Here is a 68267-nt window from a genome sequence, read left to right as displayed (position 1 = left end):
CTTCACCTGCCGGAAGGGAGAAAGAGCTCACACCTGGGAACCAGCACTCAGGGGCGACCAGGGGTGACCCAGTGACCGGGAGGGCGGTGTGGCCAGACCTCAAAGTTGTTGTCCAGTTGCAGCGTCTTGAAGTTCTTCAGCTTGCGCAGATCCCAGAGCTTGACGGATGAATCATCAGCTGCCGTGGCCAGGTAGTAGCCGTTCTCCGAGAAGGCAATGCTGGTGATGGGGCCTGAGTGGCCTGGGAAGTTGGCCACGTTGGTGCGCTCCTGCAGGCCAGGGAGAGGAGGTCCAGAAAGACAACACCAGCAGGAGAGGAGCGGGCTTGGCACACTGGACCTCCAAGACGGCCCAGCCCACCTTACCCTGAGAGCCCAGCCCCACCCAGTCAGCACTCCTTTTCCTGGGGAGCTCAGCTGTGACCTACCTTCAAGTCCCAGATCTTGATCTGAGAATCCATAGTTCCTGTTCCAAAAATGAGTCCGTCCGGGTGGAACTGCGCACAGGTGAGAGCTGTGAAGGGGCATGGGCAGGTGGTCAGGGCCCTGGACGTGCCTGCTCCTCATGGGCCATGGATGAGCCAGGGTGCAAGAATGGGCCGGCTAGCGAGGACCAGGAAGCGCCAGGAGCTGGCGGGCACTTACAGCAGCCAGAGGTCTCATCTGTCACCTTGGTGAGCACACGGCCAGTCTGGATGTCCGAGAAGGCCCAATACTGGAAGAGCAGGGATAATGACACCAATGAGAAGGGGGGGGGGGGGGGGCACAAGCCAAATTGGCTCCTCGCCCCCTCCCCAGCCTCCCCCAGGTCATGCTCTGGGACAACAGGTCCCCTGGAAACAACCCTACTGGCCCACACCTGGTCATCAGAGGAGCTCAGGAGATAGTCGCCAGTGGCATGGAGGCTGAGGCCAGTCACCGCGCTCTCATGGGCCCGAACCACCTGGACACAAGAGGCGTTGGGGACGGACCAAATCCTGATAGTGGCATCCGGGGAGGCAGAGAACACCAGCTCCTGGAAGGGAGGGAGCGTAGAAGCAGATTAGGGCTTAGAAAGTTCCATCCACTGCCAGCAAGCGGGCAAAGGCAAATGCCAAGCAGTTGAGACCCACGCCCCCTAGTGACAAAAGACAGCCGCAGCGGTTTCCAAGAGCCATGGAGGGTCTGTGGCTGGAGCCGGTGGTTCCAATCTCCCTTCAACTCATCTGTTCTCAGCCTGCCCCAGCTCCCGCCCCAGCATGGAGGACCCACCCAGTCATCAGGCTTATCCCGGGTCTGTAACTATCTGCCAGGCAGGTGTCCTCTGCAGCTGGTATGATGGATCTCACTGCACAGGTTTGTCACTCCTCCACCCCACCCGTTAGAAGACCACTGCTTGGTAGGCCTACAGAAGAGCAATAGCCTCCAGGCCTCCCTGAGCCATCGAGGGGCCCGCGGGGAGTTACCTGGGAAGGGTGAAACACCACGCTGGTGACTTTCTTCGTATGGCCTTTGAGGGTGGCCAGGATCTGCTCGGAACTCTTGTCGAAGACGACAACGTTTTTGTCTGCCCCACCTGGAGAAGGACCCCAGTGAGACTCCAGCTGGGCAGCCCCGCGATGTCAGAGCTGCTGTGCGCCTCCCACCCTCACCCCGGTCCACAGGGTCAGGCCCCAGCTCTTACCAGTGAGGATCTTGTTGGTGTCCGAGGGGCAGAGGTCCAGGGCCAGGATCCCTGGAATGCTGGCACTGTGCAAGCCCTTCAGAGAGAGTGCCGAGCCAGCCGGTCACGGCCAGAGCCTTTCCTCCACCCCACTCGCCCCCCGTCCAGGAACGAGGGATTTCAGCACTCTGCCTGGATGCCCACCGCCTCACTGGCCCTCCGGGAGCCCAGAGCCAGCAAGAAGGGTGGCCCTGACGATGGGCTTCTCCATGCTGGCCTGCCTGCCCCAGACAGCAGGGGACCACGGGGTGGCCACTCACCACGTGAGACGCCACCTGCCGGTATTTGCTGAGTTCTTCCGGCTTCACCAGCTCCTCAGGTACAGTCTTTCCTCTCTGAGAGCATGAGCACAGCAGTCAGCCACGCCCCCAACCCCTCCAACGAGGCCAACCTCCCCCCCAAGCCCTCCCTCTGGTGCCAGGTCTCACCTTCTTACGCTCCGTGGTGAGCACAGTGGCCTTGTCTTGAAGCTGGGGGAGGGAGAGGGCACAGGCCATGTGAGAGCAGGGCTTGGCCAGGCCCAGCTGAGGGCTGGCTGACACACCACCCCCTTCACTCCACCCAACCCCACAGGGTGGGCACCCAGCCAGCTGCGGGGGATGTGAGCCAGCACGGTGGCCAGGCCTCTGCCCAGCCCCAGAGGCAAGCACCACAGTGTACAAGGTCAGCCCCTGGAAAAGGCCAGCTGGCCCTCAGATGGGGCGTGGGGTCGGGGAGCCATGGAGTCCAGTCCAAACTCTGCTGAGTGTCAGTTTGGTCATCAGTAAGCAAGAGGCGGCCACCTCGGTCTGTCTCCCTCGCAGGAAAACATGAACCCAGAAAACCGATCCAAGCCCCTGGCCCTGAGCGACGCCAAAGGACCCATCTGACGGAAGTAGGAAGACTACAAAGCTGTGGGTGGGCTCAAACCACCCACCTTCTAGTTGACAGCTGAGCACACTTGCCACTGTGCCAGCAGGCTCCTTGCCGTCTGATGGACGGCTTCGCTGACTGCACTCAGGAAGGGCAGTGGCAGCGAGAGCTCAGCGCGGCCCCAGTGGACAGTCCCACAAGGAGCCAGAGAGCCCGTCTTAAGGGGCTGTGCCATCTAAACCGCAGGCCTGGTCTCGGAAGCCAGGCTGGGCAGGCCCCACCCACACTCACCTTCTGGATAATCTCGGGGGTCATGCCCACCAGCTCACCTAGGTCCATCAGCTCGCCTGCACCCTGGGGAGAGGACGGGGGTAGGTGAGAGGCCAAGGCAGCCAGAGCCACTTGTCAAGGCGCCCAAGGGCTGGGGAAGGGGTGCCGGGTTACTCACCACGACGCTGGGCTGCGAGCTGGGCACAGCCTGGGGCACGATGAGTCCAGCCTGTGGCTTCAGGGTGGCCAGCGCTGCGGGAGCAAGCAGAGTCAGCCCCGTGGCAAGCCCAGGTAGGCCCAGCATGGGGGTGGGCACAAAGGGGTGAGGTACCTTCTCGGGCGGCAGTGACCTCCTTGGTAAGCCGAGCGATGACACGGCAGGCAGCGTCATGTTGGTACAGCGCGTGGGACAGCTCCTGGCGCGTGGTCTGCAGTTGCTGGCGCAGTGTGAAGCTATGCAGCATGACAGCGTCCTGGGGAAGGAGACACCCATGAGGGTGGGGACCTGGGCACTGCCTCCCACTGAAGTTAAGACTGGCACCACTGACCACACTGTGTCAGAGCCTGCAGATCCTGCCAGGCACCCCACCCCGGACAAACTCAGGGCACGGAGGCAGCGGGAGCCAGTGTGCACCCACCCCATCGCCTGTCACATTGCCACCTCACCTACCATTTGTTGCCCTCACTGTGCCAAGCACTATGCCCAACAGGCCCCCTGTGGCCGGGGACCCACTGACGAGTCAAACCTGAAGTTACAAAGGCTACTCTACACTTGGACCCAGACGAGAAAACCCAACCCCATTGTTACCAGTTCTAACTCACAGCAGCCCCACACAAGGGCTTCCAGGACGCAGAACCGCCAGCAGCTGGTGGGTTTGAACTGCCAGCCTTCTGGTGAGCAGCCCTGTGCCTAGCCCTGGGGCTCCTGATAACTGACCTCCAGCCCTCACAAAGCCCGAAAACAAATGAAAATCCCCACTGGTCAGGAACCCAGGACTTGGAGGCCGAGCGGCTGGCCCGAGGTCACATGACTTGTAAGCCAAGACTCAAGTCTGAAGCCCAGGTCTGAGTAATTCAACTTCCAGCCTCTTCCTCCCCGTTGCTCTGCCCTCAGAAAAACGCTGACTCTCCAGCCCCCAACCCCACCACGCCCTCCTGGTCCTGGGACCCCTCTTCACACAGGTAAGGTGCCAGCACCCTGGGACAACTTACCCATTCATCCTGCAGGGCCTTCAGAATGGCCGGGATGCTGGTAGCCGAGGGCGGCTTGGGCCGGATCGGGTGAGCAACTGGCGGCCAAGAGGAAAAGGGAGATGAAGAACCATCATGTGACCAGTGGCCTTGTCCTGTCCCTGCCCTCCCCCCTCAGCACTCCTCCCAGGTCCCCGTCTCGGGCCAGTGGGCACCTTTGATGTCAATCAGCTGCTCCTCGGACAGAGGCTGGTTGTTGATGGGGTCGGTGCCATTCTCGGCGATGTACTTCTCAATGAGCCGCCGCTCGTACACGTGGTTAGAGACGGGGGACACACACGGGTGCTCTGGCACTTCATTGGAGACTGTGGGGAGGGAGTCAGGTGAGCACGGGGCCCAAGAAAAGCCCAAGGAGACCCATGGCCCCACCGTCAACAAGCAGAAAACAAGGCCTGTGACCCTCCACGCCAGCTTTCTTCTCTCCCCAAAATGCTTTCCAGCCAACATAAATGGCTTCTCCATCACTGTGGCCCAACAGGCAGATGTTAGGAGCCATCAAGTCAGTCCTGACTCTCAGCGGCCTCGGGTACAGCAGAACAAAGGTGGTCTGCATGATCCTTCGGGACAGGCCAGGGCCGACTTGCAGAACGGACCATCAACTGCTCATAGGCACGCCGGAGGGCACGGACACGCCAACAGGTCCACGAGGGTCAAGAGACAGCCTTGAGAATGTCCCACCTGAACTGGGACACCACCTCAAGAGCAGACTGAACAGGAGGAGCACGAGTTAGTGCGCAAGAGTCACGGGGCGACACCGGGGAGAGCAGCGGGCCACTGAGGGGCAGGGCAGAAAGGAGACCACAGGGCTGTTGCAGATGCTGGAGCTCGCTCTTCCCCAGAGGAAGGAAAGAAATGAAGGAAGGAGGACGTGGAAACGCTGAGCAGGTGTCAAAGGGCAGTTTAAGAAGTCAAAGTAAAGCATTAGAGTTAGATGTGCTAAGACTCGGAGTTAAAAAACCAAAATGGAAGAACAGGGCATTTTTCAAGCTGAAAGAACTGAAGAAAACACTCAAGTCTAGAATTGCAATCCTGAAGGATTTGGGGGGGCCAGACTCCACAACCGAATGGATTCTAAGGTCCAGTTGTAGAATTAACGGGTAAATTAAAGAGCCATAGGCAATGCAAGCAGGGGTGGGGGCTCTCCTTTTCCGATGACAGGATCGAGAGGGCAAGCGTATCCTCTCACAGGCTTACATAATCTCATGCACGCAAGCCATACCATACGCTTAGGTAACAGGAAGGGGCCGTGCTAGGGACATACATACAGCAGGAAGACACATACACAGCAAGACGGGCAGGTTCTACAGTTCAGATGGCGGCTCGTCACCGGGCTGGCTTGGCCTTGGCCGTCCCTGAGCTCTTCTCCAGAAGTTAGGGTGAGACAGACAGTAGGCGCTGTTACCTCTGACGGTCTGAGGGCAGATAGCCTGCAAGTGGCTAACCTTCAGGCTACAGTAGCCACCCCGTGCTTTCAAGCAGCACCTTAAAATTGGCATTATTTCGGGGGACAGTGTGAAGGATAACTTTAGTTAGGAGATGTGACTGGGATTCATCTCCAACTCACGAACATGAAGACCTCTTTCCACCAGTCTCGGCCTCCGACTCCTGAAGTATGAGCGTAGAGCATTTGTTCAGACTCTCTCTTCCCAGTTCCCAGTCCCACAAAGGATTATACGGCCCCAAACTTGAATGGCTCAAAAGGAAATGGAGGGATGTAGTTAGTCTTGGTGGGAAGAAACCTCTCCCCGCCAAAAGACACCGCAGGATACTGCAGTTACAGCACATACCCAGGAGGCGCCATGATGACCAGAGCTCATTATGCTGCATTAAGGCTTTGTACACACCAGTCCACGAGAGAATGAGACATGCTCCAGATATCCACAGCAAATAACCATGCTGTATTCCTGAAAATACGGTTGTTTTACACTATTTTTAAAAATGAAATGGTGGGAATACAGCCACTACACCAAAAAGAACGAGTCAGCCCCCAAAAGGCAACGTTCAGCCCTTTCGAGGGGATTGGTGGAAATTAAGGATGCAGCTCCAGAAGCACTCGGGAAAAGCTGGGCTCCAGGAATCGGTGGACTAACAACTGAGAAGCCTGCCGAGGCAGGCAGTGCTGAGAGCGCTGACCTAGGAACGCAGGGAGACTGGAGCCAGAGGGCCACATACAACACCTTTCCAGAGAAGATGGAGCCAACAGATATGGGAATGATCAACCGGTGAGGTAGTTAGTTATAATTTAACTGTTCATTTCTTGCATTATCTATCTTTTTATATACATTAGCAATCTGGTTTTGTCTCTCTAGCGAACCCTGTCTGACACAACTGGCATCAGTACTATTCCCAGCAAGTAAAATTCTGCTGATTTTAATCACAAAGCAGTTGTAGGAGTACATCAACAGGATAATGCCAGATTCAAGTCCGATTCAGAAAAGGACACGGAGCCAGGGATAACACTGCGGATGTCAGCTGGAGCTTAACAAATCACAGAAAGATGTTTGTTTTACTGACTACACAAAGGCATTCAGCAGCGTGCACCACAGCAAACTAAGGATGACATTGAGAAGGAAAACTCCAGGAGACGTCATGGTGCTCAAGCAGAACCTGTGCACAGAGACCTAGCGGCAGTTGTTCAAATAGAACAAGACGACACTGCGTGGTTTGGGATCTGGAGGTTGTGTGGTAAACGATGGCCTCTCACCATACATATTCAGTGTGTATGTTGAGCAAGTTATCTATGAAGAATGTGGCATCAGGATCGGAGGAAGACTCCTTACCACTGCACGACCTGCAGCCCACACAAGTCCACTTGCTGAACGTGAAGAGGATTTGAGGGACTTGAACTTAATGCATCCATCAAAGCCTACAGCCTTCAGGATGGATTAAACCTCCACATAAAGTAAAATTTCTCACCACTGGACCAATAAAAGCCGCCATCATGATAAGTGGGAGAAGAGATTGCAGTTGTCAAGGATCCAATTTAACTTTCATCTACAATCTACCATCAACACCTGTGGAAGCGGCAGTGCGTCCATCAAACGGAGTAACGCATTGGGAGAATCGGTGAGAAAGCTCTTCTTGAGTATTCAAAAGTAAAGCTGTCACTTTGAAGACTGAGGTGTACCTGACCCAAGGCATGGTCTTTTTCAATCACCTCATCCGCAGGCAAAATGGGGCAGTGAGCACGGAAGGCCAAAGAGCAGATGCATCTGAAGTACGGTGTCAGAAGGGAGTATTAAAGCTGTCAGGAAGAATGAACAAGTCAGTGCTGGAAGGACAGTTGGCACGCTCCCCAGAGGGAGGATGATGGCGAGACTGTCTCATGCACTTAGGACAAGCTATCAGGAGGGACCAATCCCTGGAGAAGGCCATCTTGTTTGGTGGAGAGCCAGACAGAACAGTCACTGCAGAACCAGGGCCCTTCAGGCACCTAGCGAGTAGTCAGTAACCCCTACCCATATCTCAGGGGTCAAACAAAAATGCCTGTGCTGGTGGTGTGCCAAGGTGAGTCCCCCTCAAAGCAACTTTATTAGGAACGGGATAGACTGTCCTCCTTTATGGGAACAGCCGGCCTCATCTTCTCCCGGAGGGCTCAGCTGGTGGGAGGGAATCTCGACCTTGTGGCCAGCAGCCTCCAACTGACCCTCGGTACCGCCAACGTGCCACCCAGGCTCCTGGAGAGACATTCCAAGCCACTCCAATCCCGGTGGCCCTCAGTAGATGATAAGCAATGTGACAAGTGCGCTAATAAAAAAATAAACTACCACATCCGTGACGTTGCCTCGGCTAAAGGCTCTGCCTCCGTTGAGTCGCCCTCACAAGTGGCACCGGAGGCGTCATTTGCGTGCCTGCCCTTCCCAGACTGCGTGTCCTAGAGTGGAGGGATCAGGGCTGCCCAGGAGCCTCCGGGCAAACACCTGACAGATGAGTGACTTGGTGGCAGAGGGCAGGAGGGAAAGGACAGAACCGGTCTGACAGCAAGGAGCTTTCTGTGCACTTTCTTCCAGGTGTAACGGGCTTTTCTTCCCATGTCCGGGATCCCTTGTTTGGCTCTTTTCCCTTCCTTGGGTTAACAGAGAGGTTGGAGAAAAAAGGAATGGCTTAAGGGGTAGGAAGCAAATGGGAAAACAGACGTAAAGATGAGATGTGAAAGACGGTCTTACCACCCTCAAAAGGCCAGCCCCCAGCCACATCAAGTTGGTTCCGACCCATAGGCCGACCCACAACAGAATCAAACACGGTCTGCTTCTCGGCAAAAGCAGGGATGTGGAGCTGGGAACCTGACTCTGGGCCCCACACTGCCCCCAGGAACCTCGGGTAATTCTCTCCCCAGCCTCCTTTTGGCCTGTAAAACCAGAGTTTTAAGGTCGGCTTGAGAGGATAAAATGAGATCGTAAGCTTGGGAGCCCTGCTGCAAACCACATGGGGCCTTAGAAGCCCGCGCTGTTTCCGATTTTTTTTTTTGTCTCGGCCTCCAATAAGCCGCGTGACCTTCCCAAAACCTGCAAAGGCTCCGACTACCCGAGCGCGCTCGGACGGCATCCATCGCAAAACAAAACAAAACGTAACACCTTCCCGGTGAGGAAGGGGAAACTGAGGCCCGGGGAGGGGGGGGGCAAATAGAACCCCATCAGAAAGGTAACTAGAGGCGGATTCCAAAGAGGCCTTGGGCCCCCCGACTCCTACGTCAGAGGTGCTTCCCCTGCACCAGCTCCCGCGGGCCAGGCCTCGGTAAATGACGCTGGGGGGCGGGCGGGGGAGGGTGCCGCGATGCCCGCGGAGCGCTGCGCATTGGCACCCGGCGCCCCAGAGGGGGAGACCCCCGGGCTGGCCCGCCGCCGCTCCGAGCCCCGGGCGCCCGGTTCCCGCCTCCCCCAGCCCCCTGCGGGTGTCGCAGTCGCTCGTGCACGCGCTCGCGCCGCTCCCCGGCCCCCCGCAAGCCGCGAACGGCCGCAGCCGCCACTCACTGGAGCAGATGAGGGACATGGCGCCGTCGCTGCGGTCCGAGGCGCCTTAGACCGGGCTCCGGGTCTGGCTTCGCAGCCGCCGCGGGCCACTTCCGGCTCCTCGCTGTTTCCGGGTCGTCCCGCGGGGAGCGGGGAGCAGCCCCTCGAAGAGATGACCGCGCAGCGTTTCGCACCGGGGCTGAGGACGGCCTCGCGCCGCAGCCTCCTCTGCTTAACGGAAACGGCTCTCTCCCAGCATGCAACGGGGCAGGAAAGGGCCCGCCACGGAGCGCTCGGCTATTTCCGGAGGGACTCGTCTCCTTCCGAAAAGCGCTCGGTGAAAAGCCCGCCTAAAACTACATTTCCCGTGATGCAGCGGGACTACTAAAGCCCTCGTGTTCGGCTCTGGACACTTGGTGCTGGGTCGGGTTTCCCAGCTTTCTTGTGCGCCAGAATCTCCTAATGAGTTTGTTAAAATGCAGATGGCTGGGGTAGGTCTTAGAAAGGCTGCGTTGTAAGTTATGGCCCCTTGTGACTGAGAGCTGATGCGCAGAGAAACTACCACGGAAAGCAACTATTCTAGTCTTGCCTCTCTTTATTACTTTGCTCTGGGACCTTGATTTTCATAGGTTTGTTTGTCGCTTATTTTTCGAGGTTGCTTCCAGCTCAGATAAAGATTCCAGTAGATCTCTGTGAAATAAGATACACTCAGGAATCTCGTAGAGGGCAGGCATCAATTTATGTGTGGACTACAAAGGATCCAGGCAAGGACGACAGTAGGGCAACGATTAGGTATCATTTTTTCCTTCGAAAAAAATTTTCCTCACAAAAATGTCTTCCCATGCAAAGTGTTGAATGAGGCTGGGCTCTGACAGGTGGACACTATTCTAGGAAGCGAAACCGCATCAGCAAAAGACTAGAAGAACAGCCGTCGCAGGCATAGGGCATGGGGGGACAGGTCAGCTGTTTGTTTCATTGAAGGAGTCGAGGATTTCAGCTTGCGTAGATCTAAAATCAAGGCTCGTGGCAGCCGCCAACAGGAAATCAAAGGACACCTTGCATTGAGGCAATCTGCTGCACGAGACTTCTTTAAATTGTTAAAGGGCAAAGATGTCACTTTAAAGACTAAGGTGCGCCGGACCCCAAGCCATGGCATTTTCAATAGCCTCACCTGCATGGCAGAGGGCGTTGTCTGAGGAAAACCGACAAAGAATTGGTGCATTTGAGTTGTGGTGCAGGTGGAGAATATTGAAATGAGTTGGAATGGCACAGTGGCTGCCCCAATGGGCCACCTTTAGGAACGATTGTGAGGACCATATAGGACTGAGCAGGGCTTCCTTCCGCCAACACTGACTCGATGGAACCTAGCAACAACCACCACCACAACAGAGGCCGGAGGTCTTCTAAAAAGATGACATCTATATACATCAAAAGAGTACAAAGAGAACCCATAGACTGGGGGAAAATATTTGGCAATGATATGTCAGATAAAGAGTAAATATAAAAGAAATCTATAGAAACTACAACACCTTAACAAGAAAAATACAAATAACCTAATTATAAAAGGGCACAAGACATGAATAGACAATTTACTAAAGATGGCCTCCAGGCTGCCAACACACATGTGAAGAAGGATTTGCCTTTATTAGCCATACGGGAGCTACAAATTTAAAAAACAATGAGATACCACTTCACACCAACATGCTTTGCAAAATGAAATGGTAACAATCGGCCATGCTGGAGAAGATGTGGAGAGATTGGAACGCTCATACATTGGTGGTGGGATTGCAGAATTGTACAGTCACTATTGGAAAACAGTACAGCATTTCCTAAACAAATGCAAATACAAATATCTTATGATCCTGCAATCTCTCTACTTGGCATGTACCCTAAAGAAATAAAGAACAAGACAGGGACAGACATGCACACCCATGTTTATCACAGCCATTCCTAGAAGCAAAAAGATGAAAAAAAACAAAGAGTCTATAGAGGAATGGGAGAACAAACTCTGGTACCGCTACGCAATGGAACAGTGTGCACTCTTACAAAACTGACAAGCTTGTCAACGCCTCATGACACGGACAGACGTGGAGGACATTGTGTTCAGAATCATCAGTCAATCTCATGAAGACAATATTTCATGATGCCATTATTATAAGGGGAAAAAGAAAAGCCACAATGGTTTTCCCATCAAAGGACAAGACTTTACAGACTACAACAAGGCCAGGGCCAGCGGGGAGGAGAGGGGCAGGAAGGTAAGAATGGAGGAAAGGGGTGAGAGGAGCAACTCAAAAGAACTACATATATGGAGGTTTGATGGGATATGGGCACTGTTTTGAAGAGATAGGCTGTACAACTACACACAATATATACATAGATTTGTACGTTATATTCCGTAAACAAAAGGAAAAATAGAGAGCTAGACGGGGGAGGGGTGTTGGCAAGAGGGCAGGGAGGCATTGGGAAGAAAGGTCACCCTTAAAAATAAACAACAGATTCCTTACCAACTGGTCTGAGTGGTTACAAAATAAGTAAAAGTTGTGGGGGGGGTTCTTTATGAACTGGTATAAAGGAGCCCCCACAGAGTTTCCCCCTCAGAGGATCCTTTCCTGTCCAGCCAGCTGTCACTGTTTTCCCAGTCTGTAAACCCACTATTACAAATAAACAAGTCTCCTAGGTTGCTTCCAGATCAATCTTGTGGTCTCTCCCTCTGTGCGGCTTAAGCCCAAACAGGTAGTGTATAGTACACTATAGTATAGTAGCCAAATTCGTCTACACCAAAGTCAGACTGCGCATGAATCCGAATCTCTGCTTCCTCCAGCTAGTGTGCTATGTAAGTGTCCCTAAAGCATCATTTTCTTATCTATTATATCCTTCTCTGTAATATCAGGAGGGTGCCAACAGGGCTTTTTATAATCAATTCGTGCATAAGCAACACTTTGAAGTATGCCGGGAACATACTACTTACTCACTGCCCTCCAGTCAGTGCCGACTCAGAGCGTCCCCTGTGGGTGTCTGAGGCTGTCACTGTTGACGGGAGTAGAAAGCCCAGTCTTGCTCCCTCGGAGCTGCTGGTGTAGGGAAAACAGAACTGGGAAGAGAGTGTATGCAGACAAATTCTGTACACTCATATTTAAGGAGTCTGGGAGACCGAGACTGGTGGAGGGAAGCCTTCATGTTTGTGAGTGAATCCCATTACTAAAGTTATTCCCCCCACAACACCGCCACCCCCCACCTTTCCCACCCCCAGGAATAATGTCAGTCCTAGGACACTGCTTGCAACTACTGGTAAATGATTGTCAAGCTATTCTCCTGAAGGCATCAGCCATCAAGAGCCATCAGACTACTGTCTGGTCCACTGTAGGTGGAGCTCACACCCTATTGACAGGACAGTGATTGTTTCCCTGGAGAGCTTAGGTCAAACCTGTGCAGTGACATCCAAAGTTAGGCTGACATCCTGAATCTAGGATCTGCCCATCTTGTCACATGTGTACCCCCAATCCTTTCCCTTCCTATTGCATGTATACCCTTAGATTTTCCCCTCTTGTTACTGTATTACCTGTAGAACAACCCCTTCCTGGGATATATGTCTTTACCTGTAATCAGGGGGCTTACACACACCTCCAAAAGCTCTATAAGCCTTGGTTAGAAATAAATCTCTCTCCTGCCATTCTCACCTTCCATATCCCCATGTGGGCCCCCAAGCGGGAGCATGCTACCCTGAAATGTGTCTGACTCCTTCATTTAACTTCCTCTCCTATTTCTCTTATTCTCTATGACTTTTCTATAAACTTTAGATATTATCGCTCTACAATTGCGCCTGCCGGACCCATGATGCTTTGTTAGGGGCTGGCTTCCCTGAAAACTTCAGACTTGAAGGTTAACTGCTTGAAGATTACCCACCTGAAGGTTGTCTGCCATCAAGAGTGATCAGACCACCCCACTCCCTTCTGATAAGGATCATAGATTGCTCCCCTGGAGTAGAGTTTCTGGACACCGACTAAGGTCAAGTGGGCTCAGAGATCACCAAGGTTAAAGTGCCATCTTAACTCCAGAACCCACCCATCTTGGTCTGTATGTACCTTCCTGTCATGTGTATGTCCATAGCACATCCCCTTCCTGTTACATATGTGTATATGAATTGCATGCCCCGTGATTATATAAGCTTGTTAGAGGGGTACCTAAAAGAAATAAGGTATTTTTTCAAAGCTATGTATTTAAATTATTTTATGACACAACCTTATCACCTTCAAAGTACTTTCCATTATACTTAATACATTTGTCAAATCTGTGATTACATTCTTGGAAACATTTTTCAAACTCATCTGCTTGCATGGCTGCCAGCACCTCCCTCGTTTTTTTCTTCGCCTCCTCTGCACCATCAAATCCTTGTCCTTTCATGTCCCTCTTCATTCACAGAAACAAAAAGGAGTCCCCTGGAGCCAGGTCAGGTGAGCAAGGTAAGTGGGGCAAGACAGGCACGTTATTTTTCGCCCCAAACTGGCACAATGAGAGGCTATGCAGCAGCATTGTCATGATGGCAGAACCAGTCCCCCCACCCACCCATCCCCCCACTGCCACAAATCAGGCTTTTTTTGTCCCACATTATTGCACAATCTTTTCAGAACCTCCAAATTGAAACCTTGATTTACAGACTCACCTGGTAGAACGAACTCCAAATGGAGCACTAGTCGACATTTTCCTCCATTCAGGAAGTTGACGGATGTCCAGAATGAGGTTTGTCATCAATCAACATTTTACCTTTTTTGAAAGGAGAAACCGCTCCTACACTTGAGTTTTTCTCATAGCGCTGTCCTTGTAAGTAGTGTTCAACATCGTAACAGTTTCTGCACCATTTTTTTATCCCAAGCAGGAGACAAAATATCACAGCCGCAAGCTTTTCTCTTAAATCAGCCATCACAAAAATCACGGTTTGAGTGAAACTGCTTTTAAGAAAATTCACTGTTATCATTGAGAACCTTCCCAGGCAACACCACTGAGTACACAAACTCAGAGCCAGGTGCTCCATGCTCACCTAGTGTACTACAAAAGCTCTGCTCCACCCAGTGCCATAATGTTTTGAGGTTTTTTTTGGGGGGGGGGTGTTCCCCTCATACATTAAGCTCCTCCTCCAGAGTTGCTGGTTCCAGATTCGATGGAAGAGGTGAGCTCTTGCATGTCTTGTCTGACGTTTCTTTAATTTACCCTCCAATTACTCAACTGCCCCCATAGGACCCATTCGGTAGTGGAGGCTGATCACCCAAACTGGTGGCTTTTAACTGCCAACCATGCCCATCATAGTCCAACGTGTAACCAGGACAGCACCAGGGCACCTTGGAACACAGTAAGGAAGCCAGCGAAACTGCCCTAGCGACCATGATGCTCGCTCTCCTGGAACTAATAAAGATGCCTTCCTAATTGCTCTTGCTTCATGCCTGGCCTCCCACTAAATTCTCTTCCCGCTGAACAACCAGTGATCTACTTTCAGTGGAAAACCAATTTATGCTACTCCCCAGGCCTTCCACCCATTCAACAAATATTGACTGCGGGTGTGACAGGCACTGTCTGGATGACTGTGTCTGACAATTGCACACACACATGAATGCACCAGAGAACCAAGCCTCCTGCTCTCTGGAATCATTCATTTGATTGAGGGCATGACATTCAACATAGTAGAAGAAAATTCCCAAGAGTGTTTCCTATTGTTGGTTGCTATCTTCGTTATTTGTTGCTTTGGTAACAGAAGCACCACACAACCAGATGAACTTAGAGCAATACATTCATTCTCTCACAGTTTAGGAGGCTAGAAGTTTAGATTTGCACAACGGCTCCAGGGAAAGGCTTTGTGTTAGGTCAGGTTGATTAAAGCAGCAAATCTAGTGACACTCCTATACGTATAAGAAAGAGTTTTATATCAAGAAGTAGTTATACATCAAGAAAGCATCCCAGGCCTGGGCAACTCCAGTCCGTAAGTCCAACACTTGTCTGTCAGTCCGTTGTACTGTGGTTGGCTTGTGTGTTGCTGTGATGCCGGAAGCTGTGTCACTGGTATTTCAAATGCCAGCAGGGTCACCCAGAGTGAACAGATTTCAGCAGAGCTTCCAGACTATGAACAGACAATGAAGAAAGAATCGGCTCCCCACTTCAGAGGAGAAAACCTCTGAAAACCTTATGCAGAGCTTCAAAGCATTTTCAAATAAGTCAAGCCTCAATAAAGGATGCAAATATTGTTGTAGATATTGCGGGCAGTATCTACAGGTCCGAGGGCACTGGGAGTGTGATTGAAGAGGAGATGGGAGTTGGCCATGCTCACCTGAATTGGACAAAGTCTTTGAGATCTTCATTTGCTGACGGGGCATGACCCAAGGTAAAGGGAACCAACTGCAACAATCTTCTAATGGTTGGAACTTGGAAGAGGTGACATATGAACTTAGGAAAATTGGAAGAGGTCGAAAATGAAATGAAATACATGAAGAGCAATATCCTAGGGATTACAGAGCTCAAATCGGCTGGTTGACCATTTTGAATGAGACAATCGTGTGATTGACTATGCCAGGAAGAACACAGTCCAGAGGAATCTGTGTCCTTCTTTGTCAGACCGGTTCTTGCTAAATCCAGTATAAAGTACAAGGCTATGTGATTGGATGATATTGCTATTCAACTGTATGCACGAACCACAAAAGCTAGTGATAAAGAAATTGAAGAATTCTACCAATGACTTCACTTGGAAATTGATCAAACATGCAATCATGCTGCAATGATAGTGACTGGTGATTGGAATGCAAATGTTGGAAACAAGATGAAGGAACAAAAGTTGGAAAAGATGGACTTAGATGGTAAACATGGACCGGAGATCTCATGGTAGAATTTTGCTAAACCAACCCCTTGCTCATAGCAAACCTTGTGTCGACAATACCAAAGGCAACTGTACACACGGAGTTCCCTAGAAAGAGCACACAGAAATCAAACTGATGACAACTGTGAGAAGACACCATGGAGAAGCTCAGTATCCGCAGCTAAAACCAGGCCAGGGGCCGACTGTGGAACAGACCAGACCATCAATTGCTCATATGTAAATTCAGCATAAAACTGAAGAAAATTTAAACAAGTCCACAGGGGCCAAAACACAACCTTGAGTCTATCCCACCTGAGTGTCGAGAGCCTTTCAAAACGAGATTTGAGGCATTGGACACCTAATGACAGAACACCCGATGAGCTGTGGGAGGACAGCAAGACCATCATCCACGAAGAAAGCAAAAAGATAAAGAAGGAACAATCAAAGTGGATGCAAAAGAGACTCTGAAACTCGCTATTAATTGTAGAGTAGCTAAAGCCAATGGAAGAAAGGCTGAAGTCAAGAGGCTGAATAGAAAATTTCGAAGGGCAGCTCAAGAAAACAAAGCCAAATATTAAAACAAAATGTGCAAGGGCCTAGAATTAAAAAACCAAAGGGGAAGAACATGCTCAATGTGGTATTTCCATGATCTGGTGTCAATTTGAGGCTTGAAGAGTGAAGGGGTGGGGTTTAGCCAGTCAATCGGGTCACAACTTGATGACCTCATTTGGAGGCGCTGTGGAGATAACTAGCTCATTAGAGGCAGGGCACATGCTCACTCCCTGAGAGACATGACTGATGAGGAACCTGTATGCGCTATGCTGACGTAGCCAGGGCCCAGGGCTGGAGGAGACACGTGGAGAACCACGCCAGTGCTGAGATGCTTCCACTACCACTGGACCCACAAGACTTTCCACCCACTGGCCTGTGATCTTCCTGCATTCAGCATCATTGCACATGTTGCCTGAGTCTGAAGAGGAACTTATCGACTGGTACCGGACATATGGGTTAATATTGGACTTAGGGACTTGATCTGGACTAGGTTGGGATGTATTCTCAATACTCAATTGTTCTTTTATATAAAGCTCTCTCTCACACACGCATGTCTCTGGATTTGTTTCTCTAGTCAAGCCAGGCTAATACCGGTTGTGAGTAGTTTTGTTTGCTTTGCATTAAGTATCAAGCCATAATGAAGGCTGCCGTCTTTGATTGTCACCAGCAAGTACTTCAAATCCTACTTGCTCTCTGTAAGCAACAGTCTGTCATCTTCGGATCACCGGTTATTAATAAGCTTTCCTCCAATCCCGATACTTTGTTTTGGTTGTTAATACGCTTTCCTCCAATCCCGATACTTTGTTTTAGTTGTTAATAAACCTTCCTCCAATCGCGATACTTTGTTTTGGTTGTTAATACGCTTTCCTCCAATCCCGATACTTTGTTTTGGTTGTCAATAAGCTTTCATCCAATCCCGATACTTTGTTTTGGTTGTTAATTAGCCTTCCTCCAATCCCGATACTTTGTTTTGGTTGTTAATTAGCCTTCCTCCAATCCCGATACTTTGTTTTGGTTGTTAATAAGCCTTCCTCCAATCCTGATACTTTGTTCTTCTTCATGGAGCCCAGCTGCTTGGATGATTTGCTCAGCATACAACTTGTGTGGAGGAAGGACAGAACCCTGATACACATCTCTCCTGATTCTGAACCGTGCAGGGCCCTTTGTCCTGCTTGAATGACTTCCCTCCAGAATGCTTCATTGTGCTCATGCACAATCTGTACATGGACCAAGAAGTCAAGGTTTCGCCACCCGTTCCCGGCAAGCTGAATCGGACTCAAGGTGACCACCCACGAAGCAGAGAAACGCTGTGTTCCGTGATGTTTCCAACGGTTGTGATCTTTGAAGTACACACCAACAGGTCTTTCCTCAGAGGTGCATGTGGGTGAATTTGAAACACCTTCCTTTCTGTCAGTAGCTGAGTCCAAATTGTTCAAACCCCCAAGGGCTCTTTTAGTCCCTGTCCCACATCCATCAAATCGATTATGATTCCTAGGAACTCTAGATAAATCTCCATGGGAGCAGGTAGCCTCATCTTTCTCCCAAGGAGCCGCTGGTAGATGTGAACTGTCAACCTTGCGGTGCACCACTTAACGGGCAGTAAACCGGAGCTCCTTGAGCAGCCTGTCATTCTCTTCCTCTGGGAACTGCTCTGCCAAAAACTATAATCATTTCATTCTTTCTAATTAGATTCGATGTCTGGATTCCCAGCAAACTGTGATGACAGTGATGGGTCTGTCCTGGTCTCTATTGTTCTCATCCTCTTTTAAATCCTCATAGGAGGAACTTCCTAAGTTTGGTTGGTTGAATGACAAGTAGCCTAATGAGGCAGGTATGGACAGTACTGAGATGTGGTAAGAGATTAAGTGGGTTAGCTTAGGTGGGGCCCTGAACCCAGAGGTGGTTAGACTTGTTTGGCTGGCAGCAGAACAGGATCCGATTACATTTGAGCTAGCAAGTATAACCTAAAAACCAACACAATTCCAGAAGCTTCCTCTAAAAAGCTGGATGGCTTGGAAGGGGACACACTGGAGAGAGGAAAGCCGAGTTCTTCATCTAGCAGCTCATTTTGTTGCATTGGGCTGCTAACTCCAAAGTTAGTGGTTCGAAACCATCTACTGCCATGGGGAAAAGACAAAGCGTTCTACTCCCATAAAGTTATTAGAAAACTCACTACCATCCATTTGTTGCCGACTCCTACGAACTCTATAAGACAGGCAATGGCCCCTGTGAGATTCTGAGACTGTACCTCTTCACTGGAGTAGAAAGCCCTGTCTTTCTTGCTCAGAATGCTGGTAGTTTCAAACTGCTGACCTCACAGTTAGGAGCCCAACACATAACCACTGTGCCACCAGGGCTGCTGTAAGCAGTTACAGTCTTAGAAATCCATGGGGGGGGGGGCAGTTCTGCCCTGCCCTATATGAATTGGCTGCGAAGAGAGATTTAGAGGGAAAGAGAGATTCATAGCTCCTGGTGGAAGCTATGAACTCCTTCCTTGAGGAAGGAATCCTGTGCCCTGTTCCTTCCCAGTAAAGCAGGGGCTGCTCTTTGGGCAACACCGGGAACATTGGCCAATTACCCAGAGCAGCTGGGCTCCACTTCCAGGCAGATCTGTGCAGAGAAACAAGAGCACTGGAAGCCTCAGGAGCTAGCCAGATCAGACAACTGATACCCAGAGGTCAGCTGAGTTTCTCCCTGCCTCTCTGGCCCTAGGTTCACCTCTTAAGAGATGTGTACCATCCCAAAATCAGGGATGGAAAGAACCCTGAACTCTCTGAGATGGTTTCTCCTCCTCTCCAAATGGAAAAGAAGTGGATTTGTCCTGGAAAGGAGGAAGTTACATTTCATACATGGGGGTGGGGAAGAAATCTGGTGAGTGCTACAAATCAGCAACAATCTCACAAACAAATGTACACTTGCTGAGGTGACAAAGGTTGGGAGGTGAGGTCCCGGGCCCAGGGGCTCCTTGAGTCTATTGTAGAAGAATGAGGCACCTGGCTGTGGCAGGAAGGGAATGGAGCGCTGGCAGAGATGGGTATGAGAAACACCGGGGGGGGGGGGGGGGGGACACCATGAAGCTTGGTGATGCTTGGGAAACCTCTTGGTGGTAGGCAAGAAAGAACTACTACCTAGGAGAAGTGCAGCCTTCACCCGTTTCACAGCAATGAGGATCCCGGTCCCCAGTGTGTTTACCCAGTGGGGGGGGGGGGGAAGAGTTCCTGTTTTAGAACCTCAAGTTTGAGGAACTGATTTAAACCACAGGGAGAAGCTGTCCACTGGCTGACAGTCTTGGAGATAAAAAATTATGTGGGTGTCAGTCTCCTGACTTCATTGAATCCTCACACCTACCATGAAGTAGGATTGTTACTACCTTCCCGGTTCTACCGTTGAAGAAACCGTGGCGCCCCCAAATCAAGCGACTTGGTCAGGATGACAGGCAAAAGATCACTCCCTTCACCACGATCCCTGATCCCTTTGTTCCAGAAAAGGGGTGGGGCTGGGTCCCTTTTTGGAGGTTTCAGGACGGGAAGCTTAGGACACAAGCCGATTTAAAGAAGGCGGCATTGGGGTGCCTTTCATTTCAGCTCCCACGTCTTTTCCCTTTGTGTCTTTTTAGCGCCAAAACTTTGCTGCAAAAGACTAAGTGTTCTAGGGAGGAGCCACCTTAGAACTACATTTCCCACAAAGCCGCAGGCAGCCCGCTGCCGACAAGAACTACATTTCCCCAATTGCCGAGGGGCTGGGGAGAAGCCAGTTGGCTTCCATCCCTAGCTCAAAGATACCGTTTTCGCACCCTGCAGCCCACTTCTTTCCCCTTTCCAGACAGAGCCTTCCGTTCCCAGCTTGTAACTTCCGATTCCATTCTTTCCTCGGAGGGAATGTTTAGAGGAGAAAAAAAAAATCAACAACCCCAAATCAACACAACGTCATCCGAAGGGCAGAGCGCATGCGCTCAGGGTACCTCGTTTAACCTGAGAGCACGACCGCCTGGCTCCGGCCGCCTCCCGCCTTGCGCAAGCGCAGACGATAAACCAACGCCCCGGAATCGAGGCGCGGGTTTGGTGGCGCGTTTTAGCGAAGTCGCACGTGAAGGATAGCAGTGACCAGAGTCCGGTGAGTGCATGTCGAGGCCGGGGCTTGCGGGGCGGCGCGTGGGACCCGGAGGTGGCAGTCGCCGCGGGCAGGGCCAGGGTGGAGCCGCGAAGCCTGGAGAGCCCGAATGGGGAGGGGTCCGAGGGGCTCCGGGGCCGCGCGGGGGGACGCACTGGGGACCCGGATGATCCTCGTTGCTATGCAACGGGGGGCGCTGCTCCTAGGTAACGCGGGAGGCACGCGTTTCCGGGAAGAAGCGGGTTCCGAGCGCCGCTCCGAGGTCCGCGGAGGCGCGGCGGCTGCCTGACCCGGGCACGAGGCCAGCTCCAGCCCCTCTGCGCCCAACTCTGCGGCCCGAACCCCTCGGGGCCCTGCACCCCGGCCGCGCCGCCGCGCCCCTTGCCCGCGCCGCCACCCAGCAGGGCTTGGCAGGCAGGGGACGTACGGTTGGAAATAGCACATGCCACTGACACCCTCTCTGGAGGAGGATGGGCCCTGGGCGGGCGCCGCGCGGCCCCAAGGCTGCCCCTCCGCCGTCGCCCTGCCCCCAAACAGTTGTTGGGCCGCAGCTGTCAGGGTCTTAGCGGGACAACCCCTGACTTGCCGGCCCGCTGACTCCTTCCTGAATGCCGGCTTCGGCCCAGCTGGCAGCGCCTTTCCAATGCGGCCGCTGCTGCTGATTGAGATCAGCGATGAAAACATCCCTCCCTCGGCTTCTAGGCACTTCTACACTCAGGGGTTCGTGGCGTGCTGCTGAGCACTGGAACGCTAAGATACATTTATGTGGCAAGTGTAGCGCGAGGTGCCTAAGATCTCCTGGGGGGCGGACGGGCCGCAGGTGTGCTAACTGCTACCTGATGCTACAATGTAATTACTTTGACTTTGGCAGAGGGGTGGGGGAACGGGTGCTGCACCATTGTTGCAGGGGATGACCTGGTACACAGAGCGTGCGAACGTGTAAACACCTCTCTTTATACAAGTGACAAGACAGGGAAGCCCAGACGGGTTAAGTAGCCCATGTGAGGGGCGGCTTTTCTAGGCCCTTGGCACAGAGCCCCGCGCTTGGGGCTTTGCCTGCTGTTAGGTGGCATCAGGTCGCTTGCGACTCATAGCCACTGGGTGTGCAGCAGTAGGAAGCGCCGCCCAGCCCTGGGCTGCCCTCACTGTAGAGGTTATGTTTCAGCCAATTGTTGCAGCCGCTGTGTCAATCAGAGGGGCTTTGCCTGGAGTTGAAGGTTTTCCCGCCGCCGGCTGCATTTGTCAGAGCTGCCTGGCTGTGCCTGAGAAAGGCCTGTGGAGCTTGAAAAAGCAAAAGCCCTGCCAGTCCCCCACCCCACCCCTTCTCCCCAGAAAGGTGGGGCAGACATCCTGGCTTGAACAGGCTCCACGGGCTGTGCTGATGGGCATCTCCATTGAGAACCGTTGCTCCAGAGAGGCACTTGTGAGCACTGGATGGGGAAATCAGGGCCAGCAGAGGGCACCCAGTTAGCTGCCCCTCCTGCCACAGGTGGATTCATAGAGAGGAGACCAACCACCTACTCGGCCAGGAGAGGAGGAAGGGCCAGCCCAGGCGGGTATGGGTTGTCCCACCCTGTCAGCAATCACAGCTAAGCTACAGTCTCCCTCCACCGTTCCCCAGCCCTGCCAGGTTTGGCTGGCCCAGCCAGTCAGCACCTCCAAACTGCTAGCACAAAAGTGGCAGGTCTTGTCCCTGTCTCTGCCTTCTCATGCTTCTACCTGTAAACCCCGCTCCGCAGACTCATCTCCAGGTGTGCGGTCCCCTCTGGGCACCGGGATATCCCTGCACTTTGAGCTTATTACCATCTGGCAGACCTATAAGCTCCTTGAGGGCAGGAATCAGCTCTTCTTGTGCCAGGACCATCCGTGCAGTGCGCTCAAGGGCAAGATTTGGAGCCTGGGTTCTGGGGTCAAGCCCCAGCTCCGCTGTGTGATCTTGGGCAGGCCACTGACATCCTCACGTCAGTTTCCTGAATAACCTGTGGGGAGAGGAGCACTACTTTACAAAACTGGTCGCAAGCTCAGAGCCTGAGCCTATGACAACCACTCCCGCAGCCCCACACAGCACCTACTTGGTGTGTGTTTGTTGCTGAGGGCTTCCTATGGGCCCGAAGCCTGGCAGCACAGGAGAGGAAGCTAGTGGGACCCTCAGAAGGGGCCCAGGTGGTGCTGTGGGCTCGGTGAGGAGCTGCAAGGGCAGCAGGGCAACCCCATCAGCCACTCCACGGGAGAAAGACAAGGCTGCCCGCTCCCATGGGATTTACACGGTCCTGGAAACCCTGTGTCGAGTCAGAGCGCACTCCCTGGCAGTGGGTTTCATTCCCCTTGGGGTTCTGGCAGAGCCAGGAATTGTTTCGGCTCCTGGCAACTGTGGCCAAAGAGCAGATGTGTCATGGCGATGGGACAGACCCTGGGTGGCTGGAAGGAAACCCTAAACCAGGGGTCCTCAAACTACAGTCCTCGGGCCACATGCAGCCCACCAAGGACATTTATCCGGCCCGCCGGGTGTTTTTGCCCCATTTGTTTGTTTACTTCAAAATAAGATATGTGCAGTGTGCATAGGAATTTGTTCATAGTTTTTTTTTTTTTTACACTATCGTTCAGTCCTCCAACGGGTCTGAGGGACAGTGAACTGGCCCCTGTTTAAAAAGTTTGAGGACCCCTGCTCTAAACCAAACTCTCAGCCGGGTTGATGCCGACTCATAGGGACCCTTCAGGGCAGGGCAGAACTGCCCTTGTGGGTTTCTGAGGCTGTAGTTTTTAAAGGGAGTAGAAACCTTCAGATCAGTTTGAGGCTTCCAGCTGCTGACCTTGTGGTTAGCAGCTCAGTGCATACCCATTACACCACCAGGGCTCCTGCGCTGCTTGGGCTTAGTCTAGAACTAAGACAGGCTAACTAGTCAGCCATGCTTGTTATCTCCGAAGGGGACATTCTAGGAGATTTGGGATCTGCTGTCCTTAGGTGCTGGTCTCACTGAGTAGGCGTTTTTCCAGGTCCCTCCCCCCCCCCCCCAATGGAGCCAGGGGCCACTGGAGCATCATTCTGGCTGCAGGGGGGAAGCCTCACATGTCACCCTGACCTTCTGCAGTGGCAGAGACGACATCCGATCCCTCCTGGTGGAAGTCCTGGGATATAGGATCCAACCCAAGATAGCAACCTGCTCTTTAGGTCCCCGACGTGGATCTGACCCAGATCACTCAGGACCTTACCCAGGCTTCCTCCGCTCCGCCAGTGGGCAGGCAGGAGCCATCTGGGTCCTGGTTTGTGCCAAAGAGAGTAGAAGGATTTCGCAGCCCAAGGACCTGCCGCCTGGATTGTATGCTGTGCAGCGCGCGCCAACGTGGGGACCCTCCGGAGGGGTTTAGAACAGCTGGGGTGGCCCGGATTCTCCCTGAATGTGTAGTTTTAGAGCCCATTCTCGGACTTCCCCCTCCTCCTCCCGCTGCAAGAGTAGGGAGGGACTTCCCTCCCTGGCTTCTCTGTCCTGAAGGCCCTGGATTTCTGGCCAACACCCACCCCACCCCCTAGTGTCAGGGTAATGACAAAAACCTCAGAAGTCTGCCTGTTCCTCCCCCCCACCGCCCACCTCCCCCCCTCCCCAAGAGAACAGGAACTTGCCAGGGCTGTTGGCCACGTCTCAAGCAGGGTGGCAAGTCAAAGGTGGATTTGCAAACATTTTTATTGGCTGCCCCTCACCTGGTTGGATGACTAGATAGTTGTTGGGTCATAGCTTGCCCGCAGCATCATGTTGCACACACACCATGCAGTTTACTGGCTCAGGTGACTGTTCCCCCAGAAAGCCCCTGAACCGAGTGCTGGGCGCCAGATTTGTTTTCCTGCAGGAATAATCCGCTTTCTGGCCATCCAAGTCCGGAGGAGGCTTCAGTCGGAGGGCGACAGCGAAGGGGTTGTAGGCCAGGGGTCTGCAAGAAGATGCGCCTGGACTCAAATTCCATTTCCCTACTTCCTCAGCTCCCTGATCAGTCAGCACTTGGTACTCACAATGCCCACCTGGTAGGTTCTTGTGAAGTAGGTGTTGTGTGGCCGCGTGGGGTTGATCCCAGCTTGGTGACTGGGACACAGTGGAATAGCCCCTATGGGTGCCCAAGGCTGTGATCTTTAGGGACAAGCAGACTGCCATGTCTTTTCTCCCTTGGAGAGACTGGTCCCTTTGAACCACCCACCTGTTGGTCAACAGCCAGACACTTAAACCTCTGTGCCATCTGGGTACCATGCTGCCTAACACAGACCTAGTGAAATGGTCTCTCTTTATTCAAAATAACATCTTTCTTTAACCCTTTACGTATCCTGGCAGGGAGCAGTGAGGTCACCCTGTATCAGTGATCCGCGGCTTGGACCCTCAGACCAATCCCACACCCCCACCCCCAGAAGCTCACAGCCCCGTGCCTGATCCACCTCTGGACAAGGGCATCAGGACCCCTGGGAGTGGGAAAGGGTGGCCACACTTGGCACAGTGCCCAGGTGGTGCCGATGAACAGCCACATGGAGAGTCACAGGGAACAGGAAATCTGGGTTCAAGGCTTGGCCTCACCACTTCTTAACCTCCTTTCCTTCCCATCCGTTTGAGGGGGGACACGGTGCAACCTGCACAGCACCTTGGCTCATGTGCATCTGGGATTCCTGTTGGAGGGCAGGATTGTGCCCTTCTGTTTGCATCATCAGACCATGGCGGTTTTAACTGTGTGTGTGTGTGTGTTGGTAACAGCTTTATCTTAAGTAGATTAGAAGCTCCAGAGGGACAAAACCGACAGCATCTAAGACATAGGCCTTTATCTTTATCTTTTGCTCACTGCCATTAAGTCAATTCCCATTCACTCAACCCTATAGGGTAGGGTAGAAAGCCCCCCCCCCCCCCATGACTTTTCTTTCCGGAAGCAGAAAGCCCAGTCTTGCTCCTGCTGATCAGCTGGTAGTTTTGAACTGCTGACCTTGCAATTAGCAGTCCACTGTGTAACCTCCTATGCCACCAAGGCTCCAGATCCGGAATCAGCCAGCTTTTCTTAAACTATAAGAAACCGAGGGAAGGTCTCTCCATTCACCCCGAGGCATTACAGGCAGCTTGGGGGCTAATTAATATGCAAGCGGTGTGCAAAGCGAAAGAGGAGCTTGGGAATCAGGTGGTTGTGCCAGTTCTCTCAGCAGACTGCTCTCTCTGGCTTCAGCGTGGCTGCCTGCAGGGCAACTCCTAGCTGGGATAGTGGATTTCTTCCCGTCGGAACTCCTGGTTTTACTCTGTGCCTCTCTCCGGGCAGACCAGCCATGGCAGACTCAGGCAGCCTCTCGTCCTGGGGAAAGCAGCTGCTCAACACCAGCCTGAGGGTCCTAGTGGTCCTCACCCTCCTCCACTTGGCAGTGTCCCAGTCCCCCCGAGACTTCGCACCACCAGGCCAGCAGAAGAGGGAGGTCCCGGTGGGTCTTCTGACTCAGATCGGCCTCTCTCTGCGGGAGACCCTGGACGCCTGGGTCGGGCCTGAGAACATGCACCTGGTGTCAGAGGTAAGGAGCTGAGAGGCCCCTGGGCCCACCCTTGGGACTGGTCAGGGGAGAATAGGGCTGTGCCTGGCCAGCCCTCATGGCTCCAAACCTCCTCTCTTCCCTGGTCCCTAGTGCAGAGAGGCCCTGATGCTACCAAAAGGAGACAACCTACACTTTCCCTCTCATCATTTGATGCCTGTCCTGGGGCCTGGTTGCTCCACCCTCATCTTTCCCTGGCCCCAGGCCTTCCCAGCCACATGTATAAGCCATGGCACTGGGTGACCAGGGTCGAGATGGGCCCTGAAGTCTTTAGTTGTCAGACATGGAGAATGAGCCCATCTCTTCCCCCTTGAAAGACGTTTGTGACCCGGAGGGGTTGCTTCAGAAGGGCAGTCTCTCCTGCCTGCTGGCGGCCCAGCAGCATCCCCCAAACGCCTGGTATAGGGCAGCTGCTTGACCCCTTCTCCCTCCACAGGCCGAGACATGATAGATCCCTTTTGCCTATTGTCACCACCTTCTAGAGGCCAGGCACACACCGTTCCACAGGGTGATGACTAAAGGGGTCAGCTGATACCCGCTCCCCCACAGACATTGGCCCACCACCACGGGCTCTTAGCACCTCAGGGACTTTGGCTTCCTCACCGGACACTTGTGTGCCAGGGGCCCCAGGCAGACCCAAGGCCACAAACAAACCTCCTCCCCGGCCAACCCCTCCGTCGAATCGAGCAGCCGGCAGGAGCCCTTGCTGCTGGCCTGCATGGCGGTGCTTCGGTGACATGCAGCCTGGACACTCTCTCTCCCCGCAGGCCTCCTCGCAGGTGCTCTGGGTCATCTCCTCGGCCATCTCTGTGGCCTTCTTTGCTCTGTCTGGGATCGTTGCACAACTTCTGAATGCCTTGGGAACAGATGGTGAGTGGCAAAGGGGATGGCCTGGGAGAACTGGTCCCTGGCAGGATTAGGGCTGTCCCCAGCTGCTGGGCTGTACAGGTGTCCCGGGAGGCAGCCAGCGTGCTGACCCTGACCCCTTAGCCCCAGTGTTTAGATCCCTGGGGTAAGGAGTTTGCCCTAATCTAAAGATTTGGCAATTCAAACCTCCCCCACAGTGCTGCGGAATAAAGGGTGGGTGATCTGCTTCCAGGAAAGCCACTGCCGGCAGGTCAGTTCCTGTAGAGCAGAATAGAACTATTCCTTTGGATTCTGGAGGCTTGTCTTTCTCCCAAGGACCAACTGGCAGCTTCCAACTGAGGACTAAAGCGTATTCCCCTGCTCGCCACCAGGGCCCATAGAACCCCTGTGTGGAGTTCTGTATTGGAGCAGGCATCACCCACAATGGAAGGATGTATGGATTGTGATAAGAGTTGAACAAGCTCCCAATAAAATGATTAAAAAGCAAACAGGCATCACTATGAGTCCGAGATGACGTGGCTGAAGTCAATGGTGGTAGATTTTTAAAATAAAAAGCAGGAATTTCCTTGGCAGCACGCTAAGCTGTGGACTCGCTTTTGACTGTGAACTATGGCCTGGTGAGGCAGCTAGAATTGTCCCGTTGAGGGGCTGAGGCAGCTGTAGCCTGCCTGCACTTGGTTGTGCCAGGGCTGTGCTGCCTAGCCATGAGCTGATGCCTGCCTCTGCTTCCTTCCTTCCAGGGGACCACCTCACACAGGGCCTGAAGCTGAGCCCCAGCCAGGTGCAGACCTTCCTGTTGTGGGGCGCCTCGGCCCTGGTCACCTACTGGTTGCTGTCGCTGCTCCTTGGTCTGGTCCTGGCCCTGCTGGGCCGAATCCTGTGGGGCCTGAAGCTTGGCCTCTTCCTGGCAGGCTTTGTGGCCTTGGTGAAGTCGGTGCCCGACCCCTCCACCCGGGCTCTGCTGCTCTTGGCTCTGCTGACTCTCTACGCCCTGCTGAGCCGGCTCACTGGCACCCAGAGCACCGGGCCCTCCGCAGCCCAGCTGGAGGTCAAGGTGCGGGGGCTGGAGCGCCAGGTGGAGGAGCTGCGCTGGCGACAGAGGCGCGCAGCCAAGGTGCCCCGAAGCGCGGAGGAGGAGTGAGGAGGGCCAACCAGTGCCGCCTGCATCCCACCAAAGAGCTGCGCAGCTTCCAGCTGCACAGCTGCCCCCCCCCCCCCCCCGGCCCCCAGCCTGCTCTTGCCCTGTCTCTGAACCTCCAGAGCCTACTGCCCTAGCCAAGCAAGAGGAAGCCTGGTCCCCTGCTGGTGCTTAGGGCCCTGGGCCCCAGCTGACTGTCTGGCTTGTTTACACCCCCAGGCAGGTAGGAGGGACTTGCTCTGCCTCATCACAACCCCCCTCTCTTCCCTGCTGCTTTTGATCGCTTGGCCTTTTGGATGGATTGTCCCTTCCAAGCACCTGCCCCCTTCCATGTGTCCTCTGTCTTCTAGCCCTGCCCTCCAACCCGACCATGGCCCCTCAAGGAAGGTCCCTGTCCTCTTCACTGCCCAGTGGTGGGCCAGGGGCAAGGACATACACGGAGTCAGTTACAAGTGCCTTAATCCGAGCCCTGTACGGCAGCAAGCGAACTGTGGCTGCTTTGTGTCCAGGAGAGCAGTCCCCTCAGAATCCCAGTTCCCCTTCAGCCAAAGCAGAGGGCTGCAGCCTCCAAGGGCTCCGAAGTCCCTGTCCTGTTAGGTCCCTGTGGGGGTGCAGAGCCCTGAAACCTGAAGGAGATGCCTCTTGCCTGTTCTTAGTCCTTCCCTGCACTCACTGCCATGGAGAAGTTGGGGCTCGACCTGCCCAGCACTGACCCAGGAGGCGTGTAGACCAGAGGCCATGCCCCTCCCCAGGAACACAGGGAGTCTACTGGCTGAGCCTCTACCTACCAGGCTCTCCCTGTTGATGGCCCTGGGGCTATGCAGAAGTGGATGGGTGGGCCCTCTGCCAAGCCCGGCATGCATGGGATGTGAAGTGCCCAGTTCTTCCTGAGACGGGTTGGACTCCCAGCTGCAGAGATAGATATTTTTACCAGCGCTTGGTTGGTTTTCAATAAAGTGCACGCTATTTTATTATCTGGTTCCCTATAAAAATCTTTGTACTTAATTACATCTGGGTTCCTTGATTCACCCTCTCTCGCTGAACCCACCTCAGCAGGCCCCCCTTCTTTCTGGACTGTCCCCAACAGAGGCTTGTGTGATTCTGGGGGAGGGGAGGAGCCCCAAAGGCCTGCTGGGGCTAGTTTTTCCACCCCACCCCAGTTCCCCCTGATGGACTGTAGGATGGGAGAAGTTCAGCACCCATCAGGGCGTTCTCAGAACCAGTGTGCTCTAGGAACAGTGGGAAGAGGATGGTAGCTCGACCTCATGGCCCAACTTCTGTCCCCTCCCCTCCAGTCTTGCTGCCTCTGCCCCATGGTCCTCACCATGCCTGGTTAAGTCCCTTCTGTTAAAGAGGCATGTTTTTCTCTGTTTAATTGCCCAGGGATGAATGTGCAGCTAGCCCCTGCCCTGACCTCTCTCAATGCCACCGTCTGCCAGGCAGTGTTGGGCCTGGACCCTGCATCACCCTTCCCAGATCCACAGGCCTCTCCCCAGGGTGGGACTGGGCATGAAACTGCCTGCACCTGGTTCTGTCAGGGCAGGCCCAGGTGGTTGTCAACGGGCCCCATTTGGCCCTCCCTGCCCCTGCGGGCCAGGTTCCTAAAATTCTGGTCTGATTCTTTTCCAGGTGGGCCGCTTTGGGGTGTGGAGCGGGGCGGGATATGTGGGAGAGGAAGTGGTTTTTCCCTCCCTGACAAGGAGTTTCCTGAAGGGAGCCGAATGCCCCGGGCCCCTCCTAGCACACCAGGCCCGGGTGAGGTCAGGCGGGAGAAGCGGCCTTCTAGCTGACCTCGGGCACGCGGCCACGGAGGGGTAGGATCCGCGGGGCACTAGGACCCGGCAGACGGGCGGAGGGGCAGCCCATGTGCTGCTTGCCTCCCTCCCACCCTTGCGCCCGCTCCATTGTCTGCGAACCGCGGCCGCGGGGCGGCGGGCGGTGGCGGGAGCAGCCGACCGGGCCGGGTGGCGGGCGCGGGCGATGCGGGGCCGGACAGCGGCCACCTGAGCCACCCGCCGAATACGCCGCCTTCCGCCGGAGGATGTGCGCCCAGGTGGCGGGGCGCGCGGAGGCGGCCCCCGGGGGGGCCCGCGGCCCCGGACTCTGGCTCTGGCTCCTGGTGGTCCTCGCCCTGGACGTCGAGAGAGGTCAGTGGGGGCGGGGCGGGAGGGATGCCTAGGAGCCGCGACCCTCCGGGTGCTCGGACGTAACCCCGAGGAGGGGCGCCCCAGCGTGTCCTGAGGGTTGGAGAGAGCTGCCCGCTGGGATCCCGTTCCCAGGCGCGCGCCCCTATAGCTTCCCTCACCTTGGACCAAAAAGAAAGCCAACTCCGTAGCCATGCAGGCACTTCTGATCCGTAATGACCCTCCAGGACCCAAGAGCACTGCCCCTTAAGGTTTCCAGGGCTGTAATCGTACCGAAGCTGACCACCACATCTTTCCCCTGCGGGGCTGCTGCTGGTGGCTTGGAACTGCCAACCTGCCCGTCAGCAGCCCCGCGCTGAATCATTGTACCACCAGGACCCTTCCCTCACTTTCTGCCACTCGCCAACTCCTGCCGGACCGGAGCCGCCCGGAAGAGGCCCTGCCGGGTGACCCCTTTACTTATTCCAGTCCGGCTTCTAGTCCCGCAGCCAGGCAGCCTGACCTGCCCCCATGCTGGACGGACCCTCCTCACCCTCACCCCCAATCCACAGATCAGCATTTGCTTCCCTCCCCCATGGGGTCTCCCACCACCAGGGAAGGGGAGTATCCCCCAGTCCCACTCCCTGCCCCAAGGAGCCCCTCTGACCTTGGAGTCTGCAGGGATTGCCCCCTTGGTGCCTAGAGCCTTTGGAAGGGGCAGTGCCAGCATGGTGCCAGGGGCGGGGGTCAGGTTCCCTTGACGTGGGCTGTGACTACGGAGTGCATGGTGTCACTGGAGAGGAGTGGGGAGGTGGTAAGGCACACACACACACCCCTCCAGCCCCAGTGCTGAGTCTTGGGGGATGGGAGCCCATGATAGTCAGCCACCCAGCACCTTGTAATTATCAGGGAATGTAGTAGGAGGAGGGCCCCCAGCTAGAGGCCAGCCCTAGGGAAAAGGAGTCACCTGTTACACTTGGGACAGGGGTGGTGGTGGTGGCATCTCAGACACATGTTCCCTGGTGTGAGGGGCTGTGCAGGAGGGCCAAGCCCACCAGTCCGCCTGGCAACCCTGGAGTAAGGGGGGGTGGTTGGGGGGCTGAGATGAAGTGGATGTCAGGGCTGCTTTCAGCCACCTGCTCCCCTCCTCAGGGACCAGTGGGCGGGGGAGCCATAATAGCCAGTAGAGCCTGGTCACATCCATTAGGCAGCCTGCTCCCCGGACAGCTGCCGGCCTCACTAAGTGCCTCTATAGGTGACGGAGCAGGGCAGCTTGCTCCACTGAGGCAGGGCACCCACTGGCCTTCGAGAGTTCTTCCTCCCAGGATTTCCTCCCACGGGGTTCTGTTCTCCAGGGGCGTTCCGGTCTGAGTAAGACAAGGTCTGGCTGGGAGACTCACAAGAAGTGACCCCTGGCGGGGGGGTCGGGGGGAGGAGGGCCACAAGCAGGGACTAGCAGTCCAGGAGTGCTTCCTGGAGAATGACCCTGAAGGAGGGAGGATGACTGCCACTGGACAGCAAAGCCCACAGCCTCACTGTTCTAGCAATACCCGGGAGAAGAGAGGCAGGGTGTACCAGTGGTTAGTGCTTCCCGATGTAGTGTCTCAGGCAAGTGCCTTAAGCGTTCAGCCTCAGACAGTCAAACCTGGTCCTGAGCGTCCCTTTTGCCTGGACTCCTCTCCATTAAAGAGCACGCTTCTGACCCCAGTCTGGCCTTATTTTTCTCTCATCTTTCGCTTCCTTCATGGGTGCTGTCCGCACTCTCAGCTCACAGTTCATCCAGTCATTCGTGTTCCATGTGCCAGATCCATTCTTGAGATGGTCTCTCAGTGCAGGTGGAATGTCATCAAGGTCCTACTTATTGCCTCTCACACACTTGCTTTAATTGGCCCTCAGCTTCATCTTGACCTTGCACTTGACCAGTAGGTGGTCTCCTTGCCATTGAACCTTGGCCTTGTTCTGTTACCAAGCGCCTCTCCATGGTGTCTTCCCACAGATGGTCTCAGTTAGATTCTGTGTATGCCGCCTGGTGAGGGCCAGGTGTAGAACTACCAGGTGTGTTGTTGGGGAAGGAAAACCCCAGAAGAAGAAAATGTGTTTCCAGTGAATAGCTTGTTGGTCTCACTAAGTCTATCACATGAGCTCCAGCATCGTTTCTGTCACCAGGGCCATCCTGGTGATGGATGGCCTTTCTCCTTTGCTTACAATGCTCTCATTCCAACCGCCAGTAATTACCAGCGTAGGATCACTTTCCGACTGCAGAAGTTGGTAAACATCCACAGTTCATCGTCGGCCTTTGTGGCCGGCTGGTTTGCACATATGAGTAATGGTTATATTATCTGGTCTTCTCTGAGCACTGGAAGTCTTGGACTTAAGGGTAGCACTTGAATGTTAGACACGGGAAAAATTTTGCTGAAGAGAATTCAAATGTGGTTGCGGCAGCATATGGACAGGAAGCTGCCAGAACCCAAAACTCCAAGCCGGATTCTGAAGAGGTCTTGGAACAAGGAATATTGTGACTGATATCAGGCCGAGCTTGCTGAAAGTAGAGTACCAGGAAAGCAATTCTGTTTTATTGATGGTTGAAAGGCATTTGACTACGGATCCTAGAAAGCTCTGATTCATATTTTGGAGACCGGGAATGCCAGAACACTTCCTTGTGTTCACATGGAACTTGCATCCCGACCAAGAGGCGGTGGAATGAACAGATCAAGGGATACTGCACGTTCCGGATGGGGGTGTGTCCAAGGGCTGCCCTGTCACCATGCTCATTCAGTCTGCATGCAGGGCAGATAATCGGGGAAGCCGGAGTCCATGAAGAAGGACGCGACATCAGGATTGGAAGCCGGCTTACCAAACAGCCTGCAGGCTGCAGGTGACACGACCTTTCTTGCTGGATGTGAAGAGGACTTGAAGTACTTACTGCTGAAGACCAAAGGCTGCAGCCTTCACCATGAATTCTTACAGCTCCACATACAGAGAAAGACAAAACACCCCTCACCACGGGGGGCCACAAGCAACATCCTGACAAAAGGAGGAGAGGTTGAAGTCATTTCACTTGGATCCGCAGTCAATGTCCAAGGAAGCAGCCATCAAGACATGCAATGGTGCACAGCCTTGGGAGGGTCTGCCGCCAAAAACCTCTTGGAAATGTTAAAGAGCAAAGAGAATGCCAGCTGTGATTGATCAGATGCCCCATGGGCACTCGGATGCTGGACAGCGGACAAGGAAGACTGAAGGAGAATTGATGCTCTGGCATGATGGTGTTGGCGAAGCCCAGTGAACATGCTGAGCACTGTTGGAAGCCCCAACAACTAACTCTGTCTTGGAAGTACGGCAGATGGGTGGGTCCTTAGAAGGGAGAATGGTGAGGTTTGGTATCAGGTACTTTGGACATGTTATCAGGAGAGACCAGTCTCTGGAAAAGGACAGCATGCGTGGTAAAGAGGAAGACCCTCAGGGGTTGTCAAGAGGGGGCTCAACGCCGCAACGCCTGTGAGGATGGGCCGCTGAGTCAGACCCAACAGCAGCAGTCCAGAGTGATTATAAAATGAAAGGAGTTGGTGCGTGTAAAATCACGCCCACATGAGAGTTCGGAACTGTGGCTGAGGACTGTGAGCCCGGGTACAACGGTGAAGCGCATGCTGCGAATGAAAAGTGAGCTGCTCAGACTCACCTGGCCACTCCGCGGGAGCCAGGGCTGGCGGGCTGCTTCCGTAAAGATGCCAGCCAAGAAACGCCCCCTGGGCAGTTCTGCTCCATGGCATAGGGTCACTGTGAGTCAGAATCCACTTGACAGTCCCCAACAGCAACAAGTCACCTAGCACAAATGAAAGGTGGCCCTAGTGGCCCTTGGAGCTACAGGTTCATAATCCTCTCCCTACTGCCTGCCTGAGTACTCCCTCACTGTTCTCCGCTCCATTCCCATCCACAGTGACTCTACAGGACAGGGTAGAACTGCCCTATGGGTTTCCGAGACCTTAACTCTTTTTGTTTTAATCATTTTAGTGTGGGCTCGTACAATGCTTATCACAATCCATACATCCACCCATAGTGTCAAGCACATTTGCACATTTGTTGCCATCATCATTTTCAAAACATTTTCTTTCTACTTGAACCCCTGGCATCAGCTGCTCATTTTTCCCCTCCCTTCCCATTCCCCCCTCCCTCATGAACCCTTGATAATTTACAAGTCATTATTTTGTCATATCTTACCCTGCCCGACATCTGCCTTCACCCACTTTTCTGTTGTCCGACCTCCAGAGAGGAGATTATATGTAGGTCCTTGTAATCGGTTCCCCCTTTCTACTCTACCCTCCCAGGATCGCCACTCTCAGCACTGGTCCTGAAGGGATTATCTGTTCTGGATTCCCTGTGTTTCCAGTTCTCATCTGTACCAATGCACATCCTCCGGTCCAGCCGGATTTGTAAGGTAGAATTGGGATCATGATATTTGGGAGAAGTAAGCATTTAAGAATTAGAGGAAAGTTGTATGTTTCATCGTTGCCACACTGACTGGCTCATCTCTGTGGTCCTTCTGTAAGGGGATGTCCAGTTGTCCACAGATGGCCTTTTGGTCCCCACTCTGCAGTCCCCCTCATTCACTATGATGTGATTTTTGTTCCTTGATGCTTGATACCTGATCCCTTCAACACCTCGCGATCACACAGGCTGGTGTATTTCTTCCATGTGGTTTCTGATGCTTTTGTGCTAGATGGTGAGACTGTAACTCTTAACTGGAATATAAAGCTTCATCTTTCTCCAGCGTAACATCCGGTAGTTTTGAACTGCTGACCTTGGGTGTTAGTTGTTGAATGCATAATCACCAGGCCACCAGGGCTCCTACTGGGCAACGCCCCCCACACAAGCCTTCACAAATCATCTCAGCATTTCGCTCCCCCACACCCCCGGAAAGTGGTCCAGGGAGACTCTGGCAATGCCTGGGATGCCCAGTCAAGACTGGCCAAGAACTCTGGGCTGGAGGGAGGGCCCCACCTTCTCCAAATGATTCTCTTCCCGGTTGTTTACCTCTCAGGTTCCGTTTGGTGAGACTCCTGTCCCACAAATGCCAAAGGGGTGTCTGAGGCGAGTAGGCAGGGGACAGGGATGGGAGGACATGGGTCAATGGGAAAATTCTGCTGGAGCGAGGGAGGGAGTCCAGGTTTACGGAAGGCTGGATGGATTGGAAGCTGGCATCCAGGGACCGTGGCATTCAGGGAGTCCTCGGCCCAGATGCAAATCTTGTTTCTGTCCCACGCGACTTATGTGGGGCTCCTGCGTCCATCTCACCACCTGTGGAATGGGTGGAGCAGGTACCTTTCTCGCTCCACTGCCCACCAGCACTGTGCCTCAGGATGGAGCTTGGGAGCTGTCACCATCCCCGCCCCTTCTCCCTCTGCAGTGGGCTGTGACCAGGACCCCCTAGAGCCCATCTACCTGCCAGCTACCTTGGAGCTGCTGGATGCCCCGGAGCACTTCCGAGCACAGCAGGTGGGCCGCTACCCACCTGCCAACTCTTCCCTAAGCTCGAGGTCAGAGACCTTCCTGTTCCTGCAGCCCTGGCCCAGGGCCCAGCCCCTGCTCCGGGCCTCCTACCCGCCCTTTGCCACTCAACAGGTAAGCACAGGAGCACAGAGGCCCCCCGACTCAGAGCCTCAGGTCTGGTGTGTGGCTCAGCTCCCTCCCCGGCACCCGTGGGGCAGCCCACAAAGGCCTGTCCTCTCCGGAACCTGGATATCAGCTCCCACTTCCTCATCCCCCTCCAGGTGGTCCCTCCTCGCATCACTGAGCCCCACCAGCGGCCAGTCCCATGGGACGTGCGAGCTGTGTCTGTGGAAGCTGCGGTGACTCCGGCGGAGCCCCATGCCCGAGTCCTCTTCCATCTCAGGGGGCAGGACTGGCCCCCCGGGCCTGGCAGCCTGCCATGTGCCCGGCTCCATGCCACCCACCCTGCGGGTACTGCTCACCGGGCCTGCCGTTTCCAGGTGAGTGGTGGTCCCCTGTGGGCTCAGAGAGGGGTCCTGAGTTGGAAGAATGGGGCTCCGCCCTTCTGGGAGCTTTCACTGGGGCCCAGGAAAGGGCTCAGAGCTTGATGGCTAGCCAAGAGGTCAGCAGTTCGAACCCACCAGCCTCTCCGAGGGAGAGTGATGCGGCAGTGTGCTACCAGGAAGATGGACAGCTTTGGATACCCGGGGGTGGGGGGGGGGCGCAGTTTGGCTCTGTCTTTTAGGGTCGTTCTGAGCCAGAAATCCCCTGGAAGGCAGTGGGTTTAATTTCCGCCTTAGGGAGTTCAGTTCCTCATGTCTGACTTTGGGCGAAGAGCTCCCTCACTCTGAGCCTCCGTTTCCTCTCTGTAAAATGGAGCCGTGATAGTGCCTGCCTCATCTGGGGCTGGTATGAAGAGTAAGTGAGACAGTGCAAGTGGGGCTCTTGTCCCCAAGCCGTCCCCTCCCTCAGCCAGGGGACGTGTTCAGCCTGGGGCTGCTCCTGTGACGGCGAGGGCTGTTGCTGGAGCCAAGCCCAGGGGGCCACTGGAGAGAGAGAGAGGTCTTTGGTGAGGATCTGGAGTGAGAATCTCGCCCAGAGGTTGGCAGTTCAAACCCACCCAGAGGTGCTTCAAAGATGTGGCTGGTGATCATGCCTTTAGCAAACTCACGGCCTTGAGTACCTACGGCATCAGGGGCGTTCTGCACGCACAGAGTGGCGCAGGGTGGCAGGGGGGCGGAATGCACTCCCGGGGCTGCATTTGGGATACTGAGTGGAAGCCTGACTGTGGTCGGGGTCCTCGTGGGGCACTGTCAGGAGAGGCTTTGGGGCGGCTCGCTCCAGGGAGACCAGGCCCCAGGGTGGAAGAAGGCCCTGTCCCTGCGCTCTGTATCACCGTGAAGCACCTGGGACGCACCAGTGGCCCTGTTTCATGCATGCCCCCTCCAGCTCTGGGTCCCCGAGCCAACCGGACCCCTCGTGTCTCCACAGCCGACCCTGGGCGCCTGTGTGGTGGAGCTGGCGTTCCCCCACCACTGGTTTTCCCAGGCCGCCTCCACGCGGGCCGAGCTGACCTACACTCTGGAGCCCGAGGCCGACGGCCCTGGCGGCTGTGGCCCAGGCAGCGAGGAAGACCTGGGGAAGCAGGCCCTCCCTGTGGGCAGCGTGGAGCTGCGTTCGGCGGATCCCCCGCAGTACCAGGAGGTGCCCCTGGATGAGGCCGTGACCCTGCGGGTGCCCGACCTGCCCGTGCGGCCTGGCCGGACCTTCAGTGCTACCCTCCTTCTTCGACACAACTTCACGGCCAGCCTCCTGACCCTGCGGTGAGCCTGAGGCCTGGGGGCGGAGACCTCAAACCTGCCACCCCCGTGCAGACTAAGAACTCTCATGGCTGTGTCAGCTCGGTCCCACAGGGGTGGGCACAGCCCTGAGGCTGGAGGCCCCTCGCCTTGGTACTGCTCTGAGATCTGAGAGCATCCAGGCACTACTCCATCTCTGCACGTTCAAATCTCGCTACTCCTCCTTCCAATCTTCTACCCCCATGTCCGAGACCCACCCACCCCTACCCTCTCCGCTCGGCTTTCCCGTTGCTGTGAGCTGTGTGAGCTCAGGCAGATGCTCCTTTAAAAGAGCTGTTTGTCGCCATGTCACTAAGTGCGTGCAGAGATGGCTTCAGCGGGCATTTCTGGTTCTTGGTGTGAAGGTTTTCTCAGCGTGAAGGTCCCCCTCTGTCTCAGTAGATCCAGGACGAATTTGCTTGCATCTTTGATCAAGCCATTCCATCATGGTAGCCGGGCACCAGCCAGTTCTTCCGGTCTCTGGAGCCCTCGTGGTCGATGGAGGCAGGTCGACTGGCAGTCCGGTTGCTTCTCAGCTTCCTGGCTCTGTATTCTCCATGTCCTCTCCAGGAGAGCAGAGCCCAGGTGTCTCTTGGATGTCCGATTGCAAGCTTTTAAGGCCCCTCTTTGAGATACGTCATCCTTCTGGGCTAATGCCACCCACTTCACAGGGTGGCTGCAAGGCTCTAGGGAGGGAGAGGCAGGGGCAGGCTTGGAAACTGGGGATACCATGCCCAAGGAAGGGCAGAGCTAGGTGCATTTTCTCTGTTTACAACCTTCCGCCCAGCTCCCTAGCCCGTGCCTACAGTCACCATCTCACACGTGGGAGTGGCAAAGCCCCACTGCCCATCCTGGCTAATGGGTGGGCGGGGATCCCCATTCAACCTGTCAACCGGGATAGGCAGGGCATGGCTTGCCTCCCCAGAATGTGGAATATGAGGGTCCCATCCCAGCGTGTCTTGGGGAGATGCCTCTCCATTTCTCGCTCCCTTGGGAAGACACACATTTACCAGTACTTGTGGGACACCACCGCAGGGAGCCAGCTCAGTCCTCCTCCATCATAAGCTACTCCTGGGGTGTGGCACGAGGGGATGTGGTACGAGGGGGGTGATGGGGGTGGCAGTGTGGTGGTGGTCTTTGCTCTCTGACCAAGAGACAAAGGTCTGTGGGGGCTGAGATGGGGGAAATTGCCCTGGCACAGAAAACCAGGACAAGCTTTCTGAAGGATGTGGCACTGGAGTGGTCGGTGGGCAGGTCTGGAAGAAGGCGGGTCAAGCAAAGGCCCAGGGCCCAGGGGTCAGGGTGGACTCTCGGTACAGTTGACACCCAAGTGTGGAGATGTCATGGCTGAAGAGGAGGCTGGACTGGACACTGGCAGGCCTTGACTAGGGGGCAGTGGACTTTGAGTGGGAGAGCGTAAGGTGGCATGTGCTGAGGTGAACTCCCACCGAGAGCAGGTGAGACCAGACAGGGGCGAACAGGAGACTCACACGGGGGTCCAAAATGCCAGGCAGGAGGCTGCCATCCTGGGGGGCCCCTGTTCCTCATCTTCCCCCTCCGATCCAGTCCCCGGCTCATCTCCCACCTGACACACGCCCTTGTGTCCCGTCCCACAGGATCAAGGTGAAGAAAGGCCTGCATGTGAGTGCCGCCCGCCCGGCCCAGCCCACCCTCTGGACGGCCAAACTGGACCACTTCAAGAGTTCCAAACACCACACTGCTCTCATCACTTGTCACCGTGCCGGGGCCACAGGGCCACATGCCAGGTGGGCAGCCTGGCTCCCCTGGAATGGAGCATGGGGGATGGGCCATGAAGGGCTAATGGGGGTGGGTTTATTATGTCTGAGGGAAGGGGTCCCCGTGATGCCTCAACTTGCTCCTATGAGCAGACGGAGAACAGACTTTGAAGGCAGCGTGTGCAGGTGGCCTATCACTCATTCATTCTTTCAGTCATGAATGATGCAGCCTCAGACACGGGCCACGTCCCGATTCCAGGTGACGCCAACCTACCCCAGCCACCCAGCTGGAGCCCTCACAGCCACTGCCCTGTCCCTCCATCCATGCAGCACACCCCAGATCGCCACTCTCCCCACTCGGGTCCCCCAGGGAGCTGCTTCTCCTTGAGACCTGAAGCCTCTTAGGCCACCTCTATTGTGCCCCTCAGAGCATGGTGACCCCAGCACGTGTGTACCACTGCAACGGCGGAGTCCGTGGGTGTTACCATACCCACACGGCAGCTCCACTTCTTCTGGGCATGTATAACCCACGCCTCCCCCAAAGCCAGCCACCTACCCCACCATCCCCAGCATTCATGGAATCTTCTGATCCATGCCCAGAGTGTGGGCTGTGCAGCGGCTGTGCAGCCCCTGCGCTAAGCCGGTTCCGACCACTTGGGGATTAATTCCTGTGAGCCAGCCTGTAAACCTCCCTCCCACTCCATCCCTTTATCCCTGCCCGCCACCAAGCCGCAGACCCCTCACTTGTAAACCGGGGAGGGGTTTGTGGAGAGGAAGCTACGAGGGTTCCCATCCAGAAGGTGGCACGTCCAGTCCTGCAACCCGGAGTCCAATTGCACTCCTGGCTGGAAATGGCCATCAGGTGCTTTATGTCCTCCTGACAGCTCGGAAAGGGAGCCCTGGTGGGGTTGTGGGTTAAGTACTAGATGTTCCAGCCCACCAACCACTCTGCCAGAGAAAGACAGGCAGTCAGCTCCTGCAGAGATTGACAGCCTCTGAAGCTGTATGGGGCAGTTGTACGCTGTCCTGTAGGGTCGCCACTGTGAGTCAGTAGCAGCAGTGGGTGTTTCTCTGGTTGAATGGCTCCAGGGAGAAAGGGTGGGGATGGAGAGGGCCCAGGAAGCCAGCACGCATCTTGGGAGCCAGCTCATGGGTGCGAAAGAGCCTGGACTCTGGAACTGTGCTGCTTGGGGTAGAGCCCTGGCACTGACTGACTGTGGGCCCTTGGGTGAGTGACAGGACCCCTGAGCCTCAGTTTCCACATCTGTAAAATGGGACTGGTGAACACAGGAGGCATGGGTGCCTGACCGCCTGCAGGTACTCAACACTCCTCTCTGCTCCCCGCAGCACCCCGGAGCTGGCTGAGTTCCTATGGGTGGACTTCGCCGTGGAGAATGGTACCAGCGGGAGTGGGGCAGTCACCCGTCCGGTCACGTGGCAGCTGGAGTACCCTGGCCAGGCACCAGAGGCAGAGAAGGACAAGATGGTGTGGGAGATCCTGGTGTCAGAGCGGGACATAAGAGCCCTCGTCCCACTGGCCAAGGCAAGGAGCACCTGCCTCTGCATGACTGGACAGGGGTCCTCCTCACCCGCCCCCGCCCCACACACACACTCTGCTGAGGGGCTTGTGACTGAGTTCTTCCTTCACCCCCAGGCGGAGGAGCTGGTGAACACGGCCCCGCTGACCGGTGTGCCCCGACATGTCCCCGTGCGCCTTGTCACTGTGGACAGTGGGGGCACCCTGGTGGAGGTGACAGAGCACATCGGCTGTGAGTCTGCCAACACACAGGTCCTACAGGTGAGTGGCATCCATGGTGACATGCCCCAGATTGCCCCCTCCCCACTTAGGTCCCCAAGGGAGCTGCTGCTTTAGACCGGAAGTCTCCTCGGTCACCTCTTTTGTGCCCACCGGAATCAGGTGGCCCCAGCTCAGGCACTGTCACTGCAGTGGCGGAGACCCTGACTGCTGCAGGAGGTCGGCGGTCTAAACTCGCACGGTGGTGCCTCGGAGGACAGATCTGCCAACCTGCTTCCAAAAGGTCACAGCCTTGAGACCCAGTGTAGCGGCTCTGCCCTGCCCTGCCGTATACACAGAGGCTCACCAAGTCCCAGTCAAAGCTACCTAGCAGCAGCAGCACACTGCGGTGATGAAGGAGCACTGAGAACACAGGCTCCTGAATGCACTTGGCCTCCTGCACCCTTGTCAGGAAAGAGCTCAGCAGCCCCTCGGCGATGACAGATGATATACTGCAGTCCTTACCCTGGATGAAGTGCAGGCCCCCTCACCCCTGCACCCCCCTCAGGTCATCCCAGGTGGTCTCGCCCACTTTGGGAAACCCTGGGTCAGAGCGCGTACTGCAGGATGGCCAAGTTTCCCTTTGAACCCTGGCATTGTTCTCTAATAGCTGTGTGCTCTTTGGCAGCTCTCTGAATTTCTCCAAGCCTCAGTTTCCCCACATGATAGAATGTGTGTGTGTGTGTGTGTGTGTGTGTATTTGGCTGTAAGAATTAAAAGCACCTACAAGAGTATCTAGAAAGCCTTCGTGGCACGGTGGGATAAACAATGGAGCACTCACTGGAAGGTTGTGGTTCAAACCCACCAGCCATACCACAGGAGCAAGAGGAGGCTGTTTGCTCCCACAAAGATGGACAGTGTTGGAGACGCACAGTGGCAGCAGTTCTGCTCTGTCCTATAGTCACTAGGAGTCAGAATTGATCCGATAGCAGTGGCTTGGGTTTGGTTTACGACGGTCTCCAACGTGAACATCGAAAGCTATTGCCACGAGCATCTTACTGTTGTTGTCAGTGCTGCGCAGTTGGTTCCGATCACCCTCCAGTCCCGCGCCGCCATCCTCACAGCTGTTCCTAGGCTTGAGCCCATGGTTCCAGCCACGGCGTCAGTCCATCTCATTGAAGGCCTTCCTCTCCTTCTCTGCGAACACGCCCAAAGTACGTGAGACGAACAGTCTGGCTGTACTTCTTCCAAGCCAGATCTGTTTGTTCGCTTGTCAGCCCGTGGCCCTTCCAAGTACCTTCACCAGTGTCACCATTCAAAGGCATCCGTTTTTCTTTGGTCCTGCTTAGTCACTGTCCAACTCCCACGTGCATAGGAGGTGATTGAAGATACCCTGGCTTGGGTCAGGCCCACCTCAATTCTCCAAGTAGCATCCTTGCTTCTGAGCACTTTAAAGAGACGTAAGAACTGTCATAGTAGGATGCTTGTGCTGTTCATAAGGGAGCCCTGGCAGCGTAGTGGGTGACATTGGGCTGCTAACTGCAAGGTCAGCAGCCGCTCGGCAGGAGAAAGACAAGCCTTCTTACTCCCATAAAGCGTTCCCATCTTAGACACTCACAGGAGCAGTTCTCGACTGCCCGCAGGGGTCGCTGTGAGTTGGAATCAGCATGACGGCAGTGAGTTTGATTTTTTTTGGTGCTATTTATTGAGAACCTTTCTGCAGTTTGAAGTTCTGTAGGGGAAGCAGGAAGCCTGTGCTTCTACAGACCCGGCCGGCTGTGTGGGAAAAGTGTTGCACTCACAAGCGGCCATCTTTTGTGAGTTCGAGACCCTCCTCTGCTAGGAGGACCCTTCCTCTCCTACGTGGCCCCTCCTGAGCCCCAGGTGAGCTCAGAGAAGGCTGCGGACCTTGGTCAACCGTGATATCTTTAAGGATAGTGGTTTAGCCCAGAAGTCAACACACCATCCCTTACAGCGAAAGGCAGAACGGGATTCCAGCACCACCGTGGCTTCTCAGGCCCTCTCTGGCCCACCTGGGTCAGCCTGACCCCCTGCCTTCCGCCTTCCCACAGGTGTCTGAGACCTGCGACACAGTGTTCGTGTCCGGCAAGGAGAGCCGGGGGGCACTGGGGGTTCGGGTGGACTTCTGGTGGCGCCGGTTGCGGGCCTCCCTGCGGCTGACCGTGTGGGCCCCGCTCCTGCCCTTGCGCATTGAGCTGACCGACACGACCCTGGAGCAAGTCCGTGGCTGGAGGGTCCCTGGCCCACCTGAGGGGTGAGTGGAGCCCTTGGGGGACCTAGCGCACAGCCGTGGACCTCACGTGGGCTTGACCTATCCCCCGTTGCTTGCAGCTCCTTCTCGCCCAGCCCAGCCCCTCACCACCCAGCCTCTGGCCCCGGTCTTGGAAACTACCAACCTCCAAGCTCCTTTTGCCGTTCGGCAGTTCTACGTACACCCTCCCCCCGCGCCCACCACCACCAGCCAATGCTTTTTTTCTTTTCTGTTCACTGGTCCTGGGGTGGTGAAAATGGGCACGTGCTGGACTGCGAGCCTAAAGTTGATTCGGACCCAGTCCTGTGGTACAGTGGAAAAAATGTCTGGCGATTTGCCTCCTTAGAGATGACAGCCAGCTCTGGCACAGTTCAGTGCTGTCCTAGCGGGGGTGGCCATGTGTCGGAATGGACTACACAGCACTGGTTTGGGCTTGGAGTATTCTGCCCACCACTCGATCCCCAATATCTGAGGAGCTACCTTGTCGAGAAAATGTTGAATGAACCTAGGGCTCTCGGAGCAGAAGGGGCAAGTCAAGTCATCCATCTCCAGACCCCCTTTCTGAGTGACGGTGGTCTCCATAGGAGCCGGAGGAGGGTATCAGCACCTCCAGGTCCACAGGGCTGACCCCGCTAGGTGTGCCTGGTTGAAGGACGAGAGCCCAGAGCCTGTTGGTGGGCAGGGCATGTGCGCTGGAGGTGTGTGGGGGGGGGCGGGGGGGGGGCGCTCCTAGGGCTCCGGTGGTGGGCGGGGCCACTCTGACGCCCCGCCCCTCCGCAGGGTCCAGGAGCCTGAGGCTGCAGCAGGCAGTGCCACTGAAGAGGCTGAACGGCGCGCCCGAGGGTGCCGCCTGCAGTACCAGCGGGCCGGCGTGCGCTTCCTGGCCCCCTTTGCGGCCCACCCGCTGGACGGCGGCCGCCGCCTCACCCACCTGCTCGGCCCGGACTGGCTACTGGACGTGTCCCACCTGGTGGCGCCCCGCGCCCGCGTGCAGGACCCGCACATAGCCAAGCTGGAGGGAGGCCGCGTCCTGGTGGGCCTAGAACCCGGTGTCACCTCCATCGAGGTAGGTGCTTGGGGGCCCAGAATGCGTGGGTGTAAGTGACACAAGCAGGAGGGCCAGAGGAACATGCAGCCCGGGTTTGTGCCGAGCTAATTGGAGGTTGCATGAGAACTGGGGTTGTGGGTCTCCAGTATGTAGGGTTGGATGAGAGCCAGTGGAGCCTGCCCTGTAGGGATGGGGCTGTAACTGAGTTACATTTGCACCTGTAGTTGGAGTGTGAAGGATGGGGATCTGGGAATGACCTCCTCCCCTCCCCCCTCCTCCCCTCTCCAGGTGTCTTCTCCGCTGTCTGACTCCATCCTGGGAGAGCAGGCCCTGGCTGTAACAGACGACAAGGTCTCGGTGCTGGAGCTGCAAGTGCAGCCCGTGATGGGCATATCGCTGGCCCTGAGTCGGGGCACCACCCACCCTGGGGAGGTCACAGCCACGTGCTGGGCACAGTCAGCCCTTCCTGCCCCAAAGCAGGTGATGGCTGGGAGTCAGGGGGATGAGGATGACATGTCCCATTGCAGGCTGAGGGTAGAAGGGGGTTTGGGGGGGAAGGGCGGATCCCTGGAGTTTTCCAAATGAGGACTTAGTTGCCTGTGTGGTAGTGAGCTCTCCGTGGCCAGAGGTAATCAAGCAGTGGCTGGCTGGAGCGTGGCAGAGGGAGGCCGACTAGATGGCTCTCAGTGGTTGACGCCATCCCTCTCTCTTCCCGTGTTGTGTTCGCCTGCCCATCTCTCTGTTTCTCCTCTGGTCTGCTGCGTGTGGCCTGTTTCTGTGGGAGTGGTCTCTCTGTGCATGCGTGCGTGTCCTTGCGTGTCTCTGCCTGTGTCCGTGTGCCCCACAGGAGGTGGCCCTCTCTCTCTGGCTGTCCTTCTCGGACCACACGCTGGCCCCTGCTGAGCTGTATGACCGCCGTGACCTTGGACTGTCCATCTCAGCCGAGGAGCCTGGCACCATCCTGCCGGCCGAGGAGCGGGGCGCCCAGCTCGGGGTGGTGGTGAGTGGGGCGGGCGCTGAGGGGCTTCCCCTGCATGTGGCTCTGCACCCAGCTGAGCCCTGCCGCCGTGGCCGTCACCGAGTGCCCCTGGCCTCTGGTACTGCCTGGCTGGGGCCCCCTCCAGCCCCCACCCCAGCTGCTGTCCTCCCATCTAGCCCCGCCTGGAGCCCAGTGGCCACAGAGCGGAGCCTGGGTGGTAGACAGCGACCAGTGGGTGGTGGGGGGGACAGCAGGGGAGTTAGGGGCAAGTTTGAGCTGGCAGAGGAGGAGGCTGAGGCCAGAGAGGAGGAGGAAGGGGACGAAGAGGAGGAAGAGATGGTGCCCGCCCCTCAGCGGGTCACTGACCTTGAGCTGGGCATGTACGCGTTGCTGGGCATCTTCTGCCTGGCCATCCTCATCTTCCTGGTCAACGGTGTGGTCTTCGTGCTGCGTTACCAGCGCAAGGAGCCTCCGGACAGCGCTGGCGATCCCGCCTCCCCACAGCCCCACAACTGGGTCTGGTTGGGCACCGACCAGGAGGAGCTGAGCCGCCAGCTGGACCGGCGGTCCCCTGGCCTGGCCAAGGAGGAGGGGGGCTGCCCCTGCGAGAGCGGGGGAGGAGGGGAGACCCCAGCCCTGGCCTCCGAAGCCACCAGCACACTGGCTCGGAAGGAAGCTGGTGGGCGACGGAAGCGCGTGGAGTTTGTGACCTTTGCACCAGCACCCCCACCCCAGCTGCCCGAGGAGCCTGTTGGAGCCCCTGCGGTGCAGTCCATCCTGGTGGCGGGCGAGGAGGACATCCGCTGGGTGTGTGAGGACATGGGGCTGAAGGACCCTGAGGAGCTGCGTAACTACATGGAAAGGATCCGAGGCAGCTCCTGACCCAGCCCCAAGTCTGCTGGGCAACAGGGCTCGGCCCCAGAGCAACCCCGGCATGCCTCGCCTGCTCTGGTGCCTGTGACCCATGTCCCCTGCCTGGCCCTGCAATACAAGGACTCCCAGGCCCCTGCGCCTCATCCCTTGTCCCAGACCATGGTACGAGGAAGGGCTCATGCCCCTTATTTATAGGAACCATTTCATTCCTTGTTGGATACAGAATAAAGCCAGAAGGGAATCGTAGTTATGACCGTGGCTGTCTCTTGTGCCCAGCAGAGTTGGGGTTGGGGCACAGTCAGCCCCTGTCCCTGCTGGCCTGCTGTTGGGAGGTAGGGTTCTGAACCACCCGCTCATAGCGGTGAGAAATCCAGAGGAATAAGAGGGCCGTGGCAGCCTGGATCCCGGCTAGCAGGAAGAAGTAGAGGTCCATCCGGCAATTGTTGATGTTCCCTGGGGAAGGAAGGGTTGGCAGTGAGGTCAGGGCAGGGCTCCGCTGCCTCCCAGCCCCATGGGAAGTGGACGGGCTTTGAAGAACCTGGCTGTCTGGGGCATCTCCAGTGACAGCTACGGGTCCCCTTTCCCTAGCGATTCCTGGGGTGGGGTGGGGGTGTCCTTGACACAGATTCAGGCAGCCTTCACTGGCTCACACTCACGGGCCACACTACATTCTGTGAAGTAGGACTGCCTGTGATTCGACACCACTCCTGCTGTTCTGTAAGCATCTCCAACAGGTTTCTTGCCTCGGAGGAATTGGCTTCTGTGCTGGGTCTTCGGTCCCCACCATGAGTCATTTGTGCACATCAGGCATAGGCCGCCCGTGGAAGCTCGTCAGCCTTCTGGCTTTTTGGAGCCGACCCTTGACAGACTGGGGAATTTCTTCTTGGCTTTTGAGGAGCGAGGTGATGGCTGAGTGCTCATGTCTAAGGGGTGTGCCGTCACCAGCCCTGGTTTTCCTACCTATGTGCTGTTCAGTGAGGAGCCCTGAGAGCCTAGTGGTTATAACGCAGTTGGCTAACTGCAAGATCAGCCGTTCAAAGCCACCAGCTGCTCCAGGGGAGAAAGGTAGGCTCTCTATTCCTGTAACGAGGTGCAGCCTGAGAAACCCACAGAGGCAGTTCTACAGGGTCCTACAGGATCGCTGTGAGTTGCTATCAACTAGATGGCAGTGAGTGGGTTTTTTTGGGGGGTAGCTTTTGTTTCACTTCCAAATCGATTCATCCCCATTGTCTCCTGTTGCTGTTCTGCAGCACTGGTTCTACCGTGTTTGGGAGCCACGAGATGCACTTGACAATGATGCGTGCCAAGGAATCATTCACAGTGCTAGGGTGCTGAATGTACGGCACCTGAGACTGGACGCCGCTGCCTTCGCTACACTTTTTAGATAGGACAGTGCATACAGAAGTCACTAACAGGGGTCTATGATGGCAATAGCAAAGGGCCCTGGTGGCATCGTGGTCGGGGTTGGGCTGCTAACCGCAAGGTCAGCAGTTTGAATCCACCAGCCGCTCCCCAGAGAAGGATGAAGCTTTCTACCCCTGTAAAGAGTGAGTCTCAGAAACTCACGGGGGCAACTCTGCCCTGTCCTGTAGGGTCGCTAGGAGTCAGAATGGACTTGACGGGCGTGGGTGTTTTTGAGTCTCAGGGAGATACATGGTAAGCCTTGGAGTCGTCGTAGGGTTATGCATTGCACCGCTAACTCCAAGGTCAGCAGTTCAAACTATGAACCGCTCCAAGGGAGAAAGTTGAGGCTTTCTGCTTCCATAAAGATTTCCGTCTTGGAAATCCATAGGGGCAGTTCTCAGTCACTCTTAGGTAGAATCGGCTTGATGACAGTGAGACAGAACCAACCCCCTTCACCCGGGAGAACGACAAGGCTGTCTGCTCTCACAAAGATCTGGTCTCAGAAACCCCCAGGGGCAGTTCTGCGTGGTCCTCTCAGGTCGATGTGAGTGGGCATCGACCCGGCAGCAGTGAGAGCGAGGAGACCACCATGTGTGTCTCACTGGCTGTACATGTGCTAGTCTGTCCCTGGCCATGCAGCCACTCTGTGCGCAAGAGGCGTGGGGCATCTGTCATGGATGCAGGAAGCTGTCCATTCGCCACCTCTCCTCCAATCTGGACTTCTGAAGTCTATTAGAGCCTTATAGGACCACAGACCTGGCCCAAATGGATGTTGTTTGATGTCTGACCATGTTGCAGGGCCCAGCTGGACCCTGCAGCCACAAGGACCATCTTTCAGAAGCAAGAAGGGCCTCAGAGACCCACTGTAGTTGGGGCGCCCTCTCTGGCAGTTGGGGAGGGAGGCCAGGCTGTGGCTGAGTGGCCCCAGGTGGTCTGGGACAGTGCTCTCCCAGCCCATCCCCCTGCCTTGTTCTGCACTCAGCTCTGGCCACCTCCTCGTGCAGCCTCCCTCCACCCGTGTCCCCCTCCAGGGAGGCCCCACACTCACCGAAGTCCTCTGGGCAATGCAGCCAGCCTCTCGGCAGGGTCAGCAGGGCCACCAGGCCGGAGCCCAGCAGTGAGCCCACCCCAGACAAGCAGAAGAAGATGCCCATGACGGCTCCCTTCATGGCACGGGGGGCCTCTGAGTAGGCGAACTCGAGGCCTGCAGAGAGGGAGGGGCTGAGGAGCCAGGAGACGGGCAGCTGGGTCCATCCAGTCCCCCGGGTCTCCATCCTGGCCTCCCTGGATGGCCATCCACTCCTGTGGTGGTGACAACGTGTGCACCAGTCACACCAAGTCGAACACCTCCACCTGGATACTTGGCATGTCGCCTCCAGAACACTGTCATCCCCACCCCCACTCTCCTCCAGGGTTCCCAGTTCGGTAAATGCACCGCCCTGTCCCTCACTTCCTGCACCCTGCCTACCTTCAAAGCCACCAAATCATTTTGATTCAACCTAAGATGTCTGAGAGTAAGCTCTCCTCTCTGTCCCTGCTGTCCCAGGCAGACCCCAGCCCAGCTCACTTCCTGCCGGGCCCCTGTCCATCTTCCCAAAGCTGCTGCCCACGGCTCACTCACCCACATGGGCCTCAGGTGGGGTCCCATCCTTGTTCAAAAAAGCCATAAGGAGATTGGGGGGTCCCATTGCTCTCAGGAGAAATCCCAACATCAGGCTGAACCCCTAAGCCTCATGTGAACTGTGACCCATGCCATCCCAGCTGTGTCTGCCACACTTTCCACCAGGCTTCCCACCAGCCTCGACACACGCACAATGCCAGGCCTTGGTGTCTGTGCTGAAGCTGGGCCCCCTGCCTGTAAGCTCCTGCCCGAATTGCCAAGTTTGCCCTCCTCCAGAGCCCAGCTCAGGGGCCTTCCCACCAGAGGGTTCCCCCAGCACTCCGAGCCCTCTTGTAACAGCTGGGATCCTGATGGCAGGACAGTTGTCCACCCCCAACATCCACACTGAGCGCGAGTGCATGTGCCTGGTCCCCCCAGAGCCTGGGCCCGGGGCTGCAGTGCAGTGACCCTGCCTCCTCTGCTGGTTGTAGAACCTGCCGGCAGTTTCACCTGCAGGGTACATGCAAGCCCACCTGAAATCTAAGACAGAGGGGGCAGGGCACTGGGCGGGGGTGCGAGGAGGTGAAGAGCTGGTGCAAAGGTGTCATCGTGCCTACATGCTCCCAGGGCACACTGCAGTGCCAGACACACAGCGGGCAGTAACAGATTTCCGCTGCACCAGAGCAGCCCAGCTCTCAAACAGCGCCCTGCTCCCTGCTGACAAGCCCCAGCAGCTTTGCCCATCCAGGCCCAGCCCATCACTGGTGGGGGGAGCAAGGAGGATACCTGGGATGCTGGCGAAAATCTCACTGATGCCGATGAGCAGGTACTGGGGGATCTGCCACCCGATGGACAGGGGCGCAGCGTAGTACATGTCCTGGCCAATCTGCTGGGGCACCGTCTCATTGTGGTGGATGTACTGTAAGCGCTCCATCTCCAGGATGCCTGAAGGGGACAGGGAGGAGGTGCTGCTGCAGCCAAGCCTACCCCACCCTGATGATCCCACTGCAGGACACACGCTGCGGGGCTCACAAAGTAGCCAGTAATCAAAGGGGCAGCAGAGAAGTAAAAGAATACGGACCCGGTGAAAAGCAATATGGTGCCACCTCAGACAGCTGGGAAAGGAAACCCCACGTGAGCCACTGAAGAAGTACGAGCCAGGACACGGACAGACGCCTGCTCTCCCATGCTCATCCCAGCACTGCCCACGCAGCAAGAAGCTAGAAACAGCCCCAGTGCCCATCAGTAGAAGAATGGGTCCAGAAACATTGGTACATGCAGACAATGGAATACTATGCATCCCTGAAAAGCCACGATGAAACCACCAAGCACCTCGCAACAGGGATGGACCTGGAGAACATCAGACGCGTGAAGTCAGTCAAGTTCAAAAGGACCAATATCTTAAGGCTAAACACCAAGACCAAGGCCGACATGACAAAGCAAATGGACTTTGGAGGTTCCCACGGGAGGGAGAACATGGTGGGGAAGAGGATGCAACAGACTAGGAGGTTGGCAGGTATTGACTTGGGTGAGAGGGGGATTCCTTGAAGGAGAGAAATCAGAGAAGGGTGGTTAGGAAGGAGGAGGTTGGTGAGTGGTTTGAACGCAGAGAGGTGATGGTGTGAAATGTAAACCCCCCCCCGAATTTACTATAAAACAGTCGTTTATCAAAACACCAACGCGTTCCAATTCAACTCTTCCCCCTTTTACTTTGGGTGCCAGGAAGCTCAGAGTTGTGTTTTGTGCTCAATGATAGTGAATACACAGCCACTTGACAAGCAGCCATCTAGCAGACAACTCTTGCAAATGGAATGAAGAAATGAGAAGTTCGGCCAAGACACCAGCCCAGAGCCACATAGCTTGGTCAATGGCCAAGGCTGGATTTGAGCCCTGGTGTTTCTGGTTTCAAGGGAGCCCTGGTGACATAGTAGCTTTCACATCGGGCTGCTAACCTCAAGGTCAGCAGTTTAAAGCCACCAGCTGCTCTGCAGAAGAAAGACTTTTCTATTCCCATACAGAGTTATAGTCTCAGAAACCCACAGGAGAAGTTCTACCCAGTCCTCTGGGTGCTCTCGGGGTCAGATGGCTGTGCGTTTGGGTTTTGGTTCGGTGTCTGATCTCAAAGCTGGCCAGTGACACTGTGACACTCCATGCCTCCTCTACTGCAATGGATGGTTAGAAAGAACTTAGGGGAGGCGGAATTTAGGACAAGACCCAAAATGGAGTAGGGGCTCTCGCTGTAACTGGTAGCCTCAAAACACTTAGAGCAGTGGTTCTCACTGCTAAAGCCATGGCCCTTTAATACAGGGCCTCCACTCAAGTACTCCCTCAGTGCAAGAACACTGTGTTCTATTAAACTGGCATTCCATGATGTGCACCTTCCCCACAAGATCGCTGAAGTCAAATGCGTGCATAAGCAAGTGTGGTGAAGAAAGTTGATGGTGCCGGCTATCAAAAGACCTGGGGTCTTAAAGGCTTGAAGGTAAACAAGCGGCCATGTAGCCCAGAAGCAACAAAGCCCACATGGAAGAAGTACGCCTGCCTGTGGGATCACAAGGTGTCGAAGGGATCAGGTATCAAGCACCAAAGAACAAAAAATCATATCATCCTGAATGAGGGGGAATGTGGGGTGGGGACCCAGGGCCCATCTGTAGGCAACTGGACATCCCTTTGCACAGGGGTCGTGGGGAGGAGACGAGTCAGTCAAGGTGCAGTGTAGCATCGATGAAACACAACTTTTCTCTAGTTCTTAAATGCTTCCTCTACCCCCCCACCCCCCAACTATCATGATCCCAATTCTACCTTACAAACCTGGCTAGACAAGAGGATATATACTGGTGCAGAGAGGAACTGGAAACACAAGGAATCCAGGACAGATGAACCCCTCAGGACCAGTGGTGAGAGTAGCGATACTGGGAGGGTGGAGGAAAGGTGGGGTAGAATGGGGGAGCTGATTACAAGGATCTACATATAACCTCCCTGGGGGATGGACAACAGAAAAGTGGGTTAAGGGAGACATCAGGCAGTGTAAGATATGATAAAATAGTAATAAATTATAAATAAATTATACATAATTTATAAAGTATCAAGGGTTCATAAAGGAGGGGGGAACTTGGAGGGAGGGGAAAAATAAGCTGATATCAAGGGCTCAAGTGGGAAACAAATGTTTTGAGAATGATGAGGGCAATAAATGTACAAATGTGCTTGACACAATGGATTGTGATAAGAGTTGTACGAGCCCGTAATAAAATGATTTAAATTAAAAAAGTTATAGAAACACTATCGAAACAAAAAAATACAGTTCCTCATTTGTGGTGACCCCCCCAACCATAAAATTATTTTTGTTGCTGCTTCACAACTGCAATTTTGCTACTGTTATGAATCGTGCGACTCCTGTGAGAGGGTCATTCAACCTCCAAAGGGGTCGTGACCCGCAGGTTGAGAACCGCTGGCTTAGACTGTAAGGTCAACTGTAGGGTCTAGTAACGCTTTATCTCCATCCCCTTCCTTGCTTAGAAAAGGACATCATGCTTGGTAAAGTGCCCGGGCAGCGAGGAAGAGGAGGGCCCTGGACGAGATGGAACGACCCAGTGGCTGCACTACTGGGCGCAAACGTAGCAACAATGGTGGCAATGTCCAGGACCAAACAGTTGTTTTCTCTCGTCGCGCAGGGGTCGTTGTGAATGAGGGGCCCCTAACAACACGGCTGAAAAGGCAACTAGACTGGTTTTTATCTTTTGAACGATGAGGGCTTTACAGCTTCTCGCCAACACCCCCACGAGACCACAAGACCAGGAGACCACGCTCCCGCAGGGCAGAGTGCAGGCCCAGCCAGCATCGTGGGGATGAATGGCTGAAAGATGAACTTGGTGACCCAAGGTAACCTCAGGGTCCTGCCCTTCTGCGTGTGAAGGGCTGCATGGGAAGTGTCTTCCCCTGGGCCCTTTCCAGGTCCCGGGTGAGCAGCGCCTTATTTCCAAGGCTGCAGCTGGCCAGAAGCGGGCTGCCAGGCCTCGCTTCCGAGGCGACTGGGGTAGATGGGAGCGCCTCACCTTTGGGTTAGGAGGACAGCGCTTATTTAACGACTCGTGCCACCCACCGACTCTCGGGCCCCTTTGTATTATAAGTGGCTTCAAAACTTTGGAACTGGAAGAAGGAAGCGAATAATACTTCACTTAAACAAAAAACGGGAAAGTTCTCTGCTTGCCACTAAGTGGCTGCTTGCCGTTGGAGACTCCATTCTTCTACCACGTGTGAGTGCCCACAGGCATGGTTCTAGGCTCTGGGGAAGACAGCCAACAAAATGAAACCAACCTAAATCCACTGCCTTCGAGTTGATTCTGAGCCTAGAGGATGGAGTAGAATGCCCCCCCCCCCCCACACACACAAACACACACATCCAAGGTTTCCTAGGTCATAAACCTGTACAGAGGCAGACTGCCTCATCTTTCTCCCGCTGGGGCAGCTGGTGGGTTTGAACTGCCCACCCTTCGGTGAGCAGTCGAGGCCTGAAGCCACTTGCCATCAGGGGCCTAGGAATAGAGCCATGGGTCAAAAGATCAAGATCCCCACCTTCAGGGACCTTAAACCCCACCAGGGACCGTATTTTGGACTCTCAGCAAAAGCCAGAGGAAGCTCGATTCTTTAAGGAGGTTTTCATTCAGCTGTTGCAGTTGCGGGGAGGTGGAGGGATGCCTGACACAGGTCCACAGAGAAGCCAGCACCTCCCTCCCCTTCGATTACACACTCAGATGGACCAAAGCTGCTCCTCCCCCACTGCACCTCTCTGCTCAGATCCACTCACCTGCCACAATGACGGAAGTAAAGCCAAAGAACATCCCCAGCACCATCTTCCTCAGAGCCGAGGGAAGCACGTTGTGCCGAAGCAGGAAGGGATCCAGTAAGTGGTCCTTTACTGGGATCAGGATTAGCACAACCGCCACGTTGGCCAGGAGGAGCCAGGCTTGCGGGATCTGGGAGGAGGGAGGTTGGGGGCTGGGGTTGGGAGACCTGGACTCTAGACTTTCCAGGAGACCCACGGTCAGCCTGAACTTGGCCTCCTCAGCTGTGGCACACAGGTCAGGAGTTGGTTGGGATGGCAAGTCAGTTCCGCCTACGTTCTAACATCTATCAATTGGTGGTGGCTGCCCAGAAGACCCCTGGATTCAGCATGGAACGCTGTTGTGATTGATTAGTGATATCTGCTATAGGCAAGGAACAGGGGTGTGGTGGCAAGTATGCCATGCATCTGCCAGCAATGAACAGCTTTGATATTGTGAATTGGTTTTAAAAGCCTAGGTGAAAGGTAGTAATCTGGGGCGGGGTTCCTAGGGGGTCCCAGCGAGGGAGGAAATGGGGGTAGAGTCAAATAGGAGCCTGGAGTGGCCTGATCTGAGGCCCTGCTGCAAATGGGGCAGTGAATTCTCTTTTCCTTGCAAGGCAAGTTGGCTGTCTTCTCTTGAGCTATTGGGCATCCTGGCAAGACATTTGGCCCAAGCTCGTCCACCCTCCAGGTGCCCTTCTGTATCCCAAGGATCCTGGTGGCTGGGGGAGGGGAGAGTGGAAGCCACTTCCTTTGTCCTTTGCTCAGAGGGAGCCCCCGCCCACCCTGAGCCGGTCTCTCACCGTGTAGTTGTTCGGCAGGGCGTGCAGGGTTGTGGAGATATTGGCAGGGCTGGCTTGGAAGATGTTGGGGATGTGGAGGTGGAGACCCTGCAGGACGTACGTGGACTGCATCTGCAGGAAGAGACAGACATGAATGGGAATGAGAAAGACGGCCAGCTCCCAGGCAGGCAGTCTGCAGCCACGCTGTGAGGTAGCTGGACAGCCAGCTCTGTCCTGGCCTCTGGGGGAACCAGGCTTTTCCACACATTGAGAGCCAGGCTTTGCTCAGGGGCTCCCAGAGCAGAGAGGAGGGGCTGCAGTGGGCGAGCCGGGGAAGGAGGCCCATGTAGTGTCTCCAGCAGGCCCAGCTCCTCGCTCGCTGGATGGGTTAGATAATGACATGGTTGTCCCCACAGGGAGTTCTCATCTGACACGGAGGCCAAGCTGCGTCCCACAGGTTGTCACAGCCAGAGCTAAGTAGACATTTGTCAGCCAGAGTGGGTGCTGCACACAGCTGTGGGTTCCCAGAGAGGGACCCAGGGGAGCCCCAAGTGGGGAGAGCCGCAGTGTGTGTGGAGAATGTCATCACCTGGCGACTGGCAAAGCCAGGAATCTGCCATGGGGTCTCCACCCCACATCCTTGTCCCACCGTGGACTCTCCCTACCTCTGTGCCACCCCCAGGTAGCAGGCAGGCCTGCGTGACCCCATTTTCAGTGCTATAAAGTGGAAAGTAAGAATTTTGACTTCTGACTTTGGTGTGTACTGATGATTACTAGCTAGTATCTAATTTTGTACATCACAATTTTAGGGGGTGGATATTTTTTTAAGCTGTAGGACATTTTCTTGCTCTGTACTCACTCAAGGATCCTATAAGAGGATGTTGGAATGAATGTATGACCACTGGGATTGACTGGTTTCCGGCTCTCTCTCTCTCTCTCTCTCTCTCTCTCTCTCTCTCTCTCTCTCTCTCTCACACACACACACACACACACACACACAGGCTTACACACACACAGGCTTACACACACACACACACACACACACACACACACCGCCAACCAACCTCCCCCCTAGGAAGCAATATGGGGTGGGAAGCAGTTGTCCCGCTATTCTTGCAGAGGGACATTTACTAAATGAGCCGCCCAGGTGCCCTGAGACCCCAAGCAATCCCAGTTCAGTCATCAGGCATGACCAGGAATCTGAATTTCTTTGAAAAGCCTCACAGTGATCCTGAGGCACAGCCCGGCTGGGGAGCCCGTGGGAAAGCACGGTGTTTGCTCTTGACCTGCTGTGTGGCCTTGAGTAGCCAATGCCCCATCTCTGGGCCTCGGCTGTCCAGCCAGAGCATCTGAACACGTGAGTACCCGAGGAGTCTCTAGTCTGAGGCACCGGTGTCCCCCAGAGAAATGGGGACACTCTGCTCCAGGGCGCCTCCTCTTAGGCCACCTTCCAATTCCACAAACATGGCCTGTGCGTGGTGGTTTTGTGCCAGGCCCCGGGCCAGCTGGAAACTCAGCAGCGGTTCATTTGGTTCTTCCCCTTCCCCCAACCCTGGACTCCATGGCAAGTGGTGAGCTCATGAGACTTCTAGGGAGTCAGTCCCATGTGAATGTCCTCGTGAGACTGGGGAGCAGGCATCCCCAGGCCTAAAGGGCAGAGGGTGCTCACCTGGAAGTACACCATCCAGTAGGGCACCAGGGTCACCATGACAGGCAAGAGCTTCACCAGCACCTGGAAGTTGGCCATGTCTTCTTGCGGGGAGGGGCCGGGCTGCGGACGCCTTTGGTCAGGGAGTAGTTGGGCACCTTGTGGGTCTCTGTGGGGCCAAAAGGGCAGCGCATCAAACAGGTCTGCTTAAGCCATGTAGTCAGTGTCCCAGGAAGGAGAGGGACCCAGGGACACCATGGGCCTGTGTAAGGTCGTTCAGTGTGGGGGGAGGTCAGATGCTCACAGGCATCTTCCCTGAAGGCAGTCATTGCCAGACTGCTGTCTCCCCACACCACAGGGGTGGGCTTGCTCCCTGCTGCTAGAGACAATGGATTAATGGTCTCTATCAATTGAGCCAGGGAACAGGACATACCGATCTGTGGCATCCAAGGTTAGGCTGCCATCCTGTACCTAGGATCCGCCCATCTTGTCACACATGTACCCCCAATCCCTCCTCTTCCTATTGTGTGTATTTCCCTAGACCACCCCCTCCCATTACTGTATCACCTATAGCACAGCCACTTCCTGTGGCATATGTCCTCACCTGTAATTAGGGGGCTTGCATGTCCCCAGAGAATATAAAAAGCCTGGGCTAGCATTAAAACTCTCCCTCCACGTGGACCACCAAGCGGGGATGAGGTAAGCATGCTACTATGAATCGTGTCTGACTCAATTCATTTCAATATTTCTCTTCTATCTCTCATGCTCTCTATAACTTTACTATGATCTTTGCTTATTATCGCTGTACAATTGCGCCTACCGGACCCGTAATGCCTTAGGGGCTGGCTTCCCCTGACAGTTCAGGACCTTCCTGCCACGGGTGTCAGCTAATGGGGAGGGAGCCAGTGTGTCTGATTCTTATGATATACGGAGACCCTAGAATTCTCCGCATTATATCCCAGCAGCCTTTGCTGATGTCCTCATCCCCATGACCACATCCCGATTACCGTGGACACCATCTTTAGCAAAGCTTATCTTCAGTGCAGGTTACGTTGTTGCCAGGTGCCGTAGTGTTGGCTCTGAATGCGAGAGGCCGTACGTGCCACAGAACGAAACACTGCCCAGTCCTGCGCCACGCTCCCAAGGGTCACGTTGAGTCCGTTGTTGTGGCCACTGTGTCATCCCATTCCGTCACTGCCCTTCTCCTCTCCCAAGCACGCCACTGTGCAGACCAACACCATCATCCCCTCTCTACCAGCACCAGCACCAAGATGATGAGCATCTTCGCGTGGCAGGTGCCCACGCCATCGTCCCCTCTCTCACCAGTGCGATCACAGTGCCCAGCATCCTTACTTTTCTATGGGAAGCTCATTACCCTTGAGACCATCACCTCTACCTTGATCGCCTTTGCCCTCCTTAGCCACAGTGGGTGACTCTGGACTGCTGGGCAGGGAATCGGAATAAAGGACTCTCACTAGGGCAGTGTGCCAATCTGGACTATGCTTCTCCAGGACACACGTGGGGCATCTCCAGGCCTGGTGCCTCCCCTTCACCCAGGCCCCCTCCTTACCGGGCAGAGCGTCGGCGACACAGCTGAGGGCAGCAGTTTTGGAGGGCTAGCTTCAGCATGGAGGACACTTGGCTGCCCATGGGGGGCTTGGTGATGAAGACAGGGGTGGCAAAGAGGAAGGTGAAGAAGGCCAGGCCCACACAGCCCACGACGATGCTGTAGCCCAGCAGGAAGCTGATGTTCTGCTGCACAAAGGCGACCACGAGCAGGGACAGCACCGCCCCCAGGTTAATGCTCCAGTAAAACCAGTTGAAGAAGCGTTGGGTGGCATTGCGGCCAAGATCCAAAACCTGCCAGGTAGGGGGGACAGTGAGGGCTCAGGAGGTCTGGGAGCACCGTCCCCTCTGTGCCTGCACCCCTTCTCTTCTCGCCCACAGATGGGAGGGCCTTCTGCCACATGTCTAGGCCCTGATCCCTTAACTAGGCACTCCATAAACATCTGTCGACTGAGTGGATAAACTTTCTCTTGGGAGTCACTTGCAAATGATCAGGACATTTGGGCACAGCTGTTTGTTTATGCCCACAAGACACGTTGCTGTTTTGTTTTGTTTTTTACTGTCACCCAGTGATGCACACAACAAATGTCCTCAGAGGCAACTTTGTTCCTTTCCGGCTGATTGGTACCTGTCTTCCACTGTGCAGCCTGCAAGGTGCAGGGTTTCCAGGATCAGAGAAGATGTCAGCAAAGACCTCAAGGCAGCTGCCCATGATTCCATGTGATGTGTGTCCATCACAGAGAAAGACGAGGCTTCCTGCTCCCGTGAAGAGTGACACAGCCTGACAAGAGACTCAAACAGCCTTGCTGTCGGGCAAAGACCCTGGTACATCTTGAGCATGCTGAGTTGAACTTGATACATGGCCAGATGACCTCCCTCCCTATAGACCTGACCTGAATAGGTTCTGGGTGCAGGTAACTCTGACAGGTTCCATGACAGAAATTTCTCCGCGGTTTTTTTTAAATGTTGATGGGGGTCTTTTCTTTCTTACTATATATTTGTATTTTGGTCTTTATATTATCATTATTTTATCCTGACTCCCTTATTTCGATTTTTGTTTTTTATTGCTTCTGTTGGGTTCCCAGTTAGTGGTGCACAGGGGGAGTGGCTGCGTCGTGATAATAACTGATACAGGGGTTGGTAGCGGCTGCAGGGGTCGGGGTGCGGGGCTGATAAGAAGGGAAAGGGGATTTCAGGAATGAAAGATGAAGGCGGCAGCAGGGAGGGAGCACTAGAACGGACTGGGATTGCACAAATCATATCAAAGGGGATTTAACCATGAGGGGAGGGGTCGGGAAATGCTCTGAAATTGATATGGTAAATACTGCACGTTTCTCCTTGATATGATTGTAGATTGAACTGTATGCTATGTAAGTTATGTGCCAATAAAACTGTTATTTTTTTTAAGTGACAGCTCGAGAAACCCCAGGGGGCCGTTCTACCCCGCCCCACAGACTCCTGTGCATTGCAGTGGACTCAGTGGCAATGAGTTTCCTACATTCCCAGAAGAATAGCTAGAAATCTGGCTGAGAATTTGCCCCTGCGGTTTGGAGCTTCAGAGGATTCGATCGGGCTCCTCTCTCTCCCAGACTTCCTCCCTCTGGTAGCTGTTCAATCGAATGGGGCTGGCATAATTAGGGAAAACAGAGGTGGGCCTGGGCTAGCCCCAAGGGCGGTTCTCGGTTCTCTGTGCAGACAAAACAGAACAAAAAGCCAGGAGGTCCCCCAGCAAGGTCAGATGGGCTGGAAATCTTTACCCGGGATTAAAATCGATCTCCAGCAGCCAGTCCCCGGGCTCCCTTTCGGTTGGCTGCTTTGGGTCAATGGCCCCTTTCAGACTCTATTCCCAGGTTAAAGGAGCCCCGGTGGCACCATTGAGTGGGCTCTGAACTGCTAACCGCAAGGCTAGTGGTTCAAACCCATCAGCTGCTCCAAGGGAAAAAGGTGAGGCTATCTGTCCCTGTAAAGATTCAACCCAGTCCTGCCTTTCACTGCGGCCTAGACCGGAGCTTGTGCACAGATACAGATATGACATAGGAGCTCAGGACACACGGAACCCAGGAACAGGAATGGGAGTAGCATTACCAGGAGGGCAGGGGGAAGGTGGGGAGAGGAAGGGAGAACTGACAGCGATGATGGACACATAACCTTACCCCTGGGGGGCGGGGATGAACAACAGAAACCGTGGGGGGAGACAGTGGTCAGTGGAAGATATGAAAATAATAACAATTTAGAATTTATTAAGGGGCCACGAGGGTGGAGGTGGGGGAGGGGAGGGCTGCTGACACCAAGGGCTCAATAGAAAATAAGTATCTAGAAAGCAATGATGGCAACATATATACCAATGTGCTTGATACAATTGATGCCTGGATTGTTACAAGAGCTGTAAGAGCCCTCAATAAAATGTTTAAAAAAAAAAAAAAAAGATCTACAGCAGCGGTTCTCAACCTTCCTCATGCCCGACCCTTTCATACAGTTCATGTGGTGGTGACCCCCAGCCATAAAACTATTTTCGTTGCTACTTCCTAACTGTAATTTTGCCATTGTGATGAATCAGGCGACCCCTGTGAAAGAGTTGTTCGACCCCCAAAGGGGTCACGACCCACAGGTTGAGAACCACTGCTATAGAGGGTTTTGGAGGCTACAAATCTTTTGTAGACAGATCTTTTTTTTTTTTTTTTCGTAAAATGTCATTTTATTTGTTTTCCGCTAGGTCTCAACAATTCATTTCAAACAATTTCCGGACACAGACTAACTTGTGTAGGCCACGTACATTAAAAACTCACACATTTTCTACAAAATAGGGGAAGTGAGTTAAATCAAAAGTCTTTAGGAGGGCAAGTAACGACCTGAATGCTGCATGCCAGGTGGGAGAAACTCAAGATATTGCTGAGCTGGGACTTCAAGGGGCTCCGATGCAGTACAGTGATGAGATTCAAGGGAGTGCTTATAAAAATGGCACCGCTGTGGACCTAGAGTCATTGTGAGGAGAAGCCAGTCCACTCCTAAGCACAGTGGCTGTTGGATGACATTTTCATGAACCACGCAAGGCTGCGGTTGCCTTTCTAACACACAGAAGAATAGGAGCTAAATGGTGGGACCAGGTAACACTATTTGGCAGATGAAGCTCACCATGTGTAAAACACACTATTGATTCATTTTAATAACAATAGGGGCAAATAAGTCCAGTAATTTGCTCATGGTCACACAGATAAGGAGGTAGCAGAAACTAGGCTACACAAGGTCTTCACCAAAAGAAAGGCAGAGCTCCCCAGGCAAAATGGGACTAAAGGGGAAGGAACAAAGCACAAAGATTCACTTCTCACCCATTAGCGATCCTCCCCTGAGGCCCATATCCACTGGGCCATCCAAGGAAAAATCTGAGACACGCCAGACCAGGCACCGTTCTGTCCATCACACCTCACCAACCAGGGATCTTTAGTGAGGAATGAAGACTGAATAAATGCTTTCCAAAGTAGATTGCATTCACAAGACCTCTATCCACTGAGAGAAATCTTATGTGAACCGAGAGCTGAGGAACAAGCAAAGGCTTTGGTACATTCCTTAAATGCACCAGGATTCTTTCCATTGTGTGTAGACAGATCTTATACAAACACAAATATATACATAATATATTGTATACATTATATATAGTTAGGATATGCATCACATATCATTCAATTTAATCATCCGATTACACTAAGATCTGCACTATCATCACCAGTGTCGGTTTCAGAACATATTCTTCGTTCACTCATTGTCACTAGCTCCCCAGTTTCCCCCACCCTCCCCTGCCATGTCCCTAGATGATTATCAGCCCAGTTTCTGTCTGGATGGCTCTACCTCTTCTGGGGTTCATCTATAGAACGTCATACAAAATACACACAGGAAGCAAACAAAGGAAAACAACTTGGCAACAAGGACTAGACAAAACATAGAGAAAGCCCACTAAAGGAAAGCATAAGGTATTAAACATGGAAACAGAAAACATTAAAAGTGGAAACAAAAATGTTTATAGAGAATGATGATGGCAACTATGTACAAATGTGCTTGAAACAATGGATGGATGGATGGATGGATGGATGGATGGATGGATGGATGGATGGATGGATGGATTGTGATAAGAGTTATAGGAGCTCCCAATAAAATGATTTTTTTTAAAGAAACAATTTTTAAGATGGGTCAAGAGGAAATCAAATGATCTCACTGCTGTGGATGATAGGGTAGAGTCACCTCTGTGAGTTTCCCAGACTGTAACTGGTTACTCAAATAGAAATCTCTCTCTCTCTCTCTCTCTCCCCCACCCCCTCAGAGAAGTTGGTGGCTTCGAACTACAAACCTTGTGGATGGTAGTCCAACTGGTAGGCATGATGTCACCAGGGCTCCTAATCCATGATAAGGTATTCAATTAACCTAACGATATCTGTCTATAATTGACTTTACAATGCTTGAAGCTATACATCTTCACGAAAGCAAAAAGCGCCATCTTTCTCCTGAGGTGTGGTTGGTGGGTTTGAACCACCAACCTTCTGGTTAGCAATCTAACACTTACCCCCACAGCACCACCAGGACTCCTTTTTCATAAGCTCCAGCATCTCAGAATCCGCTATTACCCTTCCACCCACAGAGCCACATTTCCAGTAGCTAAGACTGTCTTGCAAAGCGTTCCTTTCTGTGGTTGCATTGGGGAAAAGATAAGGCTTCCACCCACCCCTCCCTTCTTGTCCAAATACAATTATGCTCCGTAAAAATGCTTTTTAGAATAACAATCCTTTGAAGACATGGCGGTTTTACTGTTGGTGAGGAAGATGGAGGGACCCACTGACTCTGAAAATCCATGCTCTAGACTTGAAGGCAGAAAACGGAATAAGTCCTACTGTGAGCAGCTACTTCCACTTACTAAACGGGAGTAAATGAAGATGACAATTTTAACTCCACAGGGACAACCAGGCAGTGCATTTGGGATGGAAATGAGAAGGTATCTCAACTGATGGATGGGCCTTTCTGAAATCGTGTATTAAACATGCCGTTCCAGGGATGATATGTCTTCCAGATGGTACCAACCCTCCTGCCCCATGCTTGTGTTTGATTGCTGCCCCAGCCTCCTCTTCTCTGATACACCCACCCTGGTCACATCAAACAGACATTTTTCAGAACACATATCCAGTGATGGCCATTTCTGCACTTCCCCTAAGAGTCAGGTTCAGATCCCTTCAGACAGCTTTGCAGCCTCTTCACCCAGAGTCTGTGGCTCAGGAAAAGGGGAGAGGGGGCTGTCTGGGAGCTTCTGTCACTGCTGTTGACATTAGAGACCGGCTCTGCTTCCAGGAGGGACACTGGACGGCGGAGGTGTATGGAGGTCAGTGGGGCTAAGGTTGGTGCGGGGGCAGGGGTGGGATGAGATGTCAATAGCAGAGCAGCATTAAGGGATGATGGGAGATTCCTAACAGCAGATGTTGGCATCTTCTGGTCTGAAAGAAGGTTGGGAGTGGGTCAGCAATGGCCGAGGCCACCTAGGGCAGTGTGTCCCCCGTGGCCAAAGGAATCCATATAGAATGGCTTAGTGATCCAGGCAAGGGCACTGGAGACTGTTGTGTGCAGAATCCCGTGTGGCCCTAGAGGAAGGGAGTCCTTTAAAAAAACGTCCTCTGGAGACTCGGCATGCACACATTTGCAAATCAGCAACCAGTCGGAAAACACAAAAAGCCACAAAGCAGCAGCGAGATTCATTTAGTCGCCTGATCCTACTCCATTTGGGTCTGTTTTTAATTCCCTCCTTCCCTTTTGTTGACAGACAGCGGTACTTAGAAGAAAGACGAGAGGCAGACACGAAAGCAGCCTGGCTGTTGTTCTCTTGTCTAGGACACAGCACCGGGAAAGCCGGATTGCTAGAGAGGGGCAGGAGAGGGCTACTGGAAATGGAGGAACGCCTCAAAGAGCGGGGCCGACACACTGCGCACAGCCACAGGCTCATGCTCACCGGTGGTCTCAGGAAGACGGTGCAGCACTGGCTGGCCACCTAAAGTTGCGCACGCGGGACAGAGCGGACTCAAAAGCACTAAGAGCAACCCTCTTGCCGCATGGATGTAATTCTCCTGTGTGCACCTCCTGTTCTGTTGGGCACACTACACAGCATTGTTTGTTGACATGGCACAAACCCTGGCCTGGTACCCCACGGAGCTGAGCTTTCTAACACAGCCCTGTCATTAGCCATTGGCTCCTTCATTCATCTCCATCTCCGGAGCTCTAGGCCAGGGGCAACAGAGGAAAATGTAGAGATGAAGGTGTTTCCCCATATCCTCCTCTCCAGAGAGTGGCTGAGCTGGGCTCTGAGCTGAGCCTCTCTGACTCACCACCCCCACCCACCCCCCACTCCCCTACCCCCATGCTGCTGGTTAGAGAGGGCTGAGCCAGATGGAGCCTCCCTGCCCCCACACCCCCAGATCCTCACAGCTCATAAAGATGGGGCTCAAGGTGGAGCTTGGAGCCCAACTGCTGGTAACTCCCCACTCGCTGCCTTGCTCTCTATGTGACCTGTGACAAGGTGATCACTGTTCGGAACCCCCAACCTCCCTGTCTATGAACCGGACATCATACAGTCACCCACCTCGGCCCAATTCACGGCCATTGAGTCGATTCCGACTGCTAGCCACGGAGAATATAGGTTTTCCTAAACTTTTTTTTTTTTTACTGTGAAGTAGGGAAGGTGTACAGGGTTGATCTGATCCTTTGTGTATGCAACACCTCAGACTTGTCAATGGTTGGGCTGGCGCCCAGGTTTGGGGTTATGTTTTGCCTATCTCTTGCTTGCTGGATGTTATCTTTCCCTTTGCCCAAGTTACCCTCTAGTCTCCTCCTCCCCCTTCTCCTCCCTCCCCACTCCCTCCCTGCACCCAACCCCAGTAACTGTCAGAGCCTCTCTCTTTCTTTCAGGGAGGTGGTACCTTTTTACAGGGGAAGCTAGACAGCCCCTTTGTTCTCATTATTACCCACCTAGAAGTAATCAAAGGAGCCTGGACAGCCCAGTGGGGGAAGCACTGGATTGCCAACGGCAGGAGGTTCTACAGTTCTAATCCACCAGCTGCTCTGCAGGAGAAAGATGAGGCTGTCTGCTTCTGTGAAGGTTGACAGCCTTAGAAACCATGTGAGGCAGTTCCACTCTGTCCTGTAGGGACACTGTGAGTCAGAACTGACCCAAGGACAGCCCGTGAGTGGGGTGGGGTCTTAAGGATTAGCTAAAATGGGAAAAACCAACCAGTTCCCTCAGTCGATTGTGACCCAAGGTGACTCTGTGTGTATTCAAGTGTAACTGCGCCCTGTACAGTTTTCAGTGGCTGGGTTTTCAGATGTGGATCACCAGGCCTTTCTTCGGAGGCACCTGGTCTCAACACCTCCAGTCTTTCCATTTTGGACAGGCTCCTGAGTGCCCAGTTTGCTGTGCACAGGGACTAGGTGAGAGGACTGAGTTTAAAACACTGCAGGTGCGTCCCACGGGCCTGGCACACAGACCAAGAGCTACTGTGGTCACGAGGCTCCTCCTGCAGTTAGCACTCTCCCTGCATCCATCCTGGCAGGGAGGAGGGGACCCAGAGGTGCCAGGGTGAAATGCTGGGATGCTAACCGAAAGTCACCAGCCGCAAGGTGGGAGAGAGCTTCCATAAAGATTCCAAACTCATTGTTATGGAGTTGATACCAACTCACGGTGACCCTGCAGCACAGGGTTCAACCCACTGCCCCAGTGGGTTTCTGAGAAAGCTTACTCTTTCTCTCCAGTAAGATGTCAAACCCAAACCAAACTCGATTTGATTCTGACTCTTAGCGACCCTATAATAGGACAGGGTAGAACTGCCCCTGTGGGTTTCTGAGACTATAACCTTTTTTTTAAAAAAAGCAATTTATTGGGGGCTCTTACAACAATCCATACATTGGTTATGCCAATGTATGTCTTCATTTTCTTTCTTTGGACTTAAACCTTTGGTATCTATCAGCTCCTCACCCCCCCCTTATCCCATCCTTCCACCCTCATGAACTCTTGATAAATGATAAATGATCATTCTTTTCATATCTTACACCATCCACTGTCTTCCTTCACCCATGTTTCTGTTGTTCCTCACCTTGGGTTGGGTTGGGGGGTTATGCATCGATCATTGAGATAGATTCCCCTTTCTCCTCCCTCTCCCCCAAACCCCCCAAGACGGTAACTCTATACAGGAGTAGCAAGCCTTGGCTTTCTTCCCAGTAAAGATTTCAAACCCAAACCAAACTCACTGCCGTCAAGCAGATTCAAACTCACAGCGATCCTTCGAGTTTCCCAACTGTAACTCTTTACAGGAGTAGAAAGCCTTGTCTTTCTCCCACAGAGGCTGGTGGTTTCGAACCGGTGACTTCACAGATCTCAGTCCAACGGGAGACCACTACCCACCCGGCCTCCTTCCAGTACTGATTAAAACCTTGGAAACCCTATGGGGCAGTTCTACGCTGTCCTACAGGGTCCCTCCGAGTTCAGAGCCATTGGACAGCAGCTGGCAAGGGATATCTTCTATCTGGATGCAGAGAGGAGGGGATGCAGTTTGCCTGAAGTCTGGCCTAACAGGGGGGATGCCCCCAAACCCGCTGCTTGGCGAGCTCAGCCCCACCACCCCCCGGGGGCCTCCCTTTGGGGCGGGCGTCCTGCACCCACCTGGTCGGCGCCGAAGGAGGTCAAGTTGGTCCTGACGGAGCTGGCGGCCAGGGCGAGCAGCAGCAGCGCGGTGTAGAGGGTGGGCGCGCAGTAGGGGCTGGGTGAGGCGGGCGGGCAGCCCTGATGGTGGCAGGCGGGCCCGAGCCGCGCGGCGGGCACGTCGCCGCAGAAGGAGCTGCGGCCGTCGGAGAAGGCGGTGATGGGCAGCAGGCTGGAGGCGGCGAAGTAGAGCAGCAGGCTGAGCGCCACGGCCAGGTAGCGGCCCAGGTACACGTCGGCCAGCCAGCCGCCCACGGGCGCCAGCAGGTAGGAGGCGCCCAGGAAGACGAGCGCGGCGCGCGAGGCCTGCTGGCCCGCCCAGTTGAAGTTGGCGCTGTTGAGATAGAGCACCAGGTTGGCCGAGACCCCGAAGAAGGCGCTGCGCTCTAGCATCTCCACCAGCAGCACCGCGGCCGCCGCAGTCCGCCGCCATCGCGGGCGCGGGCGGCCTCGCGCAAGCAGCGGCTGGCGCTCCGCGGCGCTCCGGCGCTCCCCCAGGCCCGGCCCCGCGGGCATGGCCGCCCCGCCGAACTTGGCCCAGCTGCGTCTTCCCCTCCTCTTCTTCTTCTCTCTGACCAGCCCCCTTTCTTTTGCCGCTGCGCCCCCACCCTGCTCAGACCCTACCTCCCCCACCTGCAGTTCTCAATTCTCCCCTCTCCCACCCAACTGTTCCTCCTTCCCTTCCCCCAACTGCTTCTCTCCCACCCTAACTTTCTCCCCCACCCCCTCTGTCACCCTTCGTAGTTTCGTCCTTTCCCAACTTTCTTGCCCTGCCTTTCTTGCTGGTCTCCCCCTAGAGTGTTGGCCTGCCCTCCTGATGATGCTGGGGCCTGTCGTCTCAGGATCCCCTTCCCTCGGGGGCTCGCTCAACCCCCCACCCCACTGCTGCCTCTTCGGCCCCCTCCCTGGCTGTCCCTCTCTCTGGTTTGAGAACCCCTGGCGCTCCTAGCTTCCCCTTTCGCCGGCGTCACATGCTGCTGCGGGGTGCTTTAGGAGAAATGAAATCTTGAGTCAGAGGACCAAAGTGAGCCCAGCTTTCTCCGCCCCCACCCCCACCCCCACCACTGCCGCCCCTGGGAAGCAAGCTGCGTTTGCATCTTTCACTTTCATTTCTCTCTGGGATTTCGCTTTGGAAGCACTCTCTGCCCACCCAGCCAACTGAGGAGAGGATGTCCGCATCGTTGCGTCTCACCCGTCCATTCCACAGATGCAGAGCGGAAGGCCCCATGGGGGGTGGTGAGGGGTGTGTGTCTGTCTGTGTCACAGTAGCTGGTCTGGGACGAACTGCTGCCCCGGTTCAATGACCAACTCTGATTGTGCAAATGCCGACATTCTGCAGAGGAAGGAAGTGGGCATGTGCTTACCAGAAGCCTGTGGAGCCATAGAGGGCCTGCAAGAGCAAGAGGGACACTGGACTCCGAGGAAATCCCAGCCCAGCACTCTGCTCCTCAGCCTCCTGAACGTAAAATCAGAGCCCTCAGCCTGGTCCAAACGTCCACGGAGACTCAGTCTCTTCCCCCATCCAACCTCCTCTGAGCCCACGTGCCCAGCCACGGGCACCTTCTTGCTGCTCTTCC

General features: G+C 54.7%; 4 protein-coding genes across 4 annotated transcripts in view; 2 read left to right on the top strand and 2 right to left on the bottom strand.

Annotated features, from left to right (window-relative positions):
- Positions 1–9285, bottom strand: part of PRPF19 (pre-mRNA processing factor 19) — a 10188-nt gene extending 903 nt beyond the window's left edge. Inside the window, exons 1-15 of the mRNA XM_075545655.1 lie at positions 9045–9285; positions 4230–4379; positions 4036–4112; positions 3155–3296; positions 3002–3075; positions 2845–2907; positions 2130–2171; positions 1962–2036; positions 1663–1738; positions 1445–1554; positions 859–1014; positions 645–714; positions 428–513; positions 99–269; positions 1–6 (exon numbers count right to left, since the gene is read on the bottom strand). The exon at positions 1–6 is cut by the window's left edge and continues 100 nt beyond it. Coding sequence (XP_075401770.1) covers positions 1–6; positions 99–269; positions 428–513; positions 645–714; positions 859–1014; positions 1445–1554; positions 1663–1738; positions 1962–2036; positions 2130–2171; positions 2845–2907; positions 3002–3075; positions 3155–3296; positions 4036–4112; positions 4230–4379; positions 9045–9063 — 1317 coding nt within the window. The 5' untranslated portion in view covers positions 9064–9285. The remainder of the gene's footprint in view (positions 7–98; positions 270–427; positions 514–644; positions 715–858; positions 1015–1444; positions 1555–1662; positions 1739–1961; positions 2037–2129; positions 2172–2844; positions 2908–3001; positions 3076–3154; positions 3297–4035; positions 4113–4229; positions 4380–9044) is intronic.
- A 10901-nt stretch (positions 9286–20186) lies between these two features.
- Positions 20187–29035, top strand: TMEM109 (transmembrane protein 109). The gene is made up of 4 exons (XM_075545654.1): positions 20187–20523; positions 25795–26038; positions 26824–26926; positions 27664–29035. The coding sequence occupies exons 2-4, from the start codon at positions 25802–25804 to the stop codon at positions 28062–28064; spliced, it is 741 nt and encodes a 246-aa protein (XP_075401769.1). The 5' UTR covers positions 20187–20523; positions 25795–25801; the 3' UTR covers positions 28065–29035.
- Positions 29036–29954: 919 nt separating this feature from the next.
- TMEM132A (transmembrane protein 132A) lies at positions 29955–46395 on the top strand. The gene is made up of 11 exons (XM_075545652.1): positions 29955–30208; positions 35586–35800; positions 35950–36168; positions 37160–37491; positions 39123–39272; positions 40590–40785; positions 40897–41040; positions 43050–43252; positions 44030–44315; positions 44586–44777; positions 45145–46395. The coding sequence occupies exons 1-11, from the start codon at positions 30103–30105 to the stop codon at positions 46156–46158; spliced, it is 3057 nt and encodes a 1018-aa protein (XP_075401767.1). The 5' UTR covers positions 29955–30102; the 3' UTR covers positions 46159–46395.
- On the bottom strand, positions 45524–67238 carry SLC15A3 (solute carrier family 15 member 3). Its single transcript, XM_075545653.1, has 8 exons — positions 66652–67238; positions 57976–58265; positions 56427–56574; positions 54779–54889; positions 53958–54126; positions 49940–50098; positions 48602–48757; positions 45524–46602 (listed from the first exon to the last, which is right to left on the bottom strand). The coding sequence occupies exons 1-8, from the start codon at positions 67204–67206 to the stop codon at positions 46448–46450; spliced, it is 1743 nt and encodes a 580-aa protein (XP_075401768.1). The 5' UTR covers positions 67207–67238; the 3' UTR covers positions 45524–46447.
- Between the last annotated feature and the right edge of the window lie 1029 nt (positions 67239–68267).

The sequence above is a fragment of the Tenrec ecaudatus genome, chromosome 4, assembly GCF_050624435.1.
Source record: "Tenrec ecaudatus isolate mTenEca1 chromosome 4, mTenEca1.hap1, whole genome shotgun sequence".
In the NCBI taxonomy this organism is placed as follows: domain Eukaryota; kingdom Metazoa; phylum Chordata; class Mammalia; order Afrosoricida; family Tenrecidae; genus Tenrec; species Tenrec ecaudatus.
This window is presented reverse-complemented; position numbering and strand designations above follow the sequence as displayed.

What these genes read in the sequence shown, in the direction of transcription:
- TMEM109 (XM_075545654.1), top strand. Translation starts at nt 25,802, where the DNA reads ATGGCAGACTCAGGCAGCCTCTCGTCCTGGGGAAAGCAGCTGCTCAAC. An exon ending in ACATGCACCTGGTGTCAGAG is followed by an intron (nt 26,039 to 26,823) that starts GTAAGGAGCTGA and finishes CTCTCCCCGCAG; the next exon opens with GCCTCCTCGCAGGTGCTCTG. An exon ending in GAATGCCTTGGGAACAGATG is followed by an intron (nt 26,927 to 27,663) that starts GTGAGTGGCAAA and finishes CCTTCCTTCCAG; the next exon opens with GGGACCACCTCACACAGGGC.
- TMEM132A (XM_075545652.1), top strand. Translation starts at nt 30,103, where the DNA reads ATGTGCGCCCAGGTGGCGGGGCGCGCGGAGGCGGCCCCCGGGGGGGCC. An exon ending in CGCCCTGGACGTCGAGAGAG is followed by an intron (nt 30,209 to 35,585) that starts GTCAGTGGGGGC and finishes CTCCCTCTGCAG; the next exon opens with TGGGCTGTGACCAGGACCCC. An exon ending in CCCTCGTCCCACTGGCCAAG is followed by an intron (nt 40,786 to 40,896) that starts GCAAGGAGCACC and finishes CTTCACCCCCAG; the next exon opens with GCGGAGGAGCTGGTGAACAC.
- SLC15A3 (XM_075545653.1), bottom strand. Translation starts at nt 67,206, where the DNA reads ATGCCCGCGGGGCCGGGCCTGGGGGAGCGCCGGAGCGCCGCGGAGCGC. An exon ending in TACTTCCGTCATTGTGGCAG is followed by an intron (nt 50,099 to 53,957) that starts GTGAGTGGATCT and finishes TGTCCCCTTCAG; the next exon opens with GCATCCTGGAGATGGAGCGC. An exon ending in GATTTTCGCCAGCATCCCAG is followed by an intron (nt 48,758 to 49,939) that starts GTATCCTCCTTG and finishes CCCTCTCTGCAG; the next exon opens with GCCTCGAGTTCGCCTACTCA.